Here is a 71,670-nt window from a genome sequence, read left to right as displayed (position 1 = left end):
AAGCCTGAAGATGGGACTGAATTGCTGCAATCTCATAATCAGACTTGAACAGATAAGGAGTTGCTTCTCGTGGATGAACAAAGAAAGTGGTTTCTTGGCCAGGCACAGATTACAGGCTCACCCCTGTAATCCCAGCACTTTGGGAGACTGAGGTGGGCAGATAACTTGAGCCTAGGAGTTTGAGACCAGCCTGGGCAACATGGCAAGACCCCATCTCTACAAAAAATAAAAGAAATTAGTCAGGCATGGTGGTGCACACCAGTAATCCCAGCTATTCGTGAGACTGAGGCAGGAGGATCACTTGAGTCTGGGAAGTCAGGATTTCTGTAAGCCAAGATCGTGCTGCTGCACTCCAGCCTGGGCAGTATAGTGAAACTCCATCTTTAAAAACAAAAAACAAAAAAAAGGCTGGGTGCGGTGGCTCATGCCTGTAATCCTAGCACTTTGAGAAGTCGAGACAGGTGGATCACTTGAGGTTAGGAGTTCAAGAGCAGTCTGACCAATGTGGTGAAACCCCATCTCTTCTAAAAATACAAAAATTAGCCATTCGTGGTGGCACACGCCTGTAGTCCCAGCTACTTGGGAGGCTGAAGTGGAAGAATTGCTTCAACCCAGGAGGTGGAGGTTGCAGTGAGCCGAGATCGCGCCACTGCACTCCAGCCTGGGCGACAGAGTGAGACTCCATCTCAAAAAAAAAAAAAAAAAAAAAAAAAAGGTGGTTTATTGAGATGGAATCTACTATTCCTGGTGAAGAGGCTGTGAACATTGTTGGAATGACAACAAAGGACTCTGAATATCACATCAACTCAGTTGATAGCAGCAGGGTTTGAGAGAATTGTCTCTAATATTGGAAGAAGTTCTACTGTGGGTAAAATGCTATCAAACAGCATCACATGCTAGAGAAGTCTTTCACGAAAGGAAGAGTTCATTGATGTGGCAAAATTCATTGTCTTATTTTAAGAAATTGCCACCACCACCCCAACCTTCAGCACCCTGATCAGTCAACAAGACCCTCGACCAGCAAAAAGATTATGATTTGTTTAAGATTCATATGATTGTTAGCATTTTCTAGCAATAACATATTTCTAATTAAGTTTTTTTAGAGTTGTTTACACTATACTGTAGTCCATTAAGTATTCAATAACATTATTGTATTTTTTTAGAGTAATGTTATTGCAGGCTGAACACAGTGGCTCATGCCTGCAATCCCAGCAATTTGGGAGGCCCAGGAAGGTGGATCACTTAAGGTCAGGAGTTTGAGACCAGCCTGGCCAACATGGTGAAACCCCATCTCTACCAAAAAAATACAAGTATCAGCCAGGCATTATGGTGCATACCTGTAGTCCCAGCTACTCGGGAGGCTGAGGCATGAGAATTGCTTGAACCAAGAGGTGGAGGTTGCAGTGAGCTGAGATCATACCACCGCACTCCAGCCTGGGCAACAGGGTAAGATCTTGTCTCAAAAAAAAAAAAAAAAAAAAGAATAATGTTATTGCATACCTAATAGACTACAGTATAGTGTAAACATAGTATAAGAAACTAAAAAATTCAAGTGACTCGATTTACTGCAATATTCATTTTATTGTAGTGATCTGGAACTGAACCCACAATATCTCTGAGATATACCTATATATATTTATATACAGGGTATCTATTTCTCAGCCAGTAATCACTTCTCTCCTCCCCTTGACCCCTTCTGTGTGATGAAGTATGCTTTCCCATGCTCTTTGATATTGAGCTTGGCTGTGTGACTTGCTTTGGTCAATAAAATATTTGCAGATGTCTTTGGCTTTACTTTCACTCTCTGGTGATCGGCTATGAAGGGAGCATGCTCCAGGTATCCTGGACTCCAGGATGAACACACGTAATGCAGACCTGAACCCACTCTGCACCCCTGCAGCAAAACCACCCCACTGAGCCCATGCTTAAGTCTACTGCAGTGGACCCGCAGACCCATGAGCATAGGGGGAAATGCCTGCTCTTAGCGGCCACTGAATCCTGCCCTGATTTGCTGATGCAGGATGATGATGGTGATAGCTGACTCGAATGGTCTCTATCAAAATTGACTCCTTGTCCACATATGGAAGTTGGGGACTGATTTTTGGAGGGTTTAAAATAATCATCCTGACCCAGCTTTGATTTTAAATTCCATGTAAAGTTTAAGCTTGACATTTCAAAGTTTCTGATTTCTATTTAAATTCTTGGCTCTCAGTGGTGTCTACTCACTGCTCATTGAGAGTTACCTGTAAATCTCCCCAATTCACCACTACAAAATGATTACGTGCTGATTCCCATCGTTCTCTTCCAATGGTAAAGCTAACATGCAGTCTCAGAACAGTCATTAGATGTGAAATGAAGCTGAACACAACTTGGGTCCTCATGGTGCTGGGTCTAAGCCCTCCCAAGTGGATTCCCTCTGTATAAAGTTCTTTCATGTTTTGGGGTGATTTTTTGACCCATATATTTATCCCAAGCCGTGTAATAAGCTTTGCTCATGGTATTCCCTAAGACAAGATCAAATAATTTCCCAAAGTTCCTCACCTACACTAGAGGACCTGTGTTTCTCTGCTCCCCATAGCCTGGCAGCAGAGACCTGGAGTGGACTAGGGCGAGGCTGTGACTGCATCACCTGCCCAATGCCACATCCTTCTTCCTCATGCACATGGCCCATGAAAGCCAGACTATGCTCAGAACATGCTCAGAGCACACTCAGAACATGCTCAGAACACGCTCGGAACACACTCAGAACATGCTCAGAACAGGCTCAGAACACACTCAGAACACACTCAGAACATGCTCAGAACACGTGCAGAACAGGTTTGGAACACACTCAGAACATGCTTAGAACATGCTCAGAACACACTCAGAACAGGAGAACAGGCTCAGAACACACTCGGAACATGCTCGGAACACACTCGGAACACGCTTAGAACGTGCGCAGAACACGCTCAGAACAGGCTCAGAACACACTCAGAACACGCTCAGAACACACTCGGAACACGCTTAGAACATGTCAGAACACACTTAGAACGTGCTCAGAACATGCTCAAAACATGCTCAGAACACACCCAGAAGAGGCTCAGAACACATTCGGAACACACTCACAACACTCTCAGAACACCCTCAGAACACACTCAGAACATGCTCAGAACACAGAACATGCTCAGAACAGGCTCAGAACACACCCAGAACATGCTCAGAACATGCTCAGAACATGCTCAGAACACGCTCAGAATGTGCTCAGAACAGGCTCAGAACATGCTCAGAACACACTTAGAACACGTTCAGAACATGCCCAGAACAGGCTCAGAACACAGAACATGCTCAGAACATGTTCAGAACACTCAGAACACGCTCGGAACACACTCAGAACACACTCAGAACATGCTCAGAACACGTGCAGAACAGGTTTGGAACACACTCAACATGCTCAGAACAGGCTCAGAACACACTCGGAACATGCTCAGAATACACTCGGAACACACTTAGAACATGTCAGAACACACTTAGAACATGCTTGGAACATGCTCAGAACATGCTCAAAACATGCTCAGAACACACCCAGAAGAGGCTCAGAACACATTTGGAACACACAACACTCTCAGAACACCCTCAGAACACACTCAGAACATGCTCAGAACACACCCAGAACATGCTCAGAACATGCTCAAGCATGCTCAGAACAGGCTCAGAACATGCTCAGAACACACTCAGAACAGGATCAGAACACAGAACATGTTCAGAACATGTTCAGAACACTTAGAACATGCTCAGAAAACGCTCAGAACACACTCAGAACATGCTCAAAACATGCTCAGAACACACCCAGAAGAGGCTCAGAACACATTTGGAACACACAACACTCCGAACACCCTCAGAACACGCTCAGAACATGCTCAGAACACAGAATAGGCTCAGAACACAGAACATGCTTGGAACATGCTCAGAACATGTTCAGAACACTCTCCGAATACGCTCAGAACACACTCAGAGCATGCTCAGAACGTGCTCAGAAAATGCTTAGAACACAGAACAGGCTCAGAACATGCTCAGAACACGCTCAGAATGTGCTCAGAACAGGCTCAGAACATGCTCAGAACACACTTAGAACACGTTCAGAACATGCCCAGAACAGGCTCAGAACACAGAACATGCTCAGAACATGTTCAGAACACTCAGAACACGCTCGGAACACACTCAGAACACACTCAGAACATGCTCAGAACACGTGCAGAACAGGTTTGGAACACACTCAACATGCTCAGAACAGGCTCAGAACACACTCGGAACATGCTCAGAATACACTCGGAACACACTTAGAACATGTCAGAACACACTTAGAACATGCTTGGAACATGCTCAGAACATGCTCAAAACATGCTCAGAACACACCCAGAAGAGGCTCAGAACACATTTGGAACACACAACACTCTCAGAACACCCTCAGAACACACTCAGAACATGCTCAGAACACACCCAGAACATGCTCAGAACATGCTCAAGCATGCTCAGAACAGGCTCAGAACATGCTCAGAACACACTCAGAACAGGATCAGAACACAGAACATGTTCAGAACATGTTCAGAACACTTAGAACATGCTCAGAAAACGCTCAGAACACACTCAGAACACGTTCAGAACCTACTCAGAACAGGCTCAGAACACAGAACATGCTCGGAACGTGTTCAGAACACTTAGAACATGCTCAGAAAACGCTCAGAACACACTCAGAACACGCTCAAAACATGCTCAGAACACAGAATAGGCTCAGAACACAGAACATGCTTGGAACATGCTCAGAACATGTTCAGAACACTCTCCGAATACGCTCAGAACACACTCAGAGCATGCTCAGAACGTGCTCAGAAAATGCTTAGAACACAGAACAGGCTCAGAACATGCTCAGAACACGCTCAGCTCTGCTCTGTGTCAGCTTCCTGAGTAGCCCCACCCGTGACGCCTTCAGAGGCAAGTGGGGGCTTTCCAAGTCCTCATTCAAGCTGCTTTCCAGTGCAAGAATACTGCCTCATGGAAACATTAAAAATACCATAGAGAAGTAGAGAAAATACCAGGATTTTCAGGAGTAGACTTCACAGACTTGCCTCATGTGTGAAATGGGTGGCTCTAGGAGAAGGTGTCCGTCACACTTCAGACAGACGGAGAAGCTCGTTCGCTCATGCCATCAACCTTCACTGGGTATCCAGCAGGGGCCGGACGCAGGTTTCAGTCCTGGGAGTGCAGGGGGCACACGGTCAGGTAAGCCCCAGCTTTCAGCGAGCTTGTGTCTCAGTGAAATGCCAGGAGAGGGCCACTTGGGGAGCACTGGTCACTTACACGGTGTGATAGTGGTGTCCCCCAAGACAGGAAAGTAGGACTTTTTCCTACACACGTGCCACTCTGAATCTAAGCATTGCCTTTGTTTCTTTGATGTCCAGACCCAAAGTGTACAGCAACTTTTCCTTCTTGCTGCTTTTCCTCTCTGTTCTTATCACAAACGAAGTCCTTCCAACCGGGGCCTCAGTCTCTCCCTCCCTCCATGGCTTCCTGCTTTCTCTTCCACGCTGTATTGATTTTCTTTTCCCCCAACGTGGGCTTCTGTGCTAATGCCTTATTCCAGTGAGGGAGGCTAATAGCGGGATTTCGGGGACTGAGGCAAGGCCATGAGGATCTCGTGGGCGGGGAGGCCTTTGTTCTGCAAATCTTAGCGTGCAGCTTGCACTCTCCATTCAATTAGGATCAGACTTGAAGAGGAGACGGGGCAAAGGTGACTCATCCTGTCTTTTTCAGTTTCAGCATTCTGTGTAACACGATGTTCCAAATCAATGTAAAAACCGCAATAACAAAATTGTTACGTGCCATAACTGAAGCCCATCCTGTGGCCCACAAAGAGAGCTGGGGAGTCTCAGGTCTGTGTGTGAGAGAGGTTCAACTGTTCCTTCCACTGCCTCCTCGTAGAGGAAGGACTGGGGACTGGCATCCAACAATATACAGTGATAGAAGGAACTCCTGTGAAGAATCAAGTCAAGAGGTGTTCGACAGGGCTGCGTTTCGGAGATTTCCTTTTGGTACACCCCGCCTCTTAAAGCCTAGCACATAAGTGGAGCCTCTTCTGGAGGGAGACAAAAAGACCAGAATGCATTGCACGCAATATGCTGCCTCATACCGGATGTACAGGAGTCTCCGCAGTGGGAATCCTGCCCTGGGCACTCGCAAACCACATCTTTGACCACGCAGTGAGCTTCAAGTTTGTTAAAAAAAAAAAAAAAAAAAGTCTAGCCCTGTCTAAGTGGCTGTGCTGGAAGCTGCAGCTGAGGCCCAGGTCACTGTGGACAGCCCAGGCAGCTCTGGGTCTCCTGCAGCTGTGCCGCATTGCCACTGCCTGGGACCTGGTCATCTGCCAGCAGGATGACCGCCGGAGTAGGAAAGACAGCTCCCTGTCACGACAGACACATGGGCGAGCGGCAGTGTGCACGCATGTGGGTGTGCGCATGTCCGTGCATGCGTGTGAGTGAGGCGTTTGTGGGGGTGGGGCTCTATCTGTTTCCCTGTTTGATGCCAAATGGTAATTGCTTTGAGGACCAGAAATCAAACCGCGATGCGGTGAAAAAGAGGAGAAAACAGCTTCCCACAGGCTTTTGGGGAACTAACTGGGCAGCCACTCAGAGCCTCTGAGTTTCCATCCCCTGCTGTTTAAAGGATGTTGTGGGGGGTGACTCCCAGTCTCTAAGACCAGGAAGGGGGCTGGTGACCTTCAAGGCCAGCAGGGCTCTTAGGGAAGTTCAGGGCTGGTACACAAGGTCCAAGGTCTAGGGAACCCCCACTGCACTTTTGCCAGGCTGGTGCCACAGCACGATCCTCAGTCCCGCCAACTGCACCCGGCCAGCCTCCAGCTTTCAGGGTGGGAGAAGAAACCAAATTTGGGAACAATTCTGAACAAACAGGAATACCTCCCACTTTTTTCTCTGCACACACTATAGTCGTCTTCCTTGGTGTGGCTGGCTCCCTGCGTTGAGTACGAGGCCTTAAGCGCCCAAATGTGAGGGCCACAGCCTGATGGAAGCTGTGCTTGGCCACCTGTTCACTGAGGAAGTCCATGATGAGCACACAGAAGGATGAATTCAGTGACGCTTTTGAATACAGTGATCACACCAGCACCTAAGGCCTTTGAGGGAGAGCGTGTTGTCTAGCCTTGTAGGCATTGCTTCATGTAAAATGGACTTACAGCTGTCAGGCCAGCTTCGTCACAGTTACAGAAAAGACCAATCCAAATGGGCTCAGACAACAAAGGAGAATTCTTGATCCACCAACCCCAAAGTCCAGCAGCCAGATGGGCTTCAGGTAGGGTTTGACCAAGGCTCAACAATGTCCCCAGAGGCTGGTTTCTTTTGGTCTCTTCCCTTTGCCTTCCACAGTTTAGGCTTAATCCTGAGGCTTTCTCCTTGCATGGATACAACTTGGCCTCCAGCGAAATCAGCCCGTGAGCTTCCTGGTTTGTATCTGGAGGAGAGGAACCCCCATCAGGTTCCATCAGCTCCCAGTGAACATTTGTGGATGCCTCATTGGCTCACATGGGGTCATATGCTTTTTCTGAGCCAATGACTTGAATGATGCATGGACTGCCCATCCCCAAGGAGCTGGGGGCGGGGCCACCCTTGCAGACCTCAGCCCTGGAACCTCAGCCCAGGACCCTGCTGAGAAGGAGGGATGTAGGGACTGGGTTGGCCTGACACATGGCTGGGGCAGCCCCCCATGACTGCCAGGGCCTCCTCTATCCTTCTGTTCAGTCACTGTCCCCTCCTCTGGCCTAACCCAAAGGACACTGTCCCTTTGCTAATTCCCTGGGGCCCTGTTTCTATCCCAGGAGGGATGATTTTACCACCTGCCCAACTCCTGCCTTTGGGCTCAGATTTAATAACAATTATCCACCTGCTGACATCCATCGGATCCGCACTCCACCCCCAGTGGCCGCCCACCCTCAGCGGCTGCACCTGGGCAACTTTGGCTTCAGGAAGCCAGCAAGTCCTCCACTATCCCCCAAGGCCGGCTTTTCCTTGCCAATAGCACATCCTGGGTTCTTCCAAACTCCTGCCCTGGCTCTGTCGCTTCTCTGTAGGCTGCACCTCCCCCCGCAAAGCCCCCTCCCCATCTCACCCACCCCTCCCCAACTGCTGCTGATTTCTCTGTCCTCCCTGAGGTCACAGTTACTTAGGAAGGTTTGCATGTCCAACTCGAACCCCGGCCCCTCTATGGGTCCCCATGCTGTGTCTACAGTCAGGTCCAGTGGAACCCCAAAGAGGGGGTCAGAAAAGGGTGTTCTTCATGGGGGAGGATTCTAGGGCCAGAGGCTATTCACTCGGTCCTTTGGCCCTCATTGGCTATGGGGGTCCAGGGTTCCGGGAGGTGATACAGGGATACAGCAGCACTGAGCTCCCACTGGACAGACGTGGCTCTGTTCACCACGTCCCCGTCGCGGTGGCCCGGGAAGGACAGAGAATCATTCTTACTTAGCACAAGGTGCTTGTTGACCTATACAAAATTAATTTCTTGACTGTCGCTGAGAATTCCCAGCGGAGATGTTCACATCAGAGAGAACTAAGCACACGATTGCCTGTTATCTGACAGCCTGAACAAAGGCTAGCAGATGCCTGGCAGGCTGGGAAGACCTGGGGTAAAGGGAGATTTTTCCTAGTTCAGTGGTGAGGCCTCAAAGAAGCAAGACACGCCTCCATTGCTGCAGCTCCATGTGTCACTCCAGCCACCACCGAGGTGTCCAGAGTGGGGCTGGGGCCAGGCTCTGAAGCTTGACTGTGCCTCTCCTAGCTGTGTGCCCCTGGGAATGGGACTCAACCTCTCTGTGCCTCAGGTTTGGCATCTGTAAAACAGGGATGGGAAACTGAGTGCTTTCTTCAGCTGGGGACTCTTGTGTGCCTTGCCCACTTCAAATCATCTCCTTCACCTATTGCTTTGTACCCAGGCCAGTGGGCAAAATCCAGCAGTGCCCATGGCAGCTCCGGGCACAGCAGGGTGCAAGAAACCAACCCGGGAGGCCTCTGTCTCCTCCACAGACCCTGCTTGTCGCTATCATCTGGTTCCATGATTCCCAGACTTTGCAGGTACAAAGATCTCTTTTCGGCTGGGCGCAGTGGCTCAAGACTAATCCCAGCACTTTTGGAGGCTGAGGTGGTCGGATCACCTGAGGTCAGGAGTTCAAGTCCAGTGTGGCCAACATGGTGAAACCCTGTCTCTACTAAAAATACAAAAATTCACCGGGTGTGGTGGTGGTGGTTGCCTGTAATCCCAGTCACTCAGGAGGCTGAAGCAGGAGAATCGCTTGAACCCAGGAGGCAGAGGTTGCAGTGAGCTGAGATCACGCCACTGCACTCCAGCCTGGGGGACAGAGTGAGACTCCATTTCAAAAAATATATATATTTTTTTAATATCCACAGACTTCGAGGTCTGTAACCAGATGGTAGTTTATTTTTAGTACTTTCTGAGAAAACATACAAAGTCAAAAAGCAACTCTGAGCTCCAAGGGGCCTTTAAGAGGCTCTGCATTTTCTCAGTCACAATAGCACCCACCTGCACATTTGAGGCCTGATTTATATACACATGAATAGGCCTACAACAAACACATATGCATTCAGAAATACATACATCCATGATACATATGTATAAATACATCCATCCACAAATACATATATGTAAAGTTTGGGTGCCTTAACAGAGTGTCCCAAAATACAGTGACCTAGGGAACACAGGAGTTTACTTCTGTCATGACATCCTCCTGCTGTTAACGGGCCCCAGACCATGGGGCAGCTGTGTTCCTAGGGGTCATTTAGAAACCCAGGCTCGGCCGGGCACAGTAGCTCAAGCCTGTAATCCTAGCACTTTGGGAGGCCGAGGCTGGCAGATCACAAGGTCAGGAGATCGAGATCATCCTGGCTAACACAGTGAAACCCTGTCTGTACTAAAAATACAAAAAAGTAGCTGGGAGAGGTGGTGGGCACCTGTAGTCCCAGCTACTCAGGAGGCTGAGGCAGGAGAATGGCGCAAACCCGGTAGACGGAGCTTGCAGTGAGCTGAGATTGCGCCACTGCACTCCAGTCTGGGTGACAGAGCCAGGCTCCATCTCAAAAATAGAAAAAAAAAAGAAACCCAGGCTCCTCCTGGGTGCTGCCTGATAGACTTTCTGTGACGACAGAAGTGACCTGAGCAGGTGCTATCCCATACCGTGGCCACCAGTCCCTGTGGCCACTGGGCATTTGAATTGAGCTAGTGCAACTGAGGAAATGAATTTTAAATTTTATTTAATTTGAATTGGTTTTAATAAAGTGGCACATGGGGCTCGTGGCTACTGTGTTGGAGAGCACGGCTCTCCCCGTCCCCAGGGCCTCGCTGCCATCTGCCCTGCTGAAGTTGTGAGTGGTCTCACTGTCCAGCCTCCGCTGCTGGAGGTGTGGCGAGGTGGCAAGGCCGGCGTCTGGAGGCCAGGCCTGACCTTCTTTGAGAACACGTCACCACGTGGTCACACTCAAGCACGAGGAGGCTGGGAATGTGCTCCAACCAGGCAGCAAGTTGCTGGCTCCAAGTGCGGGACTCAGGGAGGAGGGAAGGAGTCCTGGCGCTCAATGATCTGAGCCGGGCATCGAAACCCAACACCCGCTATTTCTTCCAGATCTGAAGGATGTTCATCAGGAGCTGAGCCGGGCCATCTAAACCCAACACCCGCTATTTCCTCCGGATCTAAAGGATGTTCATCAGGACTGTATGCCCCCAGGGGTCTGTGGTGAGAGGGTGGAGACCACCTATCGAGCTCAGCTGCCTACTCAAGTCCCCATTCACTCAACACCACAGGCGAGTGTCAGCTATTCTTGGGGTACAGGGAGCCCAGGAGATGGCGTGGCCCCTACTGCTGGCCCTCCTCTGACCCCCTTCAGCCTCTGGCACTAAGACATCGTCTGTGGTGTGGCCCTCTTTATAAAAATCGTGTTTCTGTTATTTGGGGTATATACACCCAGCCATGGAAATGTGGACCATATAGTAATTCTAGGTTTAGTTTTTTGGGAAGCCGTCATCTAGCATTCCACGGTGGCTGAGCCATTTTTCACTCCCACTCACAGGGTACAAGGGCCCCAGTTCCTCCCCATCTTCACCAGTGCTTGTTATTTGCTGGTTTTCATAGTCGTGGTCTGGGCCTCCCAGCAGGGCATGATGTCCTCCCGGCAGCGGGAGACCCCAGGTCTTCCCCCTCTCCTTCGGCACCCGGGCACCCACCATGCTATCTCCCGCAGGCGCCCATCGGAACCCAGGGACTATGGACAGCGAGGAGCTGCAAGAGGTCCTGCCCCTCCCTCCGATCACACCGGAACAGTGGCTTCTCTGAGGAGGAAGCGGGTGTGGGGCCCTCTACCCAGAACAGGGCGTGGAGGGACACAGGCTTACAGCCAGCCCCGGCTGGGTCCAGCCGTCAGCCTCCAGACCTCAGTTTCCTCCTCTGTAAAGGAGAGATGATGGTGCCTACTTTGCCTGGCTGTTATGAAGATTAAAGGAAATCATGTTCACGAAAAGCTTAGGACAGCCCTGGCGCGTGAAGCGCTGGGGAAACATGAGCCGTCGTTATTACTGTTGCACAAGTCTGCATCTCTGCTTATACAAAGCCATTGTCTGCTATTGTCCCCACACCTCTCCAAGTCCTCCAGCCAGCGTGGGAAACCCAAGGGCATCCTGGGTGCTGCTCAGCAGCAGGGTCTCCTCCTCCTGCTCCCTGATCTGGCCTGGGGGCTGCAGGACAACCCCCATCCCTTCTCCAGCCCTGCCCTCTCCCCAGCCCTGCCCTCTCCCCAGCTCACTGCGTTGCCGTCTGGACTCGCGCTGGGCTTGCCTCCTAACTCTATCACCTGGGTGGGGTGGCCCAAGCCTCTGTACTCACAAGGGCGCTGACAGTCCGATAGTGCTCAGTGCCTGGTGGCAGGAAGAACTCTGGCAGCAGCTGGCTGTGGTCACTCGCACGTTAATGGGGCACTGGGCTGTCAGACTGCACTCTGCTTAAAGCTCTGTGCCCCTGGAGGCTCCCAGCTGAGGGGGAGGGCAGGTGTGCATTTGTGTGGTGTTTGGTCTTGGGCAGGGTAAACTGGTCACCAAGCTAAAATAGTCTCCTTTTGCCGGAAAATTAACTTTTTGCCCAAGACAGATACCCTGCTGGTCCTTGCCCAGGAGTCATCCCTCCAGGTGTGCAGGAAGGCGGCAGAGATCCCCTGGCCCACCCTCGACCATCGTCCTTCTGTCCAGCACCCCGGGCCCATCCTTCAGCCCAGTGTGGGCCAGTTCCTCGCCCTCTGAGCCCAGGCCCTCCCGCCCTTGGTGCTCAGCTGCTGTTGACACCCATCCCTGCAGCCAAAGGGACAACCCACCCCAGGCCTGGACTCAGTGGGGCAAGGCCGCATCCTCCCATTTTATTCTCTAAGCACTGTGAGGATGAGCCCTTCATCTCATTCCTCCTGCAACCCTGAGAGGGACAAAAGGGCTGTAACCACCTCCCTGTGGGGGACACTGGCAGGGTGAGGTGACTGCCCAAGCCACGCCAGCCACGCCCTTTGGAAATGTCCTGCACAGCGAGCTCTTCTCTCTGCATGGGTTCTGCCTTCGCTGCCTCCACAGCCATCTTCCAACCCTGGCCCAGTCTGGGACCCTCTCACCACCCACAGATCCTTGCATGTCACATTTGTTACTTGGCCGCTCCCTGCCACTTCCCATTTAGTCTGGTAAGAAACCCGGCTGCTTAAAATTTTACTCAGTCTATAAATACTATTTGCTGAGCGTTTTCTATAACAGTAGGAGCTGGAGACCCCCAAATCTGGCTGGCTCGTCTCATGTCTGCTGCCCCGCCCACTCCCCGCAACTTCTCAAGCAGCTCCCTTTGAATGATAAGCTCCACGTGTGTCTTAGAATGGACACGGCTGCGCCCCATGTGCCAGGTGGTGTGCTGTGTGCTTGAAGTTGCAGCAACCCCTCACCACAGCTCTGCGAGGCAGCTGCGACTTCCTTCCTTCTTATAGGAGGAGACGCTGAGGCTCCAGCCTCCACGGGGACTTCAGGGCTGAGTTTCCCTCCTGACAAGCAAGGCACTGTGCTGGGTGGGGCAGGTACGACCGGCCTCCCAGAGCTCAGGAGCATAGGGGTCTGGGAGTGAGATCCCCCCGCCGTACACACACTCCTGCAGGGACGCTCTCAGGGAACCTGGGTGCCCGCCTCCTGGCTTCAGCCAGGTCTCAGCCTCCTGGAGATGCTGTTGAGGCCAACCCTCGGGATGCTGCCCTGTCCTGCCCCTCCAGGGCAGGCCTCCATGAGCAGGGGCCTGGACTCTGTGGGTAGACAAGGCTTGTGTGGATTGAGACCAGGGCTGGTAAGTCGGGGAAGGGGAGACTCTAGGCACTGCCCAGGGAGGGGAAGAATCATGCCATTGCCCGGTGATGCCAGGTACACAAAGGCAAAGCTGGAGGGACAGCATGGAGGCCCAGACTCATTCGGGTGCATCGAGAGCTAGTGGAGGCATGCAGGGCAACGTGATCATAGGACTGCTTCTAGAGACTTCTCTGGCAGCGGGTGGGAGGGAGGCCGCCACTTTGAGGCTGGGACAGAAGGGTGAGGACCTGCACTGGGCATGAAGGCAATCGCAGCCACACGCAGAGCCATGGAAGCCAGAGCTGTGGAGCAGATCTGTGCCCAGAGCCGGTGGGGCAGGTTGGCTCCTCCCGGGGCTCTGTGTCTGTCCTCTTTGGGCCCAGGCTGTATCCAGCTTGCCAGGCAGTGGGAGAGAGGCAGCATCCAGGCTCCCCTTCCCATATACCAGGGGAGCAGCACCGGCTGGGACCACCGAGCTTCCCTGGCAGGACAGAAGAGTGTGGTCACTTTCACATTGCCGAGGGGAGGCTCCCTCCGTCACAGCCTCCCATCACAGGAGGGAACCCAGGACACAGAACCGTGGGGACAGGGGCCCAGCTCCCGGCCTTGCCCCGCCCAGGGAGGATTGTCCTGAGAGCCACTGCCCAGGCCTTCATGCTTCAGAAACCACCGGAAACAGAAGCTGAACGCGGCTACCCTGGCCACTGCAGAGCCCAGGAAGGGCAGGGCGCTGAATGGCCCGCCCAGCTGCACGCATGGCTGCGTCTTCTGTGTGCCCTGGGAAGAGAAAAGGAGGGACCACTCAGGAAGTGGCGGGGCATCTGCTCCCGCAGGAGAAACTCTTTTACATTTCTAATCAGGAGCCTGAGCTAGGGAGTGTCCTGCCCCTGTGCCCGCAGGGATGGGGGACAATGAGGCTCCTCAACTGTTCCAGGGTAGCCCTTGCAGGCAAATCGGAGAAGGCTATGGCTTCAGAAGGAAAAGGATCAGGGAAGAAGTCCTCACAGGAATAGACCAGGCCTTGGGCGAGGCTGAAATTCTTCCTCTACACCAGGACTGCTACAAGGGGTTGTTTGGTTTCTCTGCTGGTACTGTCTTCACACACTTACAATTAATATTATTAGCAGCAAGTGTCACTAAGGAGCAAGGAGCGATTTCTCCAGGAATCGGAAACTCCCCTCTGCCCCCCTGCAGCACCCGGTAAACTGGAGCTGCCTAAAAGCCTGCCACAAGGGGCTGGGTTTCTGGAATGTTCTTTCATCCCCTGGGAGTCCTGGGCTGCTCCGTCTGGCCCTCCCTCCGTGAGAAGGGGAAGACGAGGCTTGGATGAGCTGCCCTGGCCAGCTCCGGGCTCCACCCCCTGCACCCCGGCTGTTGCCATGGTTGGCCTCAAGCATCCGGCTCGGCCTACAGGAAACACGCTTATAGGACTTGCTAGGGCAGGAGAGAATGGGGTAACGCGGAAGGTGGATTTTTTTTTTTTTGAAATGAGCAAACAGTTTAGAGAACCCCACAGAAACAAAAGGGAAAAAGAAGGAGACGATCGAACAAAAGCCATCAGAGCGAAGAGCACCAGTGACAAGACACAGCCACCAGGGCGACCAGGTGGAGGAAGAGTTGGCAGCAGTGGGTGTAGAGACCGCAGGGGGCCAGGGGGGCAGGGGCTGTGGCAGAGGGGTTCCTGGGACCAGGGTGCGGGAACCCAACAGGCAGGGAGACACCAGGTGGGAAACAGGTGGACAGACAGACCTCCAGGGCTGAGGCTGAGAAACATGACCCAGGCTGGAGAGGGGAGGGTGAGAGACGGCTACCACCACAGCACGTGGGAGTGGGCACTGGGAGTTCACGGAATCGTGGAGCAATCAAAGGAACTCAGAAACCATCCCGTCAACCCTAGATTTTACTGGGTTTTTACAGAAACTGAAGCCAAAGGGTCCAGCACACAGTCCAGGGCCATCGCTCCGGCCTGAAGCAGTGTCCTCACCACACCAGGTCTCTGTGGCCAGCTCCTTTCCTGGCCCCACCCGGCTTGCTTTGGAAATACCCAGATGTACTTGAATACCAGGATAAAAAAACTGGAAGGAGAAAGGAAAATGCTGAGAGAGGGGGAAGGGTTAATCCAAGAGGGAAGAAACAAGCAGGGCAGGAAGCAGGAAGGAGGAGGAAGCTGGGGGCAGAGAGGAGAGGGACCTGGTGACGTGGGGGGCTGAGGGCGCGGGGACCCCCCTAGGCATTCTGGGTGCCATCTCCGTGCGTGACAAATTTCCAGACTGAAGCTCACATCGGCCTCTCTCAACTGTCTCCGCGAAGCAGGAGAAGGGGCTGTGGGGTTATCCATGGCTGAGACTCAGAGGACGGGGGGAGGCAGAAAGAAATAGAGCCGAGATGAAAGTCAGGGGACAGACAGAGGAAACCAGTCTGGAAATGGCAGAGAGGGAGAGTTCGTTTCCTCCTGGGAAGGTTCACTGTGAATGGGTTAGGACGTCTTTATTATGGAAAGATGACTCTGTGGTATCGTGCAACAACCTTGGCGGTCGTGGAAAAGAAATCGCTATGGGAACTTATACTTTTGATTTACGATAGAGTGAAAGAGTCACGTTACCCACGCTTTCATTTAGATTATTAGTTAAACGAGGAAATAGCCGCAGACCATTCCATTCTATTTGGTATACATTTCTAGAAGTCTATGAAATCAATCTGTATTTGGGAAGACCACTGCCTCCAGAGCACTTTATTTTGTGAACTATTGTGGCCCCTGAGGACCCAATGGTCATGGTCCCCTCTGCCACAATAAATGGAGCTTACAGCTAACTTCTGTAGAAACGTCCATTTCCTTTAAGTGTGGATGTTGGTCGGAAGGATTTCTTCAGTCTTGTCACTAATTTTATCACGTGACCAAAACTGAGCACTGGACATTGGATTTTCAAGATTTTCTCTGATAAAAATGAATCTTCTAATCCTCCCTAATTGAACAATTCTGTGTGTGATTTGGGTTTGAATTGTAAATTATAACCCTTTTCCTATTTTCTAAAATGCTCCTTTAAAAGTCTTATAAATTCACCAGTAGTCTTCATCATTTGAGGAGTAAATATAGTCAATTAGTCTTTTTGGAAGCATTTTAGGATGAAACTTCCAGATTAGTATTCATTTTAAGACCGAGAGTTAATGAGGAAAAAGCGGCAGACAGCACCGGCCAGGCAATGTATTCAACAGAAGCTCTAATTTGCTATGCGTCTTGGACCAAACACTCAGCCTCTCTGTGTTTCAGGCTCCTCTAAACAGGACTACTTATTTCTGTTTACTTTAAAGCAGGTGTTTTAAATCTGGATCCTGTGAACTTGCATGGGAAAAGTTCATCCTTGTTTTTACTAGTCCATCTCTAACTGGAATCCACTGATTCTTTTCATTATGAAGTAGACATCAAACCTTTGCAGGGTTTAGCAGTGCCTGTGACATTGCGGCTGATTTAAACCACATATATTTTCATATCATGTTATACCTACAGATATCTCAGAATATCATTTCTGCTCCTCACTACTTCAAAATTGGCCAATAGACCTGCTGCTACATCTTGTTATTAAAGATATTAGTAAAGAAAGATGCATCACAATGAAAATACATTTTGTAACTATTTAAATCTGACTGGTTCCCTTGAAATCCTGTGTATCTTATTGCATGCATTTAAATATATTCATCTCAGAAGGGTATGTCAGTAGGCTTCCCACGGCTGCCCAAAAGATCCATGGCATTAAGAAAGGTGAAGAAGCTCTGGTTTACAAGAATATGGAAAGGCGAAATGGATATTTGCTAAAAGGATGCCAGCTCTCTAGAGCAAAAAAAAAGGAGGAAAAGTAAGGTCAATAAATCACTGCTACAACGCTGAGGAATCCATACAATCAATAACTGTGCCAGGTAAAGGGTTTGACCCTGTGGCCACACTATAAAATTATTTGTATTCAAAGGAGTCAGTCCCCACAAGGAGGATTTCTGACACACTTGGCCCTGCGTTCCTCTCTGGGTCAGCGGTAACATGTGGGTGCTGTTTCTGTTCCCCACCACCGGGCCATGTGGGGCCTCAGGGACCCCAAACGCCTTGTGCTGCCACGGAGGCCTGGGAGTGAGCGCTGGTTCCGTGGTCTGCTCTGCTGCAGCCATGACACTGGGCCCCCAGCGCACCTTTGCGGTATGTGTTCTCAGAGTGCCCTCCTGCCTCTCATTGGCATACATGTTCACACCACGATCTTTAAGAGAGATGTCACCACGGACAAGCCCACGTCCAGCCTGTCCTAATGAGCAGCCGCCGGGCTGCCCAGAAAGTCATGGTCTTCTCAAAGGAAATGCTTCAGTGCTGATGTGTGACCCCACCACATCTGAGTGCAGAGCCCTGCAGCCTGGATCTCTTGACACCCTGCTCCTGCGTCAGAGCCGAGGGCCGCAGGCACTGTCTGGTCCAACCACTGCATTTAAATGATCTGGCCCATGACAGCAGGGAGGGCAGGAAGCCCAGGTCTGGGGTCTTTCTCCACCTGAGCAGCCCCTCAAGGGAGGCACGGGCGTGCTGCAGAGCCAGGAATCTGGCCTTTGACCTGGGCCACTTGTAAGTCTCCAGACCCTGGTTTGTTCTTTCCAAGGTGGAGATGAAAATGGCACTTCTCTACAAAATTTGTACAAGGATGAAATAAAATAGTGCCCTCGGGAGGGACGTATAAACTGTAAAGGGCAGTGCTGAGCTCGCCACCATTGCTGCGTTAGCAGGAGCTGTGGCGCACTGGACTCACCTGGCCGAGGCTCAGCAAACAGTCCTGCTGCAGAGTGTGGGCGGGCGGGGTTAGGGTCTGTCCAGGTTCCCTGTCCTGGAACTGAAGATGGGAATTTCCCATGGGCAGGACTCTTCTGCCTCCTCACCTGTCTGGTGCCAGGTCTCCCTGGAGGGCTCAGAGTCGCTGGAAATGTGGGTCCAAGTCTCCCTAGACCTTCCTAGAGCAGCAAGAAACCTGGCACCGCGGGTGGAAGCCTGGCCTGGCCTAAGCCAGCCTCTCCCACCATCACCAGCTTCCCAGCACTGACTTCCCCTGGGAGCCTTTCACCTCTGCAATTTTAGCTGATGGAAATGTTCTTGAATTTGCTAAATATTCTCTTACAAAAATTAATATCTGCATTGTTCTCAATAACAAACACTTGAAAATAATCGAAACGGCCTAATACAGGAGATCTGTTAAATAAATGTGGCTTGCAATATGTGAAATAAACAGTTTGCAGCCATTAAATTTTATGCTGTAGAAGAATTTGAGTGACATGAAGACAGATTCACAATACATCAAGTGAAAAGGCCAGGTCATAATGCGGTTGATAATATATAATCTAATTTATAGATGTGTGTATATACACACACGTATTAACAGATTTGCATGTGTATATATATGATGTAAACAATTATTTGGATGATGAAATTTTGAGAATTTTTATTTTCATGTTTTAAAATATGTTTTCTAAATGTTTGTATTTCTCTTATAAGAAAAAAATGTATTTTTCCAATTTTCATTTTGTTTTATCTGGTTTTAAATAAGAAACCCAAGCTAAAGAGGTTGGCAGCCCTTTTCCTCCATAGTTTTCCTGCCTGAGCAGCCTGAGGTGGTAGAGACCGCCTGCCCCATCCAGGCTGGGCCTGCTCTGGTCGAAATATCCCTCCAGAGGAGCAGAGTCTCAAGGCTCCCCAGAGCAAGGCTCGCACAGGCCCACCCTGCTCCTCAAGGGTTGGGGAGGGCAGCTGGGACAGTCCAGCTGCATCTGCAGCAAGGGAGGAGGCTCACATGAGCATGAGTTGGTCTCTGAAGTGGATGCAGTAGAAAGAATCAGAAACATCCCCTCAATGGGCATGGCAGGAGGCTGAGCTCGCTGTCGAAGCAGGCCTCAGTGAGGAGCTCCACGAAGTGGCAGTGATATCTTGAAAGGAGAGAATCCCCCGACCCAGGACCCTCAGGTACCAGCCTGTGTTGGAGACACACTCCCTAGGCATGGTTTTCAAAGGGAAGCTACCAGGATGCAAACTGGCTTCAGGCCCACCACCGAGTCCATGTGTGCCGAGACAGGTGCACCGACCTCACAGTCAGAGTCTGTGTTTAGCTTGAAATTTCACAGCACCCGTCCTCCAAGGTCTCCGGGCTACCCGAGCGCACTTCCTGTGGACATCCTGTCCCAGGCACGGCCCCTGGGGTCTACGCAGTGGTGTGCGCAGGGGGCGGTGCCTGGAGATTCCCAACACTCTTAGTCCTCCTGCAAAACCAAGTCCCTGCCTGAGATCAGGAAAAGTTCTCTGTCACACAGCCTGGGAACACTTGCCCTGGTTTTTGGGCTAAGACAAAGCCTGGCTGGGTGAGGCATTCTGGGCCACCATGGGGTGGGGGGCGGGGGGAAAGTCCCCTTCTGGATCTTCCCAGCTGGGTGAGGCATTCCAGGCCACTATCAGGGGTGGGGTGGGGGGAAGTCCCCTCCTGGGTCCTTCCAGCTGGATGAGGAGTTCAGGGCCACCATCGAGGGTGTGGAGGAAGTCCCCTTCTGGGTCCTCCCAGCAGGTACTGAGTCCTCCTGATCTTACTCCTTCACTCTCAGGTGAGAGACTCCAAGGGGCTCCCTTATTCCCTGACGTCACGGGAGCTCTTGGCCTGGCCTCCTTCCCTCATGGCTACCACAGCCCACCCAATCAAATAACACATTTTTTGACTTAAAGTTCTCCAATTTTGGTGTTTTGTGTAAGTGCTTCCAGGCAGCCAGTGGCCTAGTCTTTCGTGGTCCCTGCTCTCCTCACAGTTCAGGAAGGAGGCCCTGTCCAACTGAGCAGAGCACCACCCTCCACACTAAATGTCCTCACCAGGCCACACCACAGGTCGCCCTCCTGCTATGCTGGTCTGACCTCAGGGGCTCCTCTCCCCATGAGGACCTCTGTGCCCCCCCTGCACCACTCCTGTATCCTTCTCGGCACCCAGCATGGGGCCTCAGGTGCACTAGGGCTTCCCGAGTATTTGCTTATTTAAGCACAAACCCAAAAAGGCCAAGGGCAAGGGTGTGTTCAGAACAGTGAGCACGGCAGGTTTTAGGGGGCCGGGCGCTCAGAAGCACCCACTGGGCATCTGAGTTCTGTGCGGAAGATTAAACCGAGAGGAATCTCAGAGAGGAGCGGTGGTTACTTGCAAACCATCATCGGCTCCCAAGCTCAGCTGCAAGACCCCACCCAACTGTTCCACAGTCCTGGAGGGGCTGAGGTGCACTGCCCCCAAGCCAGGGGTGCGGGATTGGATCACCGGGCCCTTTCTCAGGATTCTGCACCACAGGTTCCATTCGGATCACGCCCAGGGGAAGCGCTCCTCCAGTGGTGACAGTGGTAACTCACAACTAACCGGACTGCCAGCCGCGAGAAGGGCCCTGAGCTGTGCTGAGGCCTTTCCCAGGTACAAATCAATGTGAGAATGAATGGGAAGGAAGCAGTAGGCTCACCCTCCTCCCGGAGATAAAGCTTTGTTTGAACCTATGCTGTGGTGTCTGTTCCTTCGGGATCTACATTGGCGGGGTGAGGATAGCCTACGCTCAAGAGCATGGACTGCCCGGAGCAGGAATGCAGGACAGTCAGGGGATCCCGAGGCACAGATGCTGCAGCAGCCAGCCTGGGCTCTCTGCCCTCACTGCCTGTGCCCACGGGCTCCGCCTGGGCCAGCCGGCCCTGGGCTGGGTCACCCAGCTGGCCTGTGCAGGGCCCAGGTTGGGGCCTCTGCGCCTGCTGCCACCTGGGCTGAGGCATAAGGCCAATGGTACCTTACTTAACACTGTCGGTGCACAGGAGAAAACGCCCCTGGTCTGTTAATAAATCACTAGTTACTAGAAGGGAAGCACAAGAACTAGAGATGCTATCGTTTTCTTGGACTTGAGACTCAGTTATCAGGTACAAAGGAAAGCATTTCTTAACAACAACAAAAAATCCAAACGTGTTTCTTTCTGAAGCCGCAGTGCATCACACCGGTTAGTAAGGCGGAGCAGCATCTTTTACCGGGCTTTGTTTCAGAAAGGGATTTGCTGCAATCAGCCCTCTCTTCCAACCTCGACACAGCCGTCTTTCTACAGCGGGATCTTGCCATAGGGCCAGTGCATGCTCACAAAAATGGCTGGGATTTTTGCATTTTGGAAAGAGAGAGCCACACCACACCCACGGGCACACACGAGCTCCACCAGGCACAGTTGATCCAGATCCCTGGAATCGAGTGAAGATTTCCAGTGGGGCTTCCACTCTCGAAATTGGTCAAGGTGTCAGCATCCACAGCATATGCAAAACTGCGCTAACCTGCAACATTTTCTGTTTATCATTTAGGGGCACTGCTTCAAAACATGCATGCACCCATGACCCTTTAACTTAGGGGCTTTATATTTCATCATGGCTTTGATTGCATGTAAAAGCAATTCAAGGGTATATTTTTACCTGAAGGTCTAATAATTTAATAACACTTGTTGAAGCCACATTTGTATTAGATTTCACTCTGTTTTAATACCACGTTGCTTTACATAGGGTCCATTTTTAATAAGGACCAAATAGTCTATTTTTTGGTTCTCTGCTTTCTTCTGTAAACCACAGGGCATGAAGGTGCTTCATCAGCGCCCTTTGATGAAGAACAACAGAGCCATGAAGATTACTTCTATCAGACAATGAAAATCACCTGATTGAAATCTTCTCTCTCTCTGTTGACAATGGTGTCGCCTCGTGGATTACAGTCACCTTTTATCGGCCAATATCAGAGAATTTGCTGTAGAGAAATTCCCACTTATTCAGAAAGCTGCTATGAGGCAAACCCTTAATATAAAATATCAGGAGTACAGTCTAACTTTTCAGGTGCCAACCTTCTTATTCCTAAAGTTTGAGACAGCTATTCTTGTTATTCCTAAAGTTTGAGATAGCTATTCACATTCTTACTTACAGTATACCGGATCTTTCTGAGCCCCGGCCATGCTTAATCAGCTGACACTGGGCATCCGATGCTTCAGTACATAACCTGCCTTCCCTAGACATTGGTGTGTTAACAATCCCAAAAGGAGAAGAAAGTTACTGGAACCCTTATCAGCTCCACGGGAAGGCCATGTCCCTCTGGGTCACATCTTGGATTCACTAAGCTCATGATTTGCGAACTTCCCCCTGCCCTGTGGTTTTGAGGGAGCAGGACTCTCTATCAAACTGCTCACCTTACTGTATTGGGATTTTACTCTCTGCTACTATGCTTTAGAGGGAAATTATTTAATCTGTGGTTTACTGAAATCCATGTTCCATATAGTGACACACACTATAAGAGTCTATGCTAGTTCCAGTGCAGCCTCATGGCATTTTTGTTTTCCAGAAACTTCATAATAGATTAAATATGTTTTATGAATATCTTACTGTGGCAGAGGGTAGAATCTTTTTTATGTCCACTGTAATTTTTTTTCTTTCATGAAAATCTGGAGATAATTCTCCAAGATAAGGAGCACAGGAATGTTTCTTTAATTAAGGAATTTTAAAAAATAAAGACCCTATTTTTTCCCTGAGATCTCCACACTAGAAATTCGAACCTCTAGCCGATCTCCCTGTGTCCTCTCTATTATGTATGTCCGTGTCTGTGTGTTTGTATGTATGTATCTACATTTCCATGTTTCTATCTATCTGTTTATCTCTTTATCCATCCATCTATTTTTGGACTATCCTGAAGAATCCGGAAGGGCAGAGAGCTGTATGTGACATCCAAGACTCTTCTTCCACAAACTGTCCTTCTGAAGCAAAGCCCCACGTTTCTGGTGATGACCCCACAAGTGAATGAGCCAATATTATATTAAATATCATCACCACCACCTCCTGCCCTTGGAGCAGATCGTGAAAAGTGGACTACAAAGAGCAGAGCCTCTCTCCTCAGCAAACACACGTTTAGGGGAAGGGGCAACAAGTTAAACTTCGCATGAGAGCAATATCATTTACTGTGTCTTTCCCTAGGTCATGTAAGGGCAGTACATTTTTATGACTTCCATAATTCCATTTCATTTATTGCATTTGATCTTTTTATCCACTTGGTTTCTTGGTCTAAAAGCAACTAATCTGAGGAATTTAAGAAACGTATAAAGGGGAATTAAATTATAGCTAGGGAATCATAATAAAAACACACTTGTATCTCACAGGTACATTCATAGTGTGATGGTTTCGTATCATTGTTAATTGCGTCTTGGTATCAAACTATACAATATCCTATTGCGTGAGCTTCAGCACATTTAAGATTACCTCACAAATTCGTACCAAGTTTTAAAACAGGCCACAAAATCACATCAAAGAATGACTTTTCTCATATTCCATGACAATCTGAATTTTAAGCTTGATATATAGTTTATCATTTTTTATTTAGATAAAATGATTATGTATGTGAATAAATATCAACCTAAGCCGAGAAACAGATAAAAAAGCACAGTCAGCTATTGACTCTATTTTTTTAGGGTTGTCTTAGTAAATAAAGTATTGATCTTTCCCGTTTGGGACTTCAGCACAATCCCACTCTCCACTCCTCAGTAAAACAGATTCATTGTCCTTGGCTTGTTCTTAGCAAATAGTAATCCACATCACAAAAAATAAAAACTGGGCATCTCAGCCAATTTGGTCTTTTTTTTTTTATGAGAACAGGTTCACATGTCTTCATGGAGACCCAAACCAACCATCTCATAAGAGAACAATTTGAAACCATCCAGCCTCAAACGGGTCTTCTCTCCTCATTATTTTAATAAGCATTACACACCCTACCCCGTGTTTCTCCAGGGATTTTTTTGGACATAGAACTAGGCCGCTTTCATCAGTTCTGAGAAACGTTTCTCTCACACCGTAATGTTGCCTTGTTTTATTTTGTTTTTGTTTCCTCTCCATGACTTGTTTTTATTTCGGTTTTGGTCAATAAATGTGACTTACAAGGCACCGAGGTGGCTAGAAGGATGCTAAAGTGAGTAGCTACTGTATCTCATTGCTCATGAGCAAAAGCAGCACCACCTAACAGTGACCCAGAGGGGAACCTAAGACTTCCTGCAGCCATGAGAAATCCAGTGGCTTGTGCGTTATCACTCAAATACAGGTTTAATCAGTAACTTCATAGGCTACACACATTTACATGAGTTTAGCAAGTTTGATCTGGAAAAAAATTCTGGAAAGAAAAAATATACAAGTCATGAGATATTAAATATTTACAAGACACAAGACTATTTTTAATGGGAAACCCAAGAAAGACACTGAAATGCCATATTTAGCAAAACCTTAGCTATTGGCTGTAAGTCAAGGTTCCCGGCCCTCTTCATTCAAAGCAAAGCATGACTGTCAATGAAAGGCACCCCTCAGTGACAGGAGGTGCACCTCCCCACGTCCGTTTAGTCACAAACAGGAGTCCACATTTTCTTAATTTCTATAATTAGTGTTAGTATTGTCTACATTTGAGAATGTTTAATGATGATCAATGAGAGTATGAAAACAAATTTGGCAACACTTCTACAATTACAACTGTGAACATTTTTCAGTGAAGCTGACTTAGAGTCACAGTTCCCACCATGTTCCTGTGAAGGTCACCAGGTTTTCGGGAATAAATTTCCTGTTTAGTGCATTTCCCAAGAAAACCCAAGTTAGGAGAATGTTCCTGATTTACTACTTTAAATGCCAAATTAACCTTAACTAGGTACATTTAAATAAAGCTATAGGGACTATGTTTTAAATAACAATTGTCCTACCCTACTGGAAAATAGTGTTAATTATTATTCAGTTCTATTTCCATCGTGTGTCAGCTAGAGTGCGAGTTCGTTGTCTTATGTAAGGAGCCATCATACTTAAGCAGCTACAGACAGGACAAAAAAAAAGCACCCAAATAATTAAGTGATATTAACTTACTAACTTTTAATCAGAGTTGAGGTGGGGAGGGGACATGGAAAGCCCTTCCCCTTAGCTTTGGTAAATTTTCCTAAATACAAGGATTGTTTCCTGCTGAAGAGTCAGGAGAATGATTTAAACACACAATGTGCTTTTTAAGCAACTGAGTAACAATATGGCAAAGAGTTTTAGGTCTTCTGGGCAGAATGTGTAGCATCCTACCCACTTGATTGTCACCAAAGACAATGAGAATCTCTTTGTAGAAACTGGTGTAGACTATACCCTGACATTTTTCATCACTAAAGTCAGATTCCATTGAATGCAAATTTAACAGAGATAAAGAAATTTCCGGGAGTGATTATTACTAGACTTTGTATATAAGTGTGGTCAAAGGATAATTTCCCACCAGGTCCCAACTCTCTTTCCATTCCTGTAGAAGAATGGAAAATTATTTAGTAGTAAACTCAACACGCTAAATGTGAGCCACCAATAGCCATATCTCACCCAGAAGACCACATTTTGAATTTGTTGCCATGTATTTCCTTAAATTTATAGGCAATCAAGTATTTGAGAATTCAAATCCAGTTCTTATCAGATAGCGACTGCACTTGTATATGTGCACACACAGTGTTATAAAATAAACAGCATACATTAAGAAATCCCTATTTTGTTTATGAAATGTCTTCACTTTTCCCCCAATACAGAATTAAATTCTTTATTGCCAAGCTTGATTCATCAAAATCTGCAAAGGTTAATTTAAGTTTCATGTACTCCTCAGCTTCATCTATTAAAAAAACTCAGGGTTTGTCATGATGTCAAACAACAGATTTTCAAAATAAATCATAAACGGAGACAAACACGGTATAAACAAGAGACAAAATTTCTTATCATGAAAGATAACACGCAAACATAAAATGCAGACATTGACCTTTGGGTGTGACTTTACTCCTCTCTACAACTAGCAGCACGGCACTCCTAGAGCTCAGTATGATTTGCGGAAGTTTCACACAGATCTGGAAAAAACAAATTAGATAGCATCATTATTACTTTAGACGCCAGCCCATTAAGTAATTTATGTTATGCAAAAACGACGTTCTGGTGGAAGCATATTTTAAAATCTTTTATTATGGAAATTTTCCCAAAATGTTATTATAGAAATTACCCCAAAGCAGAAAGAAGGATGTAATCTATTCCCCTGCACCCCAAACCCAACTTCAACAAAGATCAACACTGCTGTTCTTGCCTCATATTCCAGTCTTTTTTGGCTGGAGGATTTTAAAGCAAGGCCAAGATATTGTGTCATTTCACCCATGGCTCCACTCAGAGATATTCCACAGCTTGTAAGGGGCACAGGACATCTGGCGTTTAACCCAAGGACCACAGAAGCAACTAGATACTTTAGTAATACTGCTTTTCCAATTGGAAGCAATTAATGCAAACTCTATTGAAAAAGGCTATGGATTACTTTAGCTACATAACTTTTAAAAAATATGCTCGCCTTTGAAAGTAATTATTTTACGTATTAGAATTTAACATTCCCATTAGTGTTGAGAAGTCTACATAAAAAGGAAAAAATCTTTTACTTTAAATGTAGGCTCAACATTTCTAGATACGTGATCTCATCTTCATACGCTGCATTCAAAATTGTTATGTGGCAAATTCATCAGTGATGATGCTTTTAATTGTTAAGGTTTGATATGGAAGCAGAAGTGATACATACAGAATATATTTGTGTATTTATTTATGCCATCACATATTCTATTTAACAAATACTTCCATGAGTATTAGAAGATCCATTCATTTCTAAGCTACAGTACTCTGTTCCATACCTTGAGTGGCAAAGAGCTGCACTTTTCATCACGACCCTATAGCACACTAAGATTTTAATCATTTTGACTCCAAGACATCAAAATGACATTCTGGAGAAGTCTGGGCTATATGCCCCAAGATATTCCACCAAGAACATCTAATGAACTTGCCTTTATTTCTTGCCTAGGAAAAAAAGAGATTATCTGAGGAATAACCCCCTATTACTCTGTCTCACACCCCAAAAACAGAGTACATTTGATGACTTTTATTCTATCCAGTATATAAACTGCAGTGGCAGTCACAGATTCACTTGTAATCCTATAACCTTTCATTGAGTTTTTTTCACTCATCAAAAAAATGACACATAATGTTTATGAAAATCTCAGTGATGTGTTATATTTTCATCCAAACACAATCATCTTAAATTTGACATATATATTTTCTCCATTCTTCCCCACTTATTTTTGTGTATGGGTGAATGTTAGAACTTCAATATTTTGAAGAGTCTGTGAACGTGCCCTTACTGGCCAACATGTGATTATTATAAATAAAGTGAAATAATTTACATTAAGAAGAAAAAAAGTGAAACTCTTATATAAACAAGGTGTATGTAAAGTGTAGAAAGGAACTAAACTTTCAATAAAACCTCTAATTCTACCAATGTCTATTTTCTAAATATTTATCTTCCTAAAAGCAGCGTGTGAATATTTTAACAGCATAGTGTCTTTGCACTTAGTATACACTCAGTAAATAGTTATTGCTTAATGTGCAGTTCCATACCCTCCAAAACACACACATGCACACACACACACAGAGTCACATCTTTAAGACATTGTTTAAACTCTGGAGAATCCATCACAGCAAAGCTGTAGTGCAAGATGACAGGGCAAAGTATCGCCTTCACAAAGCAGAGTGTGACTGTCATATTCTGGTTGTAAAGTGGCTGTCCTTGTGTTTTCGATTAGGTACCAGTGCATCTGGAGTTTTCTACTATACGAACATCTCATCCTTCAGTTGTCTGAAACCATCCTCATGTGTTAAGACACATGAATTCTCTGTTGCTTTAGTCGCTTATCACAGTTTTTATCATTGATGTGTTGCTTGAGCTTTTCTATCAAAATTGTTCAGTTTGAAGAAACTCTCTTCCTTGTTATTGTGGTATTAACTCACTTCAACAGCAGGGCTTTTTGAGTGGGTGGGAGAAGACTAGTCCCTTTCTAGGAGTAATTTATTCTCGGTTTTTAACTTATGAGTGGTTCAGAACATCCATAAATATGTTTCAGGAAGAAACGTTACCTGAAAGGACTCACCCTGTTTCACTACGTTGTGGTTCAATGATGGCTTGCACCTTTGAGTATCTTTCACACCTTTTACTTCCAACACTGCTGTTCATAGTGGTAAGGACTTAATCAGTGTTTTAAAAATCAAATGCCAATTAAAAATTATCTAATCAGGTTTCATTTTATCCTTGCAAAATTGCACCTATCTTAGGTTTATTCTTTAGGCTTGCATTTTCCCAAGGTTAGTGTTAATTTTTATTCCAATTATAAATAGGCAGAAAGAATGAAGAAAGGTAGTTAAGATTATTGAAATTAAGTCAAATTGACAAACTTGGGAGCAGTCTTTCCCCAGGATCTTATTATTCGGGGTGACCACTGCTGGGACTAGTTACTGGAACCCTCTCTAGTCCTCCTGGAGCATCTGAGAGAGGGCCCATGTAGCAGTGGATCTGCGTTTGTCATAGACCACGTCCTTTATGAGGAAAAAATTGGAAAATCAACATTTCAAATATTGTTCATCACATTTTTGCTTATATCTGAATGCCTCCATACATCTCTGAATTGTTTGAAACACTTTAAAAACATTTTCTGTGGGAAGTTGTGGCTATGGACATCACACATTTCTATAGTATGTCTCCAACATCCAAGAAAAATACGCCAAATGCCTGAATAATCCTGACTGCATCGTCTCACTGTATTCTTTTGCAAGCTTCATTAAAACTGGATTTTAAACAGGAAACAACCCAATTATCTACTCAGAGTAAAAAAAAAAAAAAAAACAAAAAAAAAAACCTTACTTGTTCTGTTAATGGGGGATTTGTGTACTTCTTGTTTAATGGCTTTTGATGACATGAATATTTATCTACAAATATGCAGTAGCGGTTATTTTAAGGACTTTGGCACTACATTTGATATAATGGATGTAGGTGTATTCTATCCTTTACTGTAAACAACTGCTGAATGCTAATTGTCTCAAACTTCCATATTGTTTAAAAGTACCCCACTGGCTTTAAATCATTGTCTTCATATCTACTCACTCATTTCTTCCCAAAATATCCAAAAGAATGCACAACTGTGTACTCCATTCTTATAAATGTCTTAAACAAGCATCCAAGTTAGAGGACTAGAAGGTCTATGTACAGCCAACAGAGTGGAGAGTCAGTGATCACCACTTTCAACTTTGTATATTATAAATACAATTCTGCTCATTTTTTCCAGCTTCTGAGTGTGTGTATATGCTTCAGAATTAACTTGTTTTCCATCCTCTGAGCCAGAAAAAAAATTTTTTTTAAGAAGTGGATACAGGAATGGAACCTGGAAAAAAAAAAATCCAGCATCCCCCCCGCCCCGCCCAAACAAGCAAACAAAAAAAAACTTTAGAAAGTTCTTACAAAACAAAAATCGCACCTTCTGCTGGTGTAGCAAATACTCAAGCCACGAAGTGAGGGTCTCCTTCCCTGGTCCAGGATGGAAAATCCTCTCTCTCAAAGTTCTTAAAAGAAAGTACTTGGGAGTCTTCTAATGCTGAACAAGAATTTTCTCCTTAACAACTGGAAATCAAGAATGTTTGATTTCACTTAACATGTAGAGGAAAGAAAGTACAAAGAGGAAGGCCACACAGCCCTGTGGTTTCTGTTTATCTGTTTTCTCTCACATGCTGTTGTTTCTGATTCAGCGGAGACGGGGGATCCTGTGTCAGAGCTGTGGGTCGCAGAGAGGCAGCGAGGCTCGGTTTGCAAACAAGACGCTGCAAGGCTGAGTGAGAGACAGAGGGTGTGCGAGCAGCGAGTACATGTTACATCAGACACAGTACCTGATTTTTCACTGCACAGCTTGTCAGCTAGATAGTGTGCTTCCTGGGCGATAAGTGAGAATATTTCATCTTCATACTCTTCTATTATAGTTTCACACTGTAGAAACATAATAATAACATATGTGGATAGACGCACACTGGCGGGGCACTTTGTTAGGAAGGACTTTGCAACAATTTATTAGCTACACATAGGAAATCATGTAACCAAGGTGGTCCATTTTTATTAGCCCTTTTGGTTTAATACATCATTGCATTGGATTAACCCTCTTCCCAGAATGTTAATTGCATCATTTTCCTGGGGCTTAAGTACATGATGAGTTGTGTTGGAAGATGTGGGAGGCTGAGGAAGGAACATCATTCTTTGCATGTTTCACTTCCTTAAATTGGAATGGAAGTCATAGGAAGAAATGGGCCTCCCATTTAAGGAGCTGAAAAGTCTAACGGTTTTAAATTTAAAAATGAAAAGACCACCAGGCTCTCCAAATGGTTTAGAACCAGTTTTCCTTGAGATTTAACAATAATAATCCATTTTGGTGTCTGAAAAGTGGTGAAAAACAATTAAGGCTTCTCAGCAATCGAAACAACGCCCATCTTCAAGTTTCAACTTGTGGACAGCACAACCCTGACGCAAACACCTTGAAACACAACACCTGACAGTTTATTGGGAAGGTGTCCTTTTCATACTATTTAGAGATTTCCCATCCCCAGAATTTCAACTTCACTGAAAAGGGTTGGGGGGGGACCCTGACCTTTCAAGAGAGGAGGGCTCAAATAGTGTCCCCGCATTTGATCATCTTAAATTCTAACTGAAGTATGTTTCTTTGTTAAAGAACTACCAGGTTATACTTTTAGAAGCTGTGAAGTTACCCAACGGTATTCACTAGAGACTTGTAAATCATTTTCTGAGTTCATTAAGCAAGACTCTAAAAATTTTTAATGGCATTTTAAAATATTTAAATTTCACAGGTTTTGCCTACTTAAAACCTGTGAAATACAAATGCACTCATTCATTGCCATTCTTATTCTGTGGTACTTTTAACTCTGATAATTGCCTTTACTTTCTAATTAAAATAAAATCTTTAAAAATTGGCTAAAGCCCTTATTTCAAGGTTTCAGCAGGCCTGACATTCTGGCCAATGTGTGAACTTAATAATACATTTTTAAAAACAGGACTGCCCATCACTTTGTCTGATTCAACAGCATTGACTAAAGTGAAATATATTGCAATGTATTTTGCCAAGCATATTCTAGCAAGCCAGAGACTAGCATTCATGAAAAATCAACATTATACTGGAAGGAAATTTGACATCAAGCCCACTATCATACCTAAGCCTTTGTTTAACTTAGCTTGGGCTAGAATACTTGAATTAACTCAGGATCCAATTCTCCCTCCTCTGTGAAGCCTTAGAAAAAAAGAGATGGTTGCATCACTCTCCCTCTAGCATTCGGCTGTAAATATTTGAAAGCGACATTCGTTTTAATTTGGCTTTTAACCTGGAAACCACAGCCCCTGATTCCTTACGTGGAAACCTGTGAGAGAACCTTCCTCGCACCAGCACGGAGACCACTCCGGAGTCCCCACACAAATGGTTTCAGCAAAGCATTGTGCAAAACTGTGTCTTCAAGTCCCCGGGATTTGTGAACAGCACCTTCCATAAAGTATCACTGAAATGTATCCATTGATCACCACAAATTGCCACAAACCCTTAGGTGTCTCAAAAGTCAAGTTACAGATGTATGGTGAGCACTTAAGCAGCAAGACAACAAAGTCAGCAGACGACATTTTAATGTGCATTTGATGTTTCATATCTTGAAACTCAACTACAACAAGAGTAGTAAACAACAAAAAAGAGTTCCAAAAACACGTTTCTGGATCCTACGATTCATCTGCAAGGAAGAGAGCTTACCGCAAATTTCAAAGGTCTGTAAGCATCAGAATAAAAATACAATTTTTTAAATTCTTGGTATATTCTGTCTCCTTTCCTAGGAGCAAATCTCTTGAAAGTTCTCTCCTTCGTCACAGGGTCTTCCTCAAGCTTGTAGTCGTTCATTCGCTCACAGACTTTCTCCAAAAGGTCCGTTAGGAACGCCTCCGACTGGGCTAGGGGGATCTAAGAAGAAAGACAGGGCGAGGAAACTTGTCTTAATGTTAATGTTACTTCAAAGACCTTCCGGCGAGTCCACATGGAAACGCCACACTCTCCATGAATGCAAACGTGTGCCACTTCCCTAGCACAGACACAGTAGACGGTACCGTAGACTGTTATTACAATGTAACAACAACCTGCTTTACATCATTACGGGGTTGGCGTAAATTCTAGTTTTTTAAAAGTGCATATATTTCAAAGTGGACAGAAAAAAATACATTCAAACTAGAAACTATACCTCTACCTAGAATCATGTTTAGAAGTCACTGAGCATGTAGCAAAAAGCATGACGCATAGAAAATGGCAGTTATTATCCATCTACTTGTCAGACAGAGAGGAGAGAGAGAGGAGGGGGAGAGACACAGAGAGAGGGAGAGAGAGAAGGAGGGAGAGACAGAGAGAGGGAGGGAGAGAGAGGGAGAGAGAGCGCGCGCTCAGCTGGCTTCAGACCCCATTAGTCGGGGAGAAGTTGAGGAGGCCCAAAGTCTGTCTGGCCCACCCCGGGGCTGCCCTTGGCTGCGCGTCCCCCGCGCTGCAGCCGCGCGATGGCCCGGGCTGGGGTGGACGCGGAGCTGGGAGAGGAAGGGGCTCCCGGACGGGCGCCCCATCTCCCAGGCGGGCTCCTGGGCTGCTTTCTTTGGGAACAGCTGGTGCACGTCCCCGCTCGCCCCTCTCCCTCCGGAATTCGGCGAGGATTCAGCTGGACCCTTTGGCCACCACCTCCGCCCCGGGCGCGGGTCAAAGAGCACCCCTCGCCCTTGGTAACGGAGACAAAACGTTCGGGGCCGTCTAGACAGGTCAAGGTGCAGGATGCGGCGTCCCCGCGGCTCCTTCCGGAAGGGGGCGTGGAGCCGCCAAGGGCGCCGGACCGCGCCGCAGCCCGCGGCCTTTGCGGGCTTTTTCCCTCTCCACCCTCTGCTGATCAAAGTAGGAAGTTTGCATGACAACCGCAGTGAAAGGGGCTGAATCACAAATGAACTCGATTTCTGCAGTGTTGATCTATCCAGCCTCCATTGTCCCCTTTCAGGCGCAGTATGAACCCTTCCGGTGCCAGCGACCGCGCTACATTCACAGGCGCGCTCGGGGCGCACAAAGGGTCTCCGCGCTTCACCGCCATCTGGCCACAAATCTCATCAGCGGCGCGGCGGCGTCCCCTTGAAAGCGCGGGCGCAGGGTGCGCCTGTGTTCTTTAGACCCAGGTTCCATTACAAACCACCCCGCATCGCCACCGGCGCCCCCCGTTTCAATAAGGAAGCCAGTTTGTCAAAACATTCTAAAGGAAACTTGGGAAGAGGACGCGCCAGAGAAATACAGCCGCGATTAACTATCAGCTGCGCCTCCCCGGTGCACAGGTAACATCCCTCCTCCTCCCCCACGACTCCACTGGAGCTTGATTTTGAGCTGCTCTCAAGGCCCAGGCACTCGAATCGGAAGTCAAATAGCTTATGGACTATTTAATAGAATATACCACCACATGTATCTAATCACTCAAATACCACGTTTTTAAAACTCATGAATGTTTTAATCTCTAAAAATGTCTGCACTCAAAAACTGCAGCCTAAGCGGCTCAAAGTGCGCATTTCAAACACAAGTTGCGTTCTACTTACGCTTTAATTATGCCGTTCATTAATTTTCATTGATTAAGTTGTAAAACATGCACACAATACGTAGATTAACAAACAAAACTGAAAATCTGTTTTATTAATTTACATAAACAAATAATTAAATACATATTAATCATTGGAAAAACTATAAAATGCAGAGGCAGATTTTAAAATGTGATTTAATCAAGACAGATCACTAGCGGAAAGATTATGGAGGTTTTCTTTTCTGTGATGCATGTATTTTAAGTATTATTTCCTTAGCTGATACATATACAATATATTCATAGTAGCTTCTGGATGTCAACAGAGTAGCATTTTACCTGAACGTGAAGAATAGACTCTTTCATTAAAAAATATCTAACTGTAATCAAGAAATTCATTCTCTCTCTCCTTCCCTTCCTCCCTCCCCCCGTCTGGTTTCCCATCTGAAAAGTAAACATACTTGAGGCTTGGGGGGATGGGGACCGAGCCAGGAGGAACCATGGTCTGATCGCCCGGGGCTTTCAGAAACTTAGGCCTTTCTTCCATTAGAACACCAGACTCCGTCCTAATACACCACCTAATTCATGTTGAGTAGAGGCCACGCTGAAAACTAATTTTTCAATTCACAGAACATTGTGAGCTATTTGCAAAAATTGCTGAGCATCTAAGTTTTGAGCAAAATAGTGATGTTTGTGTGGAAGGCCTTCCACAACTCACTTCTGCGGGCCATTTGATTCATTTCCTAGGTTGCACCTTTTGGAAACAGTTCCCCATGTTAAAAGTTTCCACCTACCAGTGGATTGTTTTTATTTTGAAAGTGTAATTTGACATGTTTGAATATACTGCCATTTTGCCTATTTTAACACAAGTATGTTATGGCAAGGTGCAAACGTGTGAATTTCTATAATTTTGTCAGTCTATGGAGGTTGACTGGCTTTTTGATGTGATTCTCTAGCCCTTTAAAGTAAACATCCTTTAAAAGTAGAAAATGTTTGCTGGCAGCTAGCTCGCAGACACTACCTTACGATGTTCGTTAAAAAAAGGAAAGGGAAAACAGCCAGCATGACACGAGTGGAGCTCATTTTTGCAGAAGGTTAAGAAACATTTTGATCCTAAAATGCCAAAGCATCAATTTTTGTGAGAAAATATTTAAGAAAAAGATGCTATGCATTACAGCTCTTTATACATTTATTCAAATGTACATGGTTAGAGTTTAAAATGATTCTAAGCAGTTGAACTACGATGAGTACATTTAAAGACTGTTCACAGAATAACTGGGCTTTTTTCTCCCCCCCTTCAAAATGTTTTGATTATAAGAGGCCAATAAGTATTGGGACAAGTGGAATAAATCGAAGTCTTTCTATACTGTGAAGATTTTGAATAGTACTTGTCAATAAAGCACCTCCTATTGTAATCTTAGGGAGCCTTGTCTCTGCCCTCCAAGGACTGTCTCAGAGATACTAACCTCATTAAAATATGAATGAGAAGGCCTGTGTATCCAGAGAAAACCCACGCACTGGCACAGTTTTCTTATCTGCCATTGCTTTTACATATGGACTTGTTTGGTACAAGTTATAAGTAGAAAAATGATCCATGATAATTTCATTGCTATCTTAGAGTACCCCAAGCACTCCAAGTAAATCCTAACTTTTCCTAAATTTTAAACCCACCTATAGCTCTTAATCATACTTCCTAAATGTAGTGCCTATTTCTCCCCCTTTACATTTCTTCTGACCTTGTGCTTGTTATGTGAGCAATGGGATGGGGGTGGGGGGATACCCACATCCCTACTTTAGAATGGAAAAAAGTACTTGAAAGTTCTGACTTTGACTTCTCTAGAAAACCAGAGCTAGGGAGTTTATTACAGACCGCTATGATAACGCTTTAATAACGGCCAATTACAGCATGCCTCCATGTTTGTTCATTACTGTGTCTCTGTTAATCTTGTAGTAAATTTCTTGCTTGATAGCTGTCACAATCAGCAGGAACACAATTATGTTACAGTGGAAACTGTCGTTGTGGTATATCTGTCTCTGCCATTACAGTCTGACAACCTCCAATAAATTTCACTCATCTTTATCGTTATTTTGGAGTGTCCTTCAGATATGAAACCAGTACTTAACCTGCTTAGTGACTGATAATTAATTTCACATTGTAGCAAAGATTTTCTTTCTGGAGGTTTAGTTAATGTAAAATTTTAATTGCATTGTAGCAATATTGCATCTAGTTTAATCACTAACTTTTCATCCATAAAAATTGAAATCACTGCTGATATTAGTTAAAAGTCAATATTTAGAAGTGAAACTTCAAAGCTCCTTTGCTCTAGGCTACAATAGGGGAAGCATGAATTCAGAAACTCTTGTAAGCTGATGAGATATATAATTAGCTTTTATGTTAATTGACTGCTATGAGTTTGTTGTATGACACTTCTTCATATAATATGCAAATAGCATTGACTGTTTAGTTTTATTAGACAATATAATTAGAAATCTAAAGGCACTCATTTCAATGAGGAATAATAAAGGCTGATACATTTCCAGTGTTCTGTATATCAGAAAAAAATGAATTGCATCTGGACGTAATAAGAGAGGTTTTAGCTAGACATTATTTAGGGAGCCAAAACCACATATAACAGAATTAATAGGAGTGCTTCCAGCCACCGTAAATTCCGTTATTTAAACAGGTGAATGTGTGGTGTCCATAAGACTTTGGGGGGAAAACACAAATGTTTCAGTACAATTTGCCACAAATAATAGTGTACTTAATGAAAATAATACCTAAATGTTGCCTGCAATAATTAGAGTGAAATAAGTCATTCTTACTTAAAATCATTTGCAAGTAAGTGTTCCTGTTCTTGTTACTCACAGACACTTACCAATAACATATATGCTTAGGTTTTCAAAAAAAAAAAGAGTAATAAAATAAGAAACAATGTGATTTTGGGGGGGATATTTTTTCCAGAATTTCATTTTTTTTTTGTAATTTCTAGAGCTTATTTTCAACTCACAGGTGGGGACCAAACAGGGGAAAAAAAAAAGGAAAAGCCATAATGCCATCAACATTTTCATGATCTTTCCAATTATTGGGAATCATCTAACAATTTGGATTCTTATGAAGCTTAAAAAACACACTTTCCTTTTATTATTAAATTAAATGCAAAATTGGTACTAGCATTTGCTTTCCTATTTTAAAATGCATTCTGCCAGTTTAAAAAATAAACCCTTTAATTTTGAACATTTTAGGTAGAATGAAAAGAAATACAGTCTGTCACATGAAAAATACCATGAGCTTAACCTCTGTTAAAAATCTTCTAAGCAAGCTCTTTGGGCGCCCAATTCACACTGCGCCTCTCGGCTGTGCCCTCCGGTGGGCACCGCTCAGAGGGCTCCTACTGGTTTCAAAAAACTCCTAAGAGGAGAAAGTGAGAGTACCTAAAAGGGCAGAGGTAACAATATTGCAGCATAAATGGAGCATGATGCGAATTTGTTCATTCATTCAACAAATATTTACTGAACTCCGTCTAATGTCAGACAAATACACTTCTGTAATTCCGACGGTTTAAAAAGAGGACCCTTCCGTGATTCTGCATAAAATTAAAATAAAATTTTGAAAAGAACATGTGCCCAGTGGAAGTCCAATAAACATGAATTAATGATAATATAACCCTTTGTCATCAATTGAGCTAAACACTGAAATTCAATATCTGTTTCCTTATTTTACAGCTTTCTGCCCAACAAAGAGCTGCATGTTTCACCGTCTCGTTACTGAGAACATAATGGTTGATGAGTGATGATCTGTTTGGGACCACCTCTGCAAAACATTTCCCCAACCTAGAAAAGGGGAAAAGTCCTATTTTTGGAATCTGTTGGGGCATTTCCCAACTTGGCCTTCTGAATGCTTGCAGGCATATGGCAAGACTTCCTTATAAAATGTTAGACTTCTGGCCGGGCGCGGTGGCTTACACATGTAATCCCAGCACTTAGGAAGGCCGAGACGGGTGGATCACCTGAGGTTGGGAGTTCGAGACCAGCCTGACCAACATGGAGAGACACCGTCTCTATTAAAAATACAAAATTAGCAAGGTGTGGTGGCACATACCTGTAATCCCAGCTACTCGGGAAGCTAAGGCGGGAGAATCGCTTGAACTTGCGAGGTGGATGTTGTGTTGAGCTGAGATCGCGCCATTGCACTCCAGCCTGGGCAACAAGAGCAAAACTCTATCTCAAGAAATAAAATAAAATAATAAAATGCTCGATATCTAAGAGGAAAAAGGACAAATGAACTGGATGATGAGTCAGGAAATTCTGCATGCTTCATCTCACAGATGTGAAAGCGCATACATACTGCACACACACACACACCACGCCATGCATACAGGCACACAGATGTGTGCACACACTTGGATTATGCAGAAGGGGCCAGCCAGCTGGCTTCTGGCAAGCAAACCAGAAAACATTGTATGGCTTCCGGGGAGGCAGAGACCGCTGCAAGCAGAGGGGCTTCAAGCTTTCCTGACCCTCTGCTCTTCCTGACCTGCGGTCTGTGCACAGGGCCACACCTCAGGGGAGTCCCTGCTCATCTGGTCTCCACACCCTCGTCCTGGTCTCAAGCCCCACCCCCCAGGAACTCTTTCACATCCTAAGAACAGGCCTTGGTGATTCGAACAAGAGGCTGTTCCACCTCCCAGACCACCAGGCCATGTCTGAAGCCACACCTGGAGAGCTGCTGCAGGGCACTGGGCCTCCCCCATGGGAGATGCTTCACCCACTGAAACAGACATAGTCCACCTCCCCCACCCGAGGGACCTGGGGACTGCAGGGTGTCTGTGCATCCCAGATGCCCAAAGTGAGTCCCTGATGTCCAGTCACAAACTGAGAGGGTGGAGGGAGGGACCAGGCTGCCTGAGGAGTCAACTAGAGGAAACGCGGGGATTCGGGGATTTCTTGGAGGTGTGTCTCTCGGCAGGTTTGTGCTGCTGACTAGGAATGCTGGGGAAAGGGAGAAGTCGTCCGGAACTGGGATGAAGTGGGGCCTTTCTGTAGTGGGGAGGGCAGAGCCTTTTTTTCAATAAGCATTCATTTTCTGGTTCCCAGGGGCTAGAAAGACAGCTCTTTCTTTAAAAACATCTGTTAATGGAAAAAAGTAATACATCAATTTGATTTCTTTAAAGCAAAACAAAAGAACAGAAGGGTAGAGTAAAACTAAGGCTCATCCCTCCGCCAGACACCTCAGGCCCCCAGCTCTCCTCCCCTGAGAAACATTGCAGGTGTGTGTCCACATGTGTGAGCAAATGAACATCCACGCGGGTCTGTGTCTGTCCTCCTCTTTGGCACAGATTGAAGCGCGACATGCACCCTGTTCAGCTGCTGCTGCGTCTTTGTCCCTTGATAGACCTCAGGGCCCAGAGGACTCACTCCGTGTCCAGGATTCAAAGGGACAAATGAACTGGATGATGAGTCATTCCCTGACCACTGACCATTCCCTGACCACTGACCATTCCCTGAAACAAGCGACTCACGAGTCAAATCCACCCCCATGGGAGACAAGAGTTAAAGAACGCCGTCCACCCAGGAGGCAGTTTCAGGTGGGGTGCTCCCAAGAGTTCTGAACGATGGCAGAATATGGCTAGAACATTTGCGAAAAATCAGTTATGTTGTTTCACTAACAGTGTTCAAGAAGTTTTTGGATAAAATTTACCTTAATCTATGCCAAAACAACAGTCTCAGTGAGAGAGGATGAGAGTTTTTAACCCCACTTCCCAAGTGCAGACCCCAGGGTTTCAGGGTTGGCCAGTGAGGAGTGGGCTGGCACAGGATGACAGCCAGAGCAGAACCGCGGGGACCTCAATAGAAACTCTCAGATGAGGAGGCTGAAGTATGATGAGGAACATGGTGTCCCCAAGGAGTCACAGGCTAAGCTGAACGGAAACCCACACAGAAGACTCCAACCCCAGCCTGGGGCACAACCAGTGCCTCTAGAATGCTCGGTCACCCAATAGGAGCAATGCTTACCTCAGCTGACTGGGAAGCTGGCCCAGCAGGAGTCTACTTCTTGGGGTCACAATGCCTCAGACCCAGTGTGCTATATCCAGGAACGTTCTGGGCCCAGGGTGACACTCAGGCCATTCCCTTGGTCCTGCCTGGCCACCTTCTGTTCCCTCCTGGTGCCTCCTCGCCCTCCTAGATCCTCAGCAGCCCTCCTGGAAGCCCTTAGGTTGGGCTGAGCTGTCACGGGCATTGCCTCTGCTGGGCCAGCAGATGGGCTGAAACTGCTGTGATTGGCATCTCCACCACCCTGGCCTTTAGCTGAAACATGGCTGCAGGTCCTTGGGGCATTCTATTTCCTAATCAACTTCTGCAGCAGCTGCTGCATGTGCCATGCCTTCCACAAACGACCAAGTAGGGCCATAGCTGTGGGCTGAATCATGTCGCCAAAATCCATATGTTGAAGCCCTAAATCCCGGGACCTCAGAATGGGACTTTATCTGGAGATGGGGCCTTTGAAGACGGGATTAAGAGCAGATGAGGTCACTGGGGTGGTCAATGAGACTGTATCTGGAGATAGGATCTTTGAAGAGGGGATTAAGATCAGATCAGGTCATTAGGGTGGTCCCTTTTCAAATCTGACCAGTGTCCTTGTAGGAAGAGGACATTAGGAAACCGACATGCACAGACGGACAGCCATGTGAGGACGCAGAGGGAAGACGCCATCTACAAGCCAAGGAGAGGCCTCAGGAGAAACCAGGCCTGAGACACCTTGATCCTCCTAGGTTTCCAGTCTCCAGAACCGTGCAAGAATGAATTTCCATTGTTAGTGGCTCCTGTCTGTGGGACTTGTTACACAGCCGCGGCTGTATCCACAGTCACAGAGCGTGACACCCTCCTGCCTCATACTCTGCTAGCTGCAGCCCATGCCCATGGATCTGAGCATTCACCAAGAACAGATGACTCCACCTCCAGGAAGCCCAGACACCATGCAGAGGCGGCCAGCAGGTCCACCCCACACGCCGAGCAACACGAAGGTCCCTGCAGGGCTGCACCTGCATGCGCAAAAAATGGTTGGTCATCTGAATTTGCCCTGCAACACGGCAAAGTGGGGGCACTGGGCTCGGTGTCCGCCCAAACACCTGAATGCTAGCCTGGCTTCACTTTTATTCACTGGCCATGAGCGGGGACATTCACACATCTTCTTGTCTTCTAGTGTCCTCATCTGTGGAACCGGGGCAATGATATCTGCCGTAATCAAGTAATTGGTTGGAAAATCCTTCAAAGCATTTGATGGGATACAGAAAGGTGCAGTGTTATTACTTTATCTCTGATAGCCATCATCGTCTTAGATCTTAAACACCTTTAAAATGACACGCATTGAACCAGCACAGTGATTTCTGTCCTCTCCCTACAGGTGGGGAGCAGGAGGAGGGACACCGTCCTGCATATGGCCCAGAAGCAAGGTCAACTGGTCCCTTCATGCCAGTGTGCATTGAAGAGCTTTCCCGTGAAGCTCTTTCTGCCGAAACACTTCTCCTCCCGTCCTCTCAGGAACTGGGAGCTGCCAGGAGGGGTGGCCAGATCCACAGTGCTCAAAGTGTGGTCCAGGGACCAGCAGCATGGCTCCCGTGGGAGCTCATCAGTCATGCAGAGTCCCAGGTGATTTGTGTGCACAGCCAAGTGTGAGCAGTGCTGGTTTAGAAAGATGAGGAGGAGGAAGAGGAAGACGGTAGCTACCTGATGATTGTTTTATATTCTGCTTTTGTGCTTTATCTAGAAAGCATGCAGCAGAGATCGGAGGAAGGGCCATTTGGTCCAGAGAAACCCTGGTTCACAGGCTTGTCCTGTTCCACACAATGTTGGGATGAGCTGAAGAAAATGCCTCCATTCTCAGACCCAAAAGGTGCAAAGACGGCACCTTTGGGAGAGCCAGGCACTCCCAGTGTCTTGAGTGCTGAATTTAGTAAGACACCGTATTGTGCATTCAAAAGCAATTAGATCTCTAGAATGAACTTTTCACTGGCACTCAAAGAGAACCAAGGAAGCAGAGAAGGATGATAAATGGCATCTTAGTGGCTCCTGGCACCTGTCTTAAGAGTAAGATCTTTTACTATATTATAGGGCTGGACAGTTCTCAAAATTGTATAGATCCTTCATGTCATTATTTTCTCTTGCATTTCTGGTCATCTGCAGCACACTCCCCAGGTGGGTGAGTGGTGTCCAAGGTCTCACCCTGCGGGACTGGGTTCTACTACTCAGGAACAGGCAGCCTGTGTGGTGGAATGCTCCCTCCCTGCAGGCACATACCTGCCGGACCATCCAGGAAGAAAAAGGGGTAGTGTTTTCTCTGATCCACCAAATTCAGATCATTCTAGAGCGAAATCCAATTTCAGTTTAGAAATGGGTTTCAACACTTAACATTTCAGACACTGAATCTTCTCCTGGCTCCAAAATTTTTTGTCTTTTTTGAAATACCCAGTTTTGAATAGGCTGTGACCAGACATGTCATCACTTCAGGTGGAGACAGGGCAAGTCATCAGCGAACACCTGGAGTGTGAAGAGGCCACAACACCCCAGGGGCTGGGGAAGGGGCGACCTGTGTCTTTCTGCTTGCCTAGTGGTTCCTGGATCCCAGGTCCATATCATCTTTGCCAGACTAGAAAGAATGGATGCAGGCTGGGTGTGGTGGCTCGTGCCTGTAAACCCACACTAGAGAGGCCAAGACAGGAGGATCCTTTGACCTCTTGTTTGAGACTAGCCTGAGCAACATAGTGAGAGCTCATCTTTACAAAAAACAAACAAAATTAGCTGGGCATGGTGGTGAGCACCTGTGGTCCCAGCTACTTGGGAGGCTGAAGTGGGAGAATCACCTGAACCCAGGAGGTCGAGGCTGTAGTGGACCGACATCGCACCACGGCACTCCTACCTGGTGATGAAACACGACCCTGTCTCAAAAACAAACAAACAAATAAATAAATAAATAAGAAAGAAAGAAGAAAAATGGGTGCAAAGTATAAAGAACAAGTTGAATCCAAACCTGACCTGTTATCAGTGGCAAAAAAGAGACTATTAATACGTTAATACTGTTCTGGTTAAATAAAATCTTTTGTCTTGTTTGCCTATTTACTCAAGTAATGAAATTCAAACGTGAAGGGAAGCAATGAACTCACAATCTTAGCATCCTGACAGATCGAAGTGTCTCTTTCCAGCCTTCACCCACATGTAGCTCTCATTCTCTATCCTCCATCCCACATATTCACACTGAATTCAGACACTTCCGTGGTATTACACAGCCTCCATATCCATAGTTAGTGGCAATAGAGTGCTCAATAAGAATTCATAGCTTCTTGACTTTGGGACATTTGGGGTATTGACAACATTTTAAAAATGGTCAATAACTCTGCTGTGAGGATTTCTGTATCCCTTTTTCCTGTAGAATTATTTTTGCGGAACATATTCCTAAATTTGGAGTAACTAGGTGGAAGGAGGTATACATTCCCATATGCTCACAGTTCTGGTCGAGGAATGGAAGAGCACTCAGCTAAGACAGAGACATCTATAAAATAAGCTGCAAACCAAATCACACTGTGAATTTCTGTAGTGGGCTCCCCTCTCGAAAGAGGAACAGGCAGCTCATCGTTTGGGATTCCTCTGAAACCTCTGGCTCTCGTTTATCCTGTCCACTTGGAGGCGAGAGCCCATGGTAGAAGGACAGATAGTGTGAGCTTCATTGTGCCGGCCGAGAGGACCCACATGCGGTCCCAGGGTATTTCTTAGCGCCTGCTGGGAGTGACCACTCTGCACAAGGGTCCTGCTGGACATGAAGATACAGCTGTGGACAAAGTGAAGGGCTCCCTGTCCTCCCAGCATCTGTGGTCTGGGTCTGAAATCGCCAGGCGGCAGCTTCCCTCTTATACAGAGTCCCTGGGCCGCCGCCTTGTTTATGAACGGTTGTCTCTTTTTCTTTTTTCTCTTTATTTTATTTTTATTTTTTTGAGACAGTTTCACTCTTGTCACCCAGGTTGGAGTGTAATGGTGCAATCTTGGCTCACTGCAACCTCCGCCTCCCTAGTTCAAGTGATTCTCATGCCTCAGCCTCCCGAGTAGCTGTGATTACAGCAGTTGTCTCTTTTAAGTCCTTCATGTCATTTGTTTCCATTTTGGCCCCTGCTGATTTTTTAAAAAGTAGATAGATGTGAGATAATTTTGTTCCATTTGAACAAAGCTTTTCACTACTTAAAATTAATAATCTCGAGATTACATTAAATGTCTTCCCTCTTGACACTGTGTGCATTTGGCTAAAGGGTATCTTTATGTTCGTTAATACCCACCTCTTGAAAGGGGGTTATGTTTCTAAATTTGGGGTATGAAACATTCCCCTTTGGCCAGGCGAGGGGTCTCACGCCTATAATCCCAGCATTTTGGGAGGCCAAGGCAGGCGGATCACTTGAGGTCAGGAGTTCAATACAAGCCCGGCCAACATGGCAAAACCCCACATCCACTAAAAATATAAAAATTAGCCGGGTGTGGTGGCACACATCTGTAATCCCAGCTACTTGCAAGGCTGAGGCATGAGAATAAAGAAAAAAAAGGAAGGAAGGAAGAAAGAAAGGCTGGCTGGCTCCCCCTCCAAAGCTCCTGAAGAGAAGAAAGCTTAGTCCCATATTCTTCCAGGCCCAAGAATCCTTGGCTGAGGGTGGAGCAAGCCTTCCAGGAAAGTCGCAGATGGGACTGTGATTGCAGAGATCACATGCATTCCGTAAACTCCACCCAGGAGCTCTGTGTGAAGGACTGACATGAACAAAAACAAGTGGTGTTTCTAATGGGCAGGACCAGGTTTCTTTACATGCAGGCAACCCAAGAATGGCAAAGAACTCCCCGGAGTAGAAAGTCTAGTGCACGCCATGAAGCCAAACGCTGAGATCCGCTTGCTTGTTCATGGCCCCTGAGCACCAGGGTCTTGCTGGACATGCAGATACAGCAGTGGACAAAGTGAAGGGCTCCCTGTCCTCCCAGCATCTGTGGTCTGGGCCTGAAATCACCGGGTGGCAGCCTCCCTCTTATACAGAGTCCCTGGGCCGCCGCCTTGTTTATGTACAGCCCGTGAGCTGAGATTGGTTTTTACATTTAGAAAGGATTGAAAAAAGGTCAAAATAATAATATTTAATGACACATGAAAATGATATGAAATGCAAATTGCAGTGTCCATACATACAGTTTCGTGGGACACAGCTGCGCCCACATTTACATACTGTCCCCAACTGAGCCGAGTGGTGGCAGGCGCCCAGCACTCGACACCCTGAGCTCTGGACTGTGTTTACAGAAGATGCTTGCCAGGTTCCAGCATGCCAGCCTCACGTCAGGGGCCTTGCACCTGCAGTTTGCAACCTGCGCCCTGCCCTGCGGCTGAGGTCACCCTACCTCTGCAAGGGCAGGTTCCCAGCTGCTCATGCCCCTGCCAAATCGTCTTCCTTTCTTTGGAGGCCAACAGCATTTTCCTCCTACTGGGCACAACCGAGGTTCCTCTAGACATGCTGAACACGCACGTGCGCATGTGCCCACATGCATCCACACACACAGCTGCGGCACCAACTGGAGAGTCAGGCTGCGTTCACCCAGGCGCTGCATCTTCTACCTGTTGGCGTTGACTGAGGATGCCTTCTGGGCCAGGAGCCATGAACGGGGCTTTTCAGATAGAGGTGCAGTCCTCTGTGACAGCCTGGCGGGGTGGGTATCGCTACCGCATGTCGTAGGCCAGGAAACCGAGGCCCTGAGACACACTTCAAAGTGGGGGAGGCCGAGGGTGTGACTGACACACCAGGCCATGTCTCTGCCTATGCCACCATATGGTGCACACTCTGTAAGTGCCTGTTGACCTGGTTTCCTCTTGGCCTAAGGTGGGTGGGTGGTAGCCACGTTAGGGTATCCCTGCTGGGGGCTTCCATCCCTGCTCCAGTTCCTACCCTGAGGTTGGCGGCCCACCCCATTTCACAGAGGAGGAAACGCAGCCTTCAAGAGGGTGAGTCTCTCGCTCAAGGTCACAAAACCAGGTTAGATGCTGAAGCCAGAAGATAAACCAGGTCTATCTGGAGCCAAAGCCTTTCTCCAAGTGTCAGGGCCAGAGGGTGTGAGCACCTCATCTTCATGGAGGTGCTGGGATACCTCCGCAGTCCTCATAAGAGATGCTGCACCTATCTACACCACCATGCACACCCCCCTGGGTTGCTCCTTACAGCACACCAGTCACAAAGAGCACCAGGCAGGTGCCCCCAAATGGGTTCTAGACCAATCAGTGTCATGGAACTCAGCCTCCCCTCTCTTTTTCCAAGACAACCAATGCATCACTTTCCTGCCCAACATTCTATGGAAAGAACCATTTGAAAACAGCCAGACTCAAAGCCAAAGCACATTAAATCCAGCCTCCCTCTATGGGAGCCGCACGGTGCCCACTGTGTCTTCTGGCTCCTTTTGTCCTGGGGGAAAAACACCGCAATCCTCTAAACACATCCCATTATCCTCCATTCTTTACCCGATTTGTGGATTCAAACAATTCTTATTCAGTGGAATAAGGAGCAATTAACAGGACTAGGGATTTATTAAGGATAAGTCATGCCAGACAGTTTTGACAGCTTGTTTTGAGTGTGACAGAATTACAAAATCCGAGGCTAGATGCATTATGTATTTAGGTTTTTGTGCAGCATCTAATACCAGGCTTGTGAAATTATTCTTGCCAAATGGTCTGAACCCGCCTGGATGAGAACAGTCTCATGTACCAGAAACTGACTCAAAGATCAGAGACAAAGGATAAATGACATTCAGCCATGCACCCAGATGGGGGTCGGCGTGGCAGGCGTAGGGAGTGGTGCTTCACGAGGGGCTGCAAAGGTCAATGTTAGGGTTTGTTTCCCGCAACGTCTTCATTATTATTTGGTGGGAAGGGCACACTGCCGGCCACCAGGACTGTGTGGGAGGGTGGGAAGCTCCAGCCTCTGAGAGCTGATGCTCACCCTGCAGCTGCTCAGCAGTGACGGAGCATGAAGAGGCCACAGAGGGACCGGAGCAACACGGGGACTGGGCCAGTGCCCCCAACACCCCTGCTGCCCAAGAACAACCCACGGAAGGCGGGAGGGGACAAAGCCCATCAGCCTCATGGACTTGGAGAGTGGGGAGGGCCCCGGGGTCCCCCAGCCATAAAGCCTCAGTGGGTTGGACTGTGTCCCCAGAGAAACGCTCAAGTCCTAACCCCAGTACCTGTGAATGTGACCTTATTCAGAAAAAGGGTCTCTGCAGATATACTCAGTTAGGTTGAGGTCATATTAAGATAGGATGGGTTCTAATCGCATATGACTGGTTCCTTACAAGAAGAGACCCAGACCACACAGGGGAGGAAGGCCGTGGGACCACAGAGGCAGCGGCTGGAGTGATAGGTCTCCAGTCCCAGGAACACCAAGGGTTGCCACCACCACCAGAAACTAGAAAGAGTCACGGACTAGATTTTCCCTCTGAGCCCCCAAGAAAAATATGAGCCTGCCAACACCACGGTCTTGGACTTCTGGCCTTTGAGCTGTGAGGGAATCGCTTCTGGCCTTTGACCTGTGAGGGAATCGCTTCTGCTTGAGACATCTGGATTGTAGTGCTTAATTACGGAAGCCTGAGGTCACTAATGGAAGTCTGATTTCAGAAGTGAAGAATCAATAATGGAGTCCAATGGTCCCCACTTCTGTCTCAAGGCTAGAGGTGGGGTGGTAAACTGAGGCACCGCACAAGCCACACCTGCCAAGGGGTAGATTCATTTTCCCTCCAAGATACACACGACAAAAGAAGAACTTTTCTCTAAGGCAGGGGTCCCCAACCCCTAGGCCTTGGACCAGTACCAGTCCATGGGCTGTTAGGAGTCAGACCACACGGCAGGGGGTGAACTGCAGGCCAGCGAGAGAAGCTTCAGCTGTATTTACGGCCGCTCCCCAACGTTCACATTACCGCCTGAGCGCCACCTGCTGTCAGATCAGCAGCGGCGTTAGATTCTCACAGGAGCATGAACCCTATTGTGAATGGCATATGCAAGGGACCTAGGTTGACGCTCCCCATGAGAATCTAATGCCAGATGATCTGTCACTGTCTCGCATCACCCCCCAGATGGGACCATCTAGTTGCAGGAAAACAAGCTCAGGGCTCCCACTGATTCTACATGATGGTGAGTTGTATAATTATTTATTTATATATTACAATGTCATAATATAAATAAAATGCACAATAAATATAAAGCACTTGAATCATCCCCAAACCGTCCCCCTACCTTTAACATTGGAAAAATTGTCATCCACGAAACCTATCCCTGGTGTCATAAAGGTTGGGGACCGCTGTTCTAAGGGGCCCAAGGGAAGATTCAGGTCTGTTAGGTGGTGGCTAGCACAACCCTCAGCACCTGGCGGCACAGCTGCACCTGTTGTTTGTATTTATGAAATGGAACACACGTGCCATCAGCACCTGGTGAATTACCTCTAACTCTGTGCTATGCTACTATCATCTTTCTCTCTCTCTCAGCACTTCATACCCTCAGATGATGGTTTTTTTTGGTCTGTTCAGGAGTACTGAATCAGCTGTTTATTTCTTCCCCCTGAGGATAGTATAGCATTTCATCTTTCTTTCTTTCTTTCTTTCTTTCTTTTTTTATTTTTTGAAACATAGTTTCACTCTTTGTTGCCCAGACTGGAGTGCAATGGTGCAATCTCGGCTCACCAAAATCTCCACCTCCTGGGTTCAAGTGACTCTCCTGCCTCAGCCTCCCGAGTAGCTGGGATTCCAGGCATGCACCACCACGCCTGGCTAATTTTTGTATTTTTAGTTTCTCCATGTTGGTTATGCTGGTCTCAAACTCCCGACCTCAGGTGATCCACCCGCCTCAGCCTCCTAAAGTGCTGGGATTACAGGTGTGAGCCACTACACCCAGCTCATCTTTCTTTATTCCCAAATTCTAAATGCAATGTTTCCCCCTCTTAAACAGAGTATTTGGTATTCTCCTACAGATTTTCAAATTTGCCCCAGCCAGTACTGGTAAGACCACAGACTCCATCTCAGTCCCACACCCAACAGGTCTTACTGTACTGTAAAGCTACTGTCTGGATAAACAGGGCTTCCTAGACCCCAAAGCCGCACTATTTGTGTCTTTTCTATGAAACCCCAATTCTGGTCTTGTGGACTCTTTTTATATCATGCTAGTCTTGATCAGCTAAAACCTGACACCCCAGACACAACGTCATCAAATTCAATACCCAGTAGGTGAACAGGTGCCTAACATCAAATTCAATACCCAGTAGGTGAACAGGTGCCTAACTCCTCTGTTTTTCTCAACATTGTATCACTCTCCTAGAGTCTTCACAAAATATCAGAAATTGTCCCCAACTCCTCATAGAATTAACATGACATAGCTATAATCAACTACTTATTCTTTCATTTTCCAGACGTCGAGAACCTATTATGAGCAAAATATTGTGCTAGGGAATGGGGTACGAGATTAAAACCTAATTAAGGACAGAAATGTGTTACAGTACATACATAGCAAGAATAAAATGCAGAATTTAACAAATATCCTAAAATGCTATAAAATACTTTTGATGTCCCGAAGTTGTGAGAGGATATCTGATATCTTAATTTTCCACAAATTCATCTTTGTGAAAAAGTGAGAAAGTATCATTCCAACTCAGTGCGGGGGAAGCAAGACTTATTTCATAAACAGCACTGGTACATGCCGTGATGTTCATCCAGAAAACACCCTCCATATCAACTCCACATGTAGATGGAAAAGATAAAGCATGCACTAATGGGAGAAAATTCAGAAAGCGATTTGTATAACAAAAGGCTGGCAGGGGACATTCTCAAACGAGACGGGGTGCCCAGTGCCTTCGTGGACAGGGAGGTGTCCATGCGGGAGAGGAGCCACCACACACGGATCACAGTCAGGAGGAGACACGCATCAGGCAGGCCAGGGAGAGTTACTATCCCCATATTCACAATGGTGTAAAAGACAACCACCCAGCAGAATACTGGACAAAGGCTACAAATGCATACCTGGAAATAAGAAATCCAAATAGCACACTGGTGGAAAGATGCGTAACTACAGTCAATGAAAGGGGAATGAAGGCAATAGCGAAATACCATCTTTCACTGGTCAGATTACCCAAATTTTAAAAATGCTATTATCCAGTGCTGGCAAAAGGCAAGAAAGCAGCCTCTGTCATCCACTGCTGGCAGGAATGTCCACGCTGCAGCCTTCGGAGAAGCAGTCCAGCAACACAGGTTCGGGTTAAAATCTTCCTACCTTTTGACCCCTGCCTTTTAGGAATCTGTCCTGGAGAAATCCAATCAACAATACTGAAGGAAGCATCACCATGGGGGCTTGCTGCAACGTCGCTGTGTGGTGGCAAAACACCAGAAACAACGTGTGTCCATCTGTAGAATGGTATTCTTAACTGGAAAACGTCCATATCCTAGGCAGCTACATTTTTGTTTGTTTGTTTGTTTGAGGGGGAGTCTGGCTCTGTCACCCAGGCTGGAGTGCATTGGCATGATCTCAGCTCACTGCAACCTCCACCTCACAGGTTCAAGTGATGCTTCTGCCTCAGCCTCCTGAGTAGCTGGGACTACAGGCGCCTGTCACCACGCCCAGCTAATTTTTGTATTTTTAGTGGGAATGGGGTTTCTCCATATTGGCCAGGCTGGTCTTGAACTCCTGACCTCAGGTGATCCACCCACCTCTGCCTCCCAAAGTGTTGGGATTACAGGCATGAGTCACTGCTCCCGGCCACAGCTATGCTTTTAAAGAAGTTAGATCTCTGTCTGTTGACCTGGACAGTGTGTGGGACACCAAGTGCCTCAGTCTGTTAAGACTGCCATCACAAAATACCATCGACTAGGTGCCTTAAACAGCAGAAACTTGGCTGGACTTGATGGCTCATGCCTGTAGTCCCAGTGCTTTGGGAGGCTGAGGCGGGAGGCTTGCTTGAGCACAGGAGTTGAAGGTTACAGTGAGCTATGATAGCACCACTGCCCTCCAACATGGGCAACAGAGCCAGCCCCATCTCAAAAAAAGAAAGAAAAAAATACAGACAGGATCTCACTCTGTCGCCCAGGTTGGAGTACAATGGTGCAATCCTGGCTCACTGCAACCTCCACCTCCCGGGTTCATGCGATCCTACCTCAGCCTCCTGAGTGGCTGGGACTATAGGCGGCACGAGTCACCATGCCTGGCTAATTTTTGTACTTTATGTAGAGATGGGGTTTTGCCATGTTGCCCAGGCTGGTCTTGAACTCCTGAGCTCAAGGAATCCACCCACCTTGGCCTCCCAAAGTGCTGAGATTACAGGCGTGAGCCACCATGCCTGGCCCCAACACTTTTTTCTTATAAAACAGATATGTATTTTCTCACAGTTCTGGAGGCTGGAAGTCTAAGATCAAGGTGCTGGACGATTCTGTTGCTGGCGAGGGCTGTCTTCTCAGCTCACAGTGGCCTCCCGGGGAAGCATCCACAGAGGCAGGGCGTGCCCTGGCGTCTCCTCCTGTCTTGTAAGAACATCAGTCCCACTGGATCCGGGCTGCAGCCTCAGGATCTCAGGGGACCTTAATCACCTCCATAAAGGCCCTGTCTCCATCCTGTACAGTCACAGGGAAGGCAGGGCTTTATCATGACTTTGGGGGGCACCGCCAGGCCATTGTGTGCAGAAAACATTTAAACTTATTTAACATTTCCACATTCTTCAGTAGAATATACGTAGCATGATTTCACTATTATTTTAAAACATTGAAGCCAAAAACCTGCATAGCTGCTGCCTGGTGTCTGAGCGAGTGCAGTGTTGGCAAGGGCAAGGCTCTTGACTTCAATGGGAATGGAGCAGGGTTGGGAGGCAGATATGCGTCTTTTCCCTTATCTCTTGCTAAAATCATCTTGTGTTATTTTGATAATTAATTTTTTTTTTTTTTTTTTTTTTTTTTTTTGAGGCAAGGTCTTACTGTCACCCAGGCTAGAGTGCAGTGGTGCAATCACACAGCTCATTGCAGCCTCGCCCTCTTGGGCTTAGGTGATCCTCCCTCCTCAGCCTCCTGAGTAACTGAGACCACAAGTACACGCCGCCACACCCTGCTAATTTTTTTTATTTGTATTTTTTATTTTTTTTATTTTTGTAGAGACAGGATCTCCCTGTGTTGCCCAGGCTGGTCTCAAAATCCTGAGTTCAAGCTATCCTCCCACCTTGGCCTCCCAAAGTGCTAGGATTATAGGGAGGGGTGAGCCACGGCAGCTGCCCTTAACATTTTTAACAAACGAATATTTGAAAACCCGCATAGAGTCATGAGACAGGTGAGTATTTGGCCTACCTGATTTGCACAAGGCCTGGAAAGCCACACACAGGGGTCCTGGCCACTGCTGGGCCAGTGCAGAGATCTCCAGGAGCCTCTCCTGAGGCGTGCCCTGGTGGCCCCGAAGGAGTTCAGGCTCCTTCCCCAAAGCTTCAGGCAGCTTGAGAGCTCCTTTGCTAAATAGATGAGCTTATTAGTGGACCTCAGGAACCCCCTCAAATATTAGAAACGAGCATTAATCCTGCATTTTCATCGAGAAGGGACAGCAGGAGCTCTCCCGAACACGCACCCCCAGCCTCCATGTGGCTGGAGAGGGCTCCTTTCCTCTGATGTGTTCAGAAAGTTCAGGAAAAAGGACATGAGAAGGACCCAAAGAGCCTAATTAACTTTGACTTGACTTCAACAATGGGCAGGAGAATAAGACCCCTTTTAATATAAAATTAAAATCTCTCCACCGGAGCCCTATCCTCGCCAGCTCTCTCTCTCATTGCTTTAAATTGGTTTTCTTGGCCGTGTAGGACTGTGGTGGGCGGGCCCAGGAGCCCAGACTCGCCCATTCCCGGGCAAGTGTGTTCACAGCGCTCTGACAACGCTGGCTCTCGGTCATTGTCACTCTCCCTTCTCTGGCCCAGGTTAAGCTATGTCGTGGGGGGATCAGCTGCTGCCAACGTGGAGGTCAAGCTGGGATCACTTCTTCATTCCAACTGGAGAGAAGGGAAGTTCAAGTCCAGCAGAGGGTGGGTGGGTAGACGGTGGCACTCAGAAACGTCAGCCGGACCCCTGGCCCTGCACAGGCAGGACAGCAAGGTTGTGGCTCTCCAGGGCCAGCTGAAGCACAGGACACTGTCTCCACTGCTACAAAGCATCAGAGATTCCCATCTTCTTTGAAGCACGGCCATCTTGGCCTTCCTGCACTTCCCTGTTCTGTTAGAGACCTAGTCATAGACAAGGCTTCTCCACCTAAGAAAAAACAACTTTGTCCCAGCCATGAGTATTCTGGGCTTCAGAACCTGGAGGTGTTGAAGACCCCAGGAGGGGAACTGCACCGTCGGCTCCTGGTGAGTAGCCAGAGGCTGGGAGTGGCTGTTTCCCAGTCTTTCATGAGACACCAGAAGTCTGACGTTCTACACGAAATCTTGATCCACATTGGAGGCCCTGAGCCTCCAACCTTCCATGTGGCTGGGTCCTTCCGCCATCACCCTCACCCATCACAGCTTCAGACACCTCTGGCCTGTGTTTGTTTCCTAACCTGCTGTAACAAAGTGTCCCAAGCTAGGGCCTTGAAACAACAAAAATTCACTCTCTCACAGCTCTGGAGGCCAGGCAGCCAAGACTGAGGCACCAGCAGGGCCGTGACCTCCCTGCAGGCTCAGGGAAGGGTCCTTCCTTCACTCTTCATAGTTCCGGTGGCTGCTGGCAACCCTTGACATTCCTTGGTTTGTGGACGCATCACTGCACCTCTGCCTCCCAGGGCCCTTGGCATTCTCCCCGGTGTGTGTCTTTGTGTCTCCATCTTATCTTCTTATGAGGATGCTGGTCACTGGATTAGGCCCTGCCCCACCCTACCCTGCTCCAGTATGACCTCATCTTAACTGACAACATCTACAAAGGTTCTATTTCCAAATAAGGTCACCCTTCAAGTTTCTTTTCTTGTTTTTTTATTTTTTTTATTTTTTGAGACAGAGTCTCATTCTGTCGCACAAGCTGGAGTGCAGTGGTACAATCTCGGCTCACTGCAACCTCTGCCTCCCTGGCTCAAGCGATTCTCATGCCTCAGCCTCCGGAGTAGCTGGGATTATGGGCGCCCGCCACCACGCCCAGCTAATTTATTGTATTTTTAGTAGAAACGGGTTTTACCATGTTGGCCAGGCTGGTCTCGAACTCCCAACCTCAAGTGATCCACCCGCCTCAGCCTCCCAAAATGCTGGTATTACAGGCGTGACCCACTGTGCCCGGCCCACACTTCAAGTTTCTGAGTGGATGCAAATTTGGGGGGCACTGTTCAATCCAGTGCACTGCTTCACTGGATTTAGGGCATAGTTCCACAACCACCTTAGCCTCTTCCTGTCCTGCTGATGTGTCTCTCTCTCCACACTGGCCCTAACTATAGTCAGAGGTCCACAACTGGTAGCGAAGGTTTTTAAATGGAAATAAACACACATCACCAGCAGGGTTTGTTTTGGTTTGGTTTGGTTTTGGTGGTTTTTTTTTTTGGAGACAGAGTCTCACTTTGTTACCCAGGCTGGAGTACAGTGGTGCAATTATAGCTTACTATAGCCTTAAACTCCTGGGCCCAAGCAATCTTCCTCCCTCAGCGCCTCTCCCCTCCACAACCCCTGCACCTGCCCAAGTAGCTAGGACTACAGATGTGTACCACCATACCCAGCTATATTTTTTTAAGAAAGTTTTTTACAACTGGGGTCTTGCTATGTTGCCCAGGGGTCTTGAACTCCTGGCCTCAGGCGATCCTCCCACCTTAGCCTCCCAAAGTGCAGGGATTATAGGTGTGAACCACTGCCTAAGGCCAGGCAGCCTTAGATCATTCTTTATATGGTTACAACCCCACAACTTTCTTTAAACATTGGCAGCTGGATTTGAGTGAAGAAAATTCCGGACTTTTATAGAACAGGGTTTCTCCACCCTCAGCACTACTGTCGTGGGGGACCCAGTGATGCTGTGTTGTGGGGCCGCCCTGTGCACTATGGTGCTGAGCGGCATCCCTGCCCCCACTCGCTGCATACCAGGAGCCTCTCCTCCCCTCCAGTTGTGAAAACCAGGAATGTCTCCAGTCACTGCCAAATGTCCCTTGGGGAACAAAACCATCCCCAGTTGAGAACCACTGGCATAGAACCCAGCTCCAAAAGTAGAAACTTGGGCTCAGTCATTCTGCTGAGATAAAGGCTCTCTGCTCTCCAGTCTGATGGTCTCCCTGTCTTGGCCTTCCACATAGTTTTGTTCAGGTGGAACCCTTTGTGCAGTTTGACTTGATATCCTTGGCTATAAACTGAGCCCAGAACCAATCTGACTGTCCCCAGACACAACCCGCCTAGTTCCCACAGGCACGCGTGCCCTGCGTCCTCAGGCCTCGACTGAGATCCGATGCTGCAAACTGCGTGACCGTTCACCCTTTCTTCTAGGTGTTAACAGGCTTCTCATTCCAGAAAGCCTTTTTTAAAAGGAAAATGTGGGCTCATACTATGCCAAAATTCTTGGCAAATAATCGCCTTCTGTGCTAAATGTTGATGTTTTTAGAAACAGAAATTCAAGAAATGGAATCTAAATAACCTGTAGATAATTAGGCTAGCTCTGACATTGAAGTTCGAGAGGCTTCAATAACCAGCTTAGAAGTTTTGGTGTTGGACACCACCAAGCCTTCAACCAGCCGGCCCTGATTTATAGTCTGCTCAAAGCGTGTCCTTCTCTTCCTCTCTCCGCAGCTTAGGATATCGGCACTTCCCTGTCAAATGGGGCTGTGCCCACGGTGACACAGCCAGCATTCAGAGAGGGGATAATTCCTTATTTGTACTTCTGTTTCCTAAGACCCCCCCGTTGACCCTCTGGGAGCTTTCTCTGCATTCAGCTTCACACAGTCACACCAGGCAGACAGCAAACAGGGAATCCCAGCAAGAATGTCAGGCCCAGTGGGTGCCGGCCTAAGAGAGAGCCTGGACAGAGCTCCGGGGTGGTGCCTCAGAAGTGGGGAGATGGCTTGTTTTGATTCACCAGTTCCCTAGAACCACCTAAGCCCTGGGCCTCTGGCCACTGTCAGCCCGAAAGCAACAGCAAGAAGCCTTGAGCAAGATGAGTGGCCCTTGCTGTGCGCACTGTCACTCTCCCTACATGGATTGGGTTAAAGTGTGAAAACGAGACCCACCTGGATTCCACACTGACAGCTTGAGCAAATAAAGAGGATATGCGTCAACATCTGCTCAAACTGATACATAAGATTTTGCAGAGATCAATGTCTAGGAGGATACTTCATAAATTAAAATGATACTAAAATTTAGAGAGGAAAAATTGGTTCTGAAAATTCAGCGTGATTGGTTTTATAGCTGATGGATGACAAAGCTAGCTTCGTGGGTTCTGCTGCCAGAGGGGGGCTGTGTCTCTGTGTGTCCCTGCAGGCTCTGTATCTCTCTGTAGGTCACTGCCTTTCTCAACTGTTCTTGGACAGCATTCTCCAGCTCTTTACAAGGAGGACCCCAGATGACCCACTGCTGTATTTTATGGTTCCTACCACCTCCTCTGAAACTATGTTGCTGAGAAGTTTTTTTCAATCAAATCCAACTGAAAAGAACTTGAATTCTAAAATGCCATAATACCTCTACAATGTCTTCCCACATTATTACAATGGAAAAACTGCCCCACTCATAGAGTTGGGTCTGCAACACACACGCGCTTGTGCCTCACCGTCTCCTGGCCATGCGTGTTGGGAGTCCCTGGGGAACATGACGGACAAAGTTCGTCTCATCAATCAGGAAAATGCCCTCACACGCCACCTGTCTGAGTCTACAGTCAGAAAACCAAATGTGCTCATTTCTCCTTTACCGGTATTACAACCAAAAGAATCCCAATTCGATACCCACTCAGTGTCCTTCTAACAGATACAAGCTCTGCCCATCACTCGAGAATCTTCTGCTGCAGTTAGAGTAACCAAGCATAAGCCCTAGAGTGAGAACCTCCGTGCGGCTCACACCACACAGGCAGCCGCAGAAACAGCGCCTCCCGAACGGCGCGGCCTTGCTCACCCTCCGAACCCCGGCGGCGCCCGACAGGAACGGCTGGAGGGAGGAAAGAGCCAGGCACCTCTCCTTCAGGGTCTGACACTGTCACTTGGCACATCAGTGAGTCTGCTCGGATATTCCGGCTCGGAACATGCCGGTTCGCCAGAGAGGGAGGGGAAACATAACGAGCTTGTGCCTCATTCCCGACGGCTCTCCACGCAAAGTGAACGTGTTTAAGCCCACGCCCAAGTGAGGCGTGCACACCCACGTCCCCACGCGTGCAGGGCGCCCCCCGGAATGGCAGAGAGGCGGACGCTCCGGCCAGCGCAGAGCGGGGCCAGCTCCGCCACCCCGTGCGTGGGAAGTCCCGCGGTACCAGCAGGGTCCACCGCTTCGCTCCGTCCTGGTCCCGCGTGAAAGCCCCGAGGGGCAAAGTGGGTATCAAATGTGAATTCCACTCGTGCACGGCGCCGAGCGTGATGAAAATCTGAGCGCCTCTGACCGGGGAAGCAATAGCTATGGGATTAAGGCGAATTTCTTATGGAGACCAGAAAGACGTGCGGTTGGTAATTACCTGCTCCCTGTGGTACAGTCCGTCCTCCATGCCTGGCTCTAACCGGACAGACTCTCGGCGGCTTTGCTCTCCCGGCATTGTTTCAGCACCCACCAAGAGGATTAAAAATAATCTCTTTCCCTTTTAATTTTGTGTCCCCCGCATCCCCTCCTCCTCCCCACATCCCCTGGGACGGCATGAATTTTAATCCCTGAGGTTTGAGAGGGGAGGGGCGTTAACCCCTTGTTGAGGCGGCGGCCCGAGGCCTGGAAGCCCGGGGGGAAAGGTCCCCCTGCTGGCCCCGCCGGGAAGAGCACTGCGACCCCCCAGGACACTGACGATGCCCGCCGTGTGTGTGCACTGCCCAGGCCAGCGGGTTAGGGGCCCCAAAACCGGGAAGCAGGAGAAGCTGCCTTTCCTTTCCCCTGACCCAGGCACAGTCTCCTGATGGCCTCAAGTGCCTCCTCTGGTGGTGCCCAGATAGGCTGCCAGCCACATAGCTGCTCCACGCCTTCCCGCGCATGCGCACAGACACACACATGCACACACACGTGCACACCCGTATGCACACACATGTGCACACACACCATGCATGCATAGACACACAGGCACGTGTACACACGTGCACAGACACAAACACACATGTGCACTTGCATGTGTGCACACAGACACACACACATGATGCAAACACTTGCTCCTGTTCCCCCAGGTTTGAATTTCCACCCTGGCCTTTCTGATGACATCAGACCTTAGCATGCGGGGCTGATCAGGAAGGCGAATGGGCCGCAGGCAGGGGCCACTGTCTCAGCCTGCTCCACTCACAGCGTCGGGGGGTGGCCAACTGCACTGAGCCAGGCAGCCCTGGTGGCAGGTCTGGGCAATTCATAGAATTGGGTCCTGAACGCCCCCTACTGCCCCTACAGCAGCAAGGGGCTGGCGTGGAGACTGGAACGTGATGGGATGCCAGCCTCTAGTGAAGGCCACAGTCAGGCCACAACTAACATGCAGAGCACAGGGCTTTCTGGGCACTGAGGGAGTGGGCACTGGGCAGCTCCCAGGCAGGAAAGATCAGGCTGGGGAGTCAGAGCTCGGCCTCGGCCCGTTGTCTATGGGCAAGGGACACTGGAGGGCATCACCTATCTTCCTGGGAGGATGTGACTGAGGAGGTCGGTGGTTCTCTGGCTCTGGTGGGCACAGGACCTCAGCTTGGGGAAAGGGAGGTTGAGACAGCCCAGTGGTGACCTGGCTGATGTGAGAGCAGTTCTGTGTTCAGCAGAAAAGGCGGCTGGATGTGCAGCACATTGCAAAGGGCAGGGAGAAGGCTCCGCTCAAAAACAAACAAGTGGCAAAACACCCCTGCATCCCCAATTCCCTAATGCCAAATCCAACATTTGTGGGGCTCCTGCCTTTGTGCCCGGTCAGCATGTAAGCACTTCTGGGATGGACCCAGCATTGGTGCCAGGGCTCCAATCATCATGGACTATTAATGCCAGCTGTTCCCATGTGCCCTGCCTCCAGGAAGGTGAGCTGTGCTGGACCAGCAGCAGAAGCTTCAGGGGAGAGCCTTCTCTCTGCTAATGTTTGATCACTTGGGAGAGGAGGAAGGGAGCATTTCAACTGCAGATGAATCATGATCCAGAGATGGGAGAAGCCAAGAGCTTACAGGTGCACACACTCAGGCACAATGGCAGCCAAACACATAAGGCATAAGGATACACTCAAGAAATGTACAGAATCCACAGGAATAAGACAGAAAAGCTTTACTGAAGGACATGCAGGAAGCCGGGAATGAGCAGAGCACATACCATGAGACAGGTCCAACTAGCTGCCTCCCCAAAACCCCTTCTCCCTTCCTTGCCTACAGACGGGGCCTGATTTAATCCTAGAGGGTTTCGAATAGGGAGGTGACATTCAGGGCCCATCCTGCCTTCCACGGGGCTGCAGAGGCTGGAAAGCAAAACCCTACACTTCCAAGACTCATTTGCAGCTGGAGGGCTCTATAGGATTGGGGCCATGTCGTTGGATGCATTCCTCTGTGATTTGGAAGGTGGTGGATGGAGAGCCCGACTTCTCACCGATTCTGCTGTTCTCTGGTAAGCACGGTCTACAGTCATCGGGATTTTCTGGAGAAGTCTACAACATCTTCTCATGGGAATCAGTATGGGGAGGGTGTTGTGATATGAAGAGGCAGGTAAATTCCTTTCCATTTAAAAGAGCTCAAGTGTTTCTGAGATTTGCAACTGGAGGGTGGCAGGTATATTATTTGGTGCAAAATTTGGCTGTAGGTAGTAAACCCTCCAGGATGAGATTCTGGGCTGGGCTGGCCTCACCTGGAAGGGTCAGAGGCAGTGGGGTCCAGGTGCCATTTGAAATGGCATCCTGTAAATCCATGGCATGCAGTGGCAAAACAGGGACTTGCAGCATTACCTGTGGTCACCTGGAGTGAAGTCCCCAGGGAAGGGGAGACTGTGGACAACTGATCACCCACTGCAGCAGACAAGTCCTGGGTGGGGCTGGTTATTTCTGCAGTACTGGGAGGTTAGCAAGCCTACGGGCTGCTCTGTGCTTGAAACCTATAGTTACAGGTTTCAGGAAACTTCTCAGGTCACCAAATGCATCCAGAGCCATACTGAGGTGCCTTTCTTTGTCCCATGCTACCAGGCTTCTCTCCAGTGACCAGTAACCTGCTGTATGGTCACCATACTCCACTTTATCCTCCTCCTGGACACAGCTCGACTGTTTCCAGCCCCTCTTCCAACTAAGTGAGGACATGTGCTGGAGTCCCAGCCATGGAATGTGGGTAGAAGCAAGGCCCCTTATTGTTAGCCCTGCCTGTAAACATTTCCCACAGAATCCTCCATGCTCTCTCTCCCTATCCACCTGCTGGATGAAGAGGACTCTGGGGCTTACAGGAGGAGAAGCCACAAGACAGAAGAACCTGGGTCCCTGAATGACCCAGTGGAGCAGAGCCCCCTGCCAACTGACACTAGACTACAATGTAAGCAAGAAGTCAACTCTCAACTCTCGTGTCAATCCACACTGACACTAGGCCGTGTTATGGTTCTTAAACTATCCTGACAAACACACTCAGTAAAGAATGATGCCAGCAATTTAAACAAAAATGAGTGATGGTGTTTCTCTTTTTAAACAAGATAAAAAAGAAATAAAATAGAAGACGGTACACAATCAAAGCCACCAAACAAATTAAAAATGTATACAACCCTGAGTCCTAGGGACACAAGGACCAGAGCATCCATCTGTTCATGCTTCTTGCTCTTCTTTGAGAGGAAAGGAACATGAGGACTGTAAGTAAAGGAGCCAGGGCTATTTATTACTCAGCATGCTAACATCTGCTCATGTCCTCTACATGGCTGAGAGATGAGACCCACGTGTCTCAGAAGAGCAAGTCCTTGGCCAATGAGAGTTATGGAAAGAAGAGAGAGTAGCAGCAGAGATAAAGGGGGAAGCTACCTCCCCTCCAGTCCCTCCTTCCGAGGACTCTCAAAGCATCAAAGGACACATGCAAGGAGCAAAAATAGAGGATTGCATCAGTTCCTGAGGCTGCTCCAGGGCCAGTGACACCACCAGGAATGAAGCTGGACAAATCAAGTGAGGGCCACATCACAGCTTTCTGTGGTTTTTGTTTGTTTGTTTGTTTGTTTGGGATGGAGTTTCGCTCTTGTTGCCCAGGCTGGAGAGCAGTGGCATGATCTTGGCTCACTGCAACCTCTGCCTCCCGGATTCAAGCGATTCTCCTGCCTCAGCCTCCCAAGTAGCTGGGGCTACAGGCATGTGTCATCACACCCGACTACTTTTTTGTGTGTATTTTTAGTAGAGACGGGGTTTCATCTGTTGTCCAGGCTGATCTCAAACTCCTGACCTCAGGTGATCCACCCGCCTTGGCCTCCCAAAGTGCCAGGATTACAGGTGCAAGCCACCGCGTCCAGCCTCTGTTGAATATTTTAAACGAAACAAAATCATGTGTCTGTGCATAGCTTTCCATCTTATTAAGAACAATGCTACTTTTTAGAATAGGAATTTCTACATTATCGTGGAATTCTTTTGATTTCTAAAAACAACAACAACTTCAAAACTTTGTGTTTTAAAATGTCATAAGTAATATGTTTATTATAGACAAAATTTTAAAAGATACACAAAAAAAGAAAGAAAGAAGCTCAGGAGTAACACCGAGAGACAGGAACTGTGACTACTGCAGTGTATTTCCTGAGGCTCCCTCCTGCCGCGAACAGACACAGACACGTAAGAGGGCACCAGTATGTACAGGTTAATAACCTCTTTTTTGCACTTAATAACAGAAAATACCCTTCTGATTTTTTCACATGGCAATTTACAGGTTCCTGTGAACAACATTTTCTTGCACCATCATCTTTCTCAACTGTTGCTGAAGTAATTTACTTATTACAGTGGCATCCATAGGCCAACAAACCTTGCGAAACAATTTAGGGGTGGTCCCTTAAACTCCTGGTTGCTAAGTGTGGCCTCCAGCCCTGCTGCCCATCTGCACACCATCCCTTTCTCTTGTGCTTGCAAGAAAATGCAAGTAAGTACTAGGGGCTGTTGCCAACAACCTAATTTTCAAACACTGGGGACCCTGCAGGCTGGTCTCACTGTCTTCTGAGCTCTCTGCCTTCGCCCACGTGTGACCCTGAACTGTGGCAGATCTGGGGACCGCCCACCAAAGAGCCCTCCCACCCCCCTTCCTGCTAATCCCAGACTCTGCCCCTGCTCACGTGCCCAGGACAGGTCACGCCCCCACAAGGCCCCAAGCTTGGGTCTGGACTGATCTGAGGGACATCTGCAGATGCCCCACTTGCCCTGCCGTTGGTCTAGCCACAGGCGTTAGAGGCCCTCCTGACCCATGAGATATGAGGGGGAGTTCTGGGGGCTGGGGGTCAGGGTTGCTGGACAAATGTCCTCCTTGTTAAAAAAGAGACCCCATGCAAAGCTGCTCACTTTTCTGCTCTGAGCACTGCTGTGGACTGACTCGCGCCCCCTCCTGTTCACTTCCTGCCCACCCCACACCACTCATTCTTCACTCTCTAAGATGTGGCGTTCACACTGGTGGCTGCTGAGGTCCCTGGGTCAGAGTGTAAGCTCCTATCGGGGAAGAATTCCTCCCCTAGTCCACACCACACATAGACCCGGAGTGCTGATCCAAAGGGGACCAGTGCCGGGGCACATCAGTAGGAATCTGAGCCCCAAGGCTGCTGCCACCAGGGTCCAGGAGCCGGCTTCGGGCACCTTTCTTTGTCCCCCTCCCCACCCTGCCCAGCTGTGGTTCCTTGGTCCATAGAAAGCGTAGGCCGCTAAACCAAAGCTGTCACTGCTGTAATATCAGGATTCAGAGATGTTCTGATTTTCTTTCTGCAGAAGGAGTCAGGAATTGTTGCAGCATTGTTTGGGTATTAATAATCTTCCCAAATGAAATACCTTTAGGCTACTGTATCATGCTGGGGACAGCCATCTGCTATAGTAGCTTTCAATTTTTTGGACATGACCCACTTCCTACACCAAAACTCATTATATAAAGTGTCACAAAACATACTTTCCTTTTATATAAGATGTACTCTGATATTTAATATATATTTCTACATTCTTGTATGCCACTACAGAGGTTTCATGGCCCTCTAGTGAGTAGGAAAATTGCTGATGGACTGAATCCCCCTGCACCTCCTGACTGGCCTGTTAGAATAGCCTGCCCTCTCATTTTGTCCATGTACAGTTGTGCAGGTTGCGCACTGCACAGCTCCAGGATGTTATAGTGCCCTGTTGTTTCGTAGTACCTAATGGGATGGGGTAGCTCTGTCAATAGTGTGGGGGTAAAGGGAAAGCTTCCCTTCTGCTCCCTGTGAAGGTTTGTTGAAATGACTGAAAAACAGATTAATAGGGGAAAAAAGCAGACAAACATTAATGTGTGTTAGCATGGGAGCCATATGAAATATAAGACTCCAACAAGGGCAAGATGGTTAAGACTTAAATATCCTTTTCATGGAGGAGAAGGAAGTGGGGGGCCGTGGGCCATTTTAGAGGGATAGTCGGTGATTCTTAGGAGAAATGAATGGATCCAGGAGGCAGATATTATCTTGTCAATGATTCTCTTAGGAAACTGACTAGGACCAACAAGTTACGGGAAGGTGAGGGGTAGAACTGCACCGTGAACAAAGATTTTCTTCTTACGTGACAAAGCCTCCCGGGTCATCACTTCGAGCTGCCCTCAGAAGAACAGACGAAAAGTCTGTCTGGGGGTGGCGGCAACCTTTAGGCTTTTCTCTCCTCTGGTGGCTAGATCTTTCCTGATTATTTGATCAAATTCCTCGGGAAGAGATCTTGACAATTCTATTTCTTTTGGAAAGAAGTTTCCTAAGTCGGATAAGGATATTCCAGGGAAAGTCTGTCTGCACTTGGGGGCTGGAGGAGGAAACAAGGTTAGAAAGTTCAGGATTCTGGGAAAACTTCAAAGGGCTTCCAACGTCCTTTAATTCAAGTGCTCAGCTTGCCAAAGCACCATGCGTTGGGGTCTCGTTCTCCTCATCCTAGCGCTAATACCATTTGGTATTGGAATTTGTCTAAATTAACTTATCAGCAAATTAAATTAATACTAATTTGTCAAAATTAAGTGAGTCACTAAAGCTTTCTGGGCCTCATCTGCATTTCTAAAAGGAAGTTAATTACAGCGGCCCTGTTTACTTCCCAGACTTGTTTTTTAAAACTTCAGTTAAAGAAGCATGAGGCGTTGGTGCAAACCCGATACTGGCCTTGTCCTCACTGCTGCTGTTGGTGCTTTCTGATTGAACTTTCCGAGTTTCGTAGAGAGCGAGGCCTTGCTCTCACACTCAGCAGAGGCAGAGGATGCCCCTGAGCTCTGCTTCATCGTTTACGATACCCTCGGTGAACACACATTTCCTGGGTCCCTATGGGTAACACACACCTTGTGCTGGTGATCCTGAATCCAGTGACTGGAGTTCGGAGGCTCATAATCTAAAAGCAAATGTGAGCCCCTCGACTGCAGCTCCCTGACCCTCGGTGCCCCCGACCCTGGGTGCCCCCCTGAGAGCAGCAGTGCGTGCGTACCCTCATTCAGGAGGCCAGCCTTTTGTCACTGGGAGAGGAGGCAGGTAAGCAAATGTGAAGTAACTGCCTCCAAATTGTCTTGTGCTGTGTTGCTCTGTTTTAGGAAAAAGTGCCATTAATCCAATCCGTTTAATAAATAAATAAATAAATAATAGGGAAATAACCGCAGTGCTGAGATGCTGGCTACATTTTGCTGAACAGGTGAGGCTTTGTGCCAGTGCTGAGGAGCTATCAAGTGAAGACATCCCACCCACTGTGGCAGCGGGGGTGGTCTCCCACCTGTCACCAACAGCCTGGGGCCCGAGGAGGCAGCTCTCTGAACTCTCGACTTTAGTGAGCGCTCCCCCGCAGAGCCTCGCCATTCCCGCTGTTCTGAAGACAGAGACCTCTGCGAGCGGAGCACGTGCTCCCTGGATATCCCGGACATCGAGCAAGACGGGGCACGTGAATTTTGTTTCTCAAGGAGAACAGCACTAAAATCCTTGACTAGGGAGAATGTTTCCAATGGAGCAAGGCAATCAATCCCCAGGAGCTGAGATCTATGTACATCGTGTATTACTAAACAGCTTCCGTCCTCTGTACTTTTACAGGCTGTCCCATAAAGTTGATCACATTGAAGGCTTCTGAGCTAGCTTGAGAATGATGTTGATTAGAATAACATGCATTATTTTCTAATCCGCACCATACGACCCACACCTTTCTCCCTTCTAGCCTGCTTGGAGGGTCAGCCTCAGATGATGGGAAGGGAGGCCAACCGGGCCTGGCTTTGAGGCTCCCCAGAGCACCCCCAGTCTGCTGAGTGTGGGGCGACTGTCCAGTGGGTCTTGCTCTGTCTAACTCAAGGGAAGCTGGAGCACCCTTCCTCGAGAGTCTTGCTGCCTAGCTGGCCAGGAGTAGAGTGTGGATGGAGCCACACACCCTGAGGTCCTTCCCAGGAAGGAAAGTCTTCCAGCCTCACAGAGGCCTCTGTAACCATCACTCAAAGGCAGGTAAGCAGCCCTGGTGCTCAGAAACCACAGCAGCCCTACAGAGGGAACGCTTTGCTTGACAGGACCTTTTAGTACTGTCTTTGTTGGGATTCTCCCAGGGCTGTTTATCGGGAAGGTTCTGGAAACACTGGAGTGGAGGGGAAGTTCTACTGGAAGGCAGCCAATGAATGCTGCGTTTGCAAGCCGGCTGCCGTGGCAGGGGGAGGGTGGGGGGAGAGAATTCTACCGGGAAAATCCTAGAAGCTGGTGTGGAACGTGCAGTGGGATGCTCGCTGGCGAGTATTCACAACCCCTGCCCTAGGGCCTGAGAGCTGATTCCCTCCCTGCCAGGCTGAGTGCTGTCAGGCAGGGAAGGCAGAGCTGGGTAGGGGAGTCAGGGGAGCCAGAGGGAGAGCGAGTCCTGCTTGGTCCTGCCAGCTGCTCCCTGGACCTAGGGGTCTGGGAGCCACCAGGCTTCAGGGAGTGAACCCCCAACCATGGTCAGGGCATCCCTTGCCCATGGGCAGGCATAGGGAGCCAAGTGAGGAAGGTCAGAACAGGGGTGAGGCTGGGGGCGCGATTCCTGCAGCCCTGGACGTGGGCGTGGAAATCCTCTTCGTGGAGACCTCTGCTTGCTCCTCGGGGCTCACCTGAGCTTCCTGACTGATGCTGGGGCCTCACTGCTGGGCCTCACGTGGAAAGAGCCACTGCACACCCCTGGGGCTGGGGGATTTCTGTCTGAGCTGCAATAGGGCTAGTAGCAAAGTAGGCAGAGTAGAAAAAAAGTGGGGTCCCCACATATCCCGGGGCTCCTGCGGCACAGCCAGACCCAAAGACCCGCCCACTGCTGGGAGGACACACAGACCCTCATGGGCACCTGGCCCTCATCTGTGTCTGTCCAAGCCCCACATCCACGCCGGGGACTGAACCAGTGTGGGCAGAGGCCTGCCTGCAGCCACAGCCCTCTCACTTGCCACTCTCTGGGGGCCTCCTTTGACTCTTCTTCTAAGCAAGGGATGCCTGACCTGAGAGAAGCTGGTTTGCACATCTCCTCTGTCCACACTGCCCTCCCCAGACCCACCCCAGCCCGAGGCTAGACGGAGAGAATAGGCCGGTATGGACACAGGCCACTTTGCACACATAGGGTCTGCACAGTGGCCGAGAGGCCACTCACTCACTTTGCTTCTTCCCCTGGCTCCCTTAGGAACTCGGGTTCTCAGGGAACCCGCCTCACCCCTCCCACAGAGGAACAGCCTCTCCAAGGACCCTGTGGCATCAGCACCCTCAGCTCTGAGGACACGGCCAGTGTTTCATTCCATCCTGACTGAGGTCCAGAAAGGAGGAAAATGCAGGCAGGGTGTCCTGCCACCCTGTGGCCAGCCGGACCCGGCTGGGAACACCTCTGGCTTCGAGGCTTCTCCAGGCAGGATGACGGAGGCTCGAGACCCTCTCGTTTGGCAGCTGTGTACCTTCTTTTGTGTTTCACTGAAGGCCAAGCTGAGCACGGGCTCTGTGAGGTGCTGGGTGGGAGGAAGAGAGTGGCCCCCGCAGTAACACCAGCCTGGCCCCCATCCAAGTTCAAGCGGGGCAAGGGCAGAGCTGACTTCACACTGCCAGATCCCCTGCTTTCGAGTTTGGCCAAGTAGCCTGCTGGCAGAAGAACACAATGCCACAGGAATGTGAATCACAGCAAGGAAGGGTTTTCTAACTGGGAAGGATGAGAGACCTTCTAGAAGTTTCCTGGGGAAGATAGTGCAGCTCTTTGAAGCATGGGAGTGGTGGGACCTGATGGGGTCACTCTGCTGTGAGTTAGCCAGAGGCAGGAACTGCTGAACCACACCCCCACCGCCAGGCCACGCCGTTCCCCAACACGAAGGCTTTAAAGACGAGTTCTCCAGCACGAGGAACCCACACGCATGCCTACAGGGTGCATCATGTTTGCAGAGAGAAGTCTCTGTGTAATGCTGGCCTGGGCTACTTCTGACTGAGCAGGAGCCCCAGGCAGAAAGATCACCTGAGATCAGCACCAGCTCCTTGTAGCTGCAACTGGGCACACTGGTGAATGTAGCAGTCTAACTGCTTTCAAATTGCTTTGCAGACTGAGTGTTCCTGACAAAATCAGAAAAGTTATTTCAACTTGATTGCCGTGAAGTGGAACATCCTTCAAGACAACAGAAAGCAGGGGAGGGTGTGGCCCATTTTCTCCAGGCAAATTTAATTCCATTCTGGGATTAGACACACTGGAAAGGCTCAGGACTCCCAAACGTGGACTCCTGGGTCACATCACTCAAGGATGAGGTGTGAATTCGAGGAGGGTAGAAGGTACAATTTGGTGCCATCCCAATCCCCGCATGGCCCTCCATCCACTGTGGAAGCTGTGGCCACTCAGCCTGATTCTCCCTGTTCTCATCAGTAATGCAGAGACGCTATTCTTTCTGCAGGGTCACTGTCAGGACTTGAAAATCACTTAAAGACTGTGGCCCAGCAGCTGTCAATAAAGAAGGGCTACCCGGCTCCTCCCTTCCAGCCCCTTCCTCAGGGCTCTGCAGTCATTTCCTTGGCTCTCCTTTGTCGGCCCGGTAGAGAAAGACTTCCTTTCTGCTGGCCCAGGAGCACTAATGATGGGTCTGATAGCCCAGATTGAAGTTATTGAAGTATTGAGACTCAACTGATCTTCAAAGCTATGCTAGCTGGCACACAGCCCCACACCTACACATATGGACACAATGCACACACAGACAGGGACTCACATCTTCCCTGGCCCTGCTTGACAGTGGGAATCAGCTCCCAGCCGGGTGTCGGGGACCAGTACTGTTCTGGGTTTTGTGGAGGCACATGTCCTGCATTCAGGTGACCACAAAGGACCTTGAGATTCCTGGGTGCAGGCTTCAGACCTGCAGCAGAGCAGCCAGTGGGCCTGCACGGGGTCCCTCTGGTAGACTTGCCAGACATGCCTCTTGAAGGATTCATCCTTGAGTGTGCCTTTGGGGAGGCAACGAACCCAACAGGGACCCCTGAGAGCCCAGCACTCTCCTGTTGGAGGTACTGACCTGTGGATGGAAATTCCTCCCTCATTCATAACTGAGGCGCATTAGAAGCCTGAGGCACTTTCGGTAAGGGCTGCCTGTCACAGCCCCACAGTTCAACCACGGCACCCGTCGGTGACTCTCCTTTCCTGCCCTGTCCTCTTTGGATGGGCACACAGCTCCAGGAAGACATGGACCCCACACAGACAGCCTAGCTTGCATTATTTAAGGCAAATGCAGTGCACCAGGACAAAAGAAAGCTGCAAGAAATCCAGACCCCCTTCTGTTTAGCTTTGAGTGAGTTGGGATATATTGGGGAACACCTTTCTGTTAATATTTCTCTTAGAATGATGCTGAAATTGGCTTATGTGTTCTGGGCACCTAGTACCTGAGGACTCAGAGGGGAAGGTGTCCCCTAATGGGTCCCTCCTGGTGTCTTAGACTCCATCCTTCCAGCACCCCACTTACCACTTCTGATCCTCAGGGGGAGCCCCTCTCTAGGTTGTGCAAGAGCATTTCTTCTTTCCCCATAGCCAAGTGTCCGATCTGTTCCAGAAAGTGGGTCTTACAACCTGCACCCCCAACTAGAAATCTGCAGATCTTGGAAGGGGAGGGAGTGTGGTACCAGGAGGGGGCTGTTCTGCTTTGAGCATCTCTAGGCCACCCCTTTGGCCTCTTCTGGGCCCCCTGCTGGCCTCACCAAGAACCATGGACGTGCTATTTTTATTCTGATGAAGAACAGCGCCGGAACGTCTTTCGACTTGACGAGACACAAAATTTAGGTGCTGAGAGAGATACTTCAATTTCAAGCTTAAAGATTACTTTGGGTCCCCCAGGACTCAGAAGCAATTTAGAGCTGATACCCTGAACAAGAGAAAGGTTAGAAGATTAAGACCAACTGCTGTTTGGATAAATGGTTGGTAATTGCCCATATCCGCAATTATACACTGGCACATAATATCTTTTCCGCTACCTTTCTCCTCTCCTGCGTCCCATCAGGATTGATTCGGAAGGAGCCCACCTTGGCCTTCTTCTGCCGAGCCTTGGTGATGTCGTGCTCTACCTCGTCCATCAGGGCCCTGCACGCTAAACAAGACACAAAACAGCTGTGATCAGAGGAGGAAGACAGCGGAAGCCAGGCCTGTGCAGGTGGCCTCTCTGGGAGGGGCAGAGTGACTTCCTGTGTGCCATCCTCCAGCTAGAACAGAGACAGTGCCGATGTGCCCAGGACCTGGGGAGGACTCTTGTCCTCTGCAGAGTTTTCAAAGATGGCAAGACAGACTTTTTTTTATGTTCCCTTTTGTATTTTGTGTTTTCAAAACCATATACAATCTACTTTTACATTTAAAATGTGCTTTTTTTGTTTTTGAGACAGGGTCTCACTCTGTTGCCCAGGCTGGAGTGCAGTGGCACTATCTCAGCTCACTGCAGCCTCAACCTCCCACACTCAAGCCATCCTCCCATTTCTACTTCTGAGTAGCTTGGACTACAGGTACAGGCACACATCACCACACCAGCTCATTTTTTTTTTTTTTTTTAGAGACAGGGTCTCACTATGTTGCCAAGGTAGGTCTTGAATTCAAGACATCCTGCTACCTCAGCCTCCTAAAGTTCTGGGATTACAAGTATGAGCCACCATGTCCAGCCTTAAAATGTGCTTTCCTATTTATTTATGTATGTATTTATGTATGTATGTATTTATTTATTTATTGAGACAGAGTCTCGCTCTGTCGCCCAGGCTGGAGTGCAGTGGCACAATCTTGGCTCACTGCAACCTCTGCCTCTCAGGTTCAAGCAGTTCTCCTGCCTCGGCCTCCCGAGTAGCTGGGATTACAGGAGCTTTCCTTAAATACAGCAGACGCTCATCCTCTGAGTCCATGGGACCTGGAAGCCCCTCTGGGTTGCAATAATTACACCCAAGTAGCTTCTGCACTATGGGAAAAGTTGGTCGAAACTAGGCCCGTCTCCAAAAGATACATTTTTGCTGGATTTGAAGTCAAAGGGGACTCTCTGAAATTTATTTTTATGGGAAATGTAGCTGGCTTTGTCCCCTAAAATCCCTTCTCCCCAGGCCATGGCTGCCCAGTGGAGACAGCTGAGCTGTGCCCTTGGGTCTGAACTCTCACAAATAAAAGATAAATGAAGTGATGTGTCCAACATCAGCCTCATTTGCTGAACCGAAAACGGATTCTGGCTTTCCTGTCTGTGGATGGAAGTCAGCATGTCAGAGCCAGCCCAAAGGGATGTGGGAGAAAAGAGACAGCGATGTCAGTGTCCTGAACGGCCACGAGCAGAGGCTGCCTGCCCATGTGGACCGCTCCCCTGGCTGTGAAATGAGACCCAAAGCTTCCACCTGAGTCACTCTCCCTCTGTCTGTGTTTTGGTCCCTGTTAGAACAGCATAGCCTTTCTCTGCCCAGGACATGACTTTGGCACAGTTGATACCGCGTTTAGTGCTCCCTTCTCATCCTGTGTCCGAATGCTGGCACTGAGGGCACAGGCTGTGTGGACGAGGTCAAAGGCCAATTGTGGGCGTGAAGCTGGAACACCAACATGCTCACTGCCTTTAAGTGTTGCGGGGTGTTGCATTCCACGTGTCATGCCCTGGTACACTCCAGGGCCTTGCGGTGCTGATTCCAGCACTATCACAATTTCACGGACATGACTTGGAGAGATGGAGGGACTTTCCCAGGTGTCTCCCCTACCCAATGTGCTACAGAACTCAGCAGAGCCACTGTTTGAGGACACAGATGGCACTCAGTCCTCAGAGGCCCACAGCCTGCGTTCCCTCCCGACCCTGCCCTTAGGGGTCAGTGCCCTTCGACTGATGTGCGAGATCATTGATCACTATGATTACCTGTTATTGAGCAGTACATCTAACGAGTGTCACTGGGCGCCTCTGGGGCCTGGAGGTCTCTGACAGAGTAGCCTGTCTCTCTGAGGCTTCTAGGAGGAGAAGGAAGTTTTCATGGCAGAGGCATGAAAACCTGTGTCTCAGGTGTCCCCATTAGCACTTACTGTTTGTACTTGACACAGTGCACAGG

The 71,670-nt window shown here is 48.2% G+C and overlaps 1 protein-coding gene across 6 annotated transcripts; it reads right to left on the bottom strand.

The window, feature by feature from the left end:
• Positions 1-14,088: 14,088 nt before the first annotated feature.
• Positions 14,089-57,696, bottom strand: CNPY1 (canopy FGF signaling regulator 1). 6 transcript variants are annotated; one of them, XR_001883092.1, is made up of 5 exons: positions 57,563-57,696; positions 32,101-32,304; positions 29,788-30,290; positions 26,220-26,304; positions 14,089-14,178 (listed from the first exon to the last, which is right to left on the bottom strand). XR_001883092.1 is itself a non-coding variant. In XM_017860566.1 (5 exons), the coding sequence occupies exons 1-4, from the start codon at positions 57,638-57,640 to the stop codon at positions 26,267-26,269; spliced, it is 417 nt and encodes a 138-aa protein (XP_017716055.1). In that variant the 5' UTR covers positions 57,641-57,696; the 3' UTR covers positions 14,089-14,178; positions 26,220-26,266. The 6 variants fall into 6 exon arrangements, 3 of the variants coding, with proteins under 3 accessions (XP_017716055.1, XP_017716054.1, XP_017716053.1); XM_017860566.1 differs by having other exon boundaries at positions 30,194-30,290; XM_017860565.1 differs by lacking the exon at positions 14,089-14,178 and adding an exon at positions 21,948-22,187 and having other exon boundaries at positions 30,194-30,290.
• Between the last annotated feature and the right edge of the window lie 13,974 nt (positions 57,697-71,670).

Source organism: Rhinopithecus bieti, unplaced genomic scaffold (assembly GCF_001698545.2).
Source record: "Rhinopithecus bieti isolate Rb0 unplaced genomic scaffold, ASM169854v2 scaffold_50877, whole genome shotgun sequence".
NCBI classification, from domain to species: domain Eukaryota; kingdom Metazoa; phylum Chordata; class Mammalia; order Primates; family Cercopithecidae; genus Rhinopithecus; species Rhinopithecus bieti.
Note: the sequence above shows the minus strand (reverse complement) of the source record. Positions and strands in the feature narration are given on the sequence as shown.

Bases quoted from the DNA above. Each gene is read 5' to 3' on its own strand.
- CNPY1 (XM_017860566.1), bottom strand. From the start codon at position 57,640: ATGCCGGGAGAGCAAAGCCGCCGAGAGTCTGTCCGGTTAGAGCCAGGC. The intron at 30,291-32,100 runs GTAAGCTCTCTT...ATGTTTCTACAG, and splicing joins ACAGACCTTTGAAATTTGCG to TGTGAAACTATAATAGAAGA. The intron at 26,305-30,193 runs GTACTGTGTCTG...TGTTTTTTCCAG, and splicing joins GCTGTGCAGTGAAAAATCAG to ATCTGTGTGAAACTTCCGCA.